Source organism: Amblyomma americanum, chromosome 2, assembly GCF_052857255.1.
Source record: "Amblyomma americanum isolate KBUSLIRL-KWMA chromosome 2, ASM5285725v1, whole genome shotgun sequence".
NCBI classification, from domain to species: Eukaryota; Metazoa; Arthropoda; class Arachnida; order Ixodida; family Ixodidae; genus Amblyomma; species Amblyomma americanum.
In genome coordinates this window covers 162,293,387-162,365,475 of record NC_135498.1, presented here as the reverse complement: position 1 = coordinate 162,365,475, position 72,089 = coordinate 162,293,387, and the positions used below count along the sequence as shown (strand labels likewise).

The 72,089-nt window shown below is 44.7% G+C and overlaps 1 protein-coding gene across 9 annotated transcripts; it reads left to right on the top strand.

Moving 5' to 3' along the window:
* The first annotated feature begins 12,604 nt into the window (after nt 1-12,604).
* On the top strand, nt 12,605-39,921 carry LOC144121938 (uncharacterized). Of its 9 annotated transcripts, none has more exons than XM_077655397.1 (6): nt 12,605-12,759; nt 12,908-12,961; nt 13,076-13,396; nt 15,889-16,032; nt 33,274-34,413; nt 38,395-39,915. In XM_077655397.1, exons 3-6 carry the CDS (start codon nt 13,180-13,182, stop codon nt 38,532-38,534), a joined length of 1,641 nt encoding a protein of 546 aa, XP_077511523.1. In that variant the 5' UTR covers nt 12,605-12,759; nt 12,908-12,961; nt 13,076-13,179; the 3' UTR covers nt 38,535-39,915. The 9 variants fall into 9 exon arrangements, with proteins under 9 accessions (XP_077511523.1, XP_077511521.1, XP_077511522.1 ...); XM_077655395.1 differs by having other exon boundaries at nt 12,908-13,020; XM_077655396.1 differs by having other exon boundaries at nt 12,864-12,961.
* Nucleotides 39,922-72,089: the final 32,168 nt, after the last annotated feature.

Genomic DNA, 72,089 nt, shown 5'->3' with positions numbered 1-72,089 from the left:
TTTGTCTGTTTGTAAAATTTTCTACTGAATTAGGTTCAGAAAACTATTGAGCACTGCTTCATCAGTCGTAAAGACGGAGTACCATACCTGCATGTTCTACAGGGAACCTTGAAGAAGTAGAAACGTTTCTCTTCTCATCCAGTACAATATTTACTGGTCTTCAATTCGATGATGAACCGCCGGGCTTATTGTTTTTACTGCATTGGACAGCGCATGGAAAAGAATGTGATAGAAGATACTTTAGGGACCCTTAAGTTCCGCCTTTAAGGGTATGAGGCGATAGAATTAGTGGATGCTGTAAGACTCCACTGGTCTCATTACCATATCAGCCGATCGCGTGCACTACTAAAGCCAGCAGATCACATGACACGCCAATGTCACGAGACTTAAGCATACAGTCGTTCGGGTGCACTCACCGACAAGGACCTTCTGCGCGCTTAATTACCGCTCTCTTAAATAGTGCCTCTCTAATCACATATATAGTCATTAGTATGCAGTCGTAATCTACCGCATTACGTGAAAAGCCACACGACATGCATATAACGCCCCGCTTTACTCAAGTCGTACGGACATGCCGCCGTGGTCTAGGGGCAACGTGTCTGAGTCGCAATCGATTTGTCATGGGTTCGATGCCGCATTAGTTACCTCAGTTTTCTTTTATATGCATTTTATTACTATGTATAGTTATAATGAGTTATATTTAGGTTTGCGTCAAGTTCCGGGCTTGGAATCATGAGCTATGTGTTGTTTGAATTACCAATCGATTCTCCCGCTCCGCGTGTGACCTTAATCTTTTCCTACCATTCCGGTGCTACGCAACACAACAACGCCCAAAGCCGACGATACGGCGCCGCATTTTCCGCTGAATTAGAGCTTAAAGCTACTGGTTTGAAACCGGGAGTTATGAATCTGTTGTTTGAGCACAATGATTTTTTCCCAAAAAATTTGTTTACCAGAAGGAAGTGTACGAACAGACACATTTCGAACCAGACTGTCACCGTCTTTTTTGGCGCGCTCAGCACTGATTGATTTGTGTGCTGCGTTGTCTAGATTTGGTTTGCATTAAGATTTTGCATCGATACTACTTACTGGGGACTGTGGAAAGAGTTTATCATCACAGAACATAATTGCAATACATTAATCACCATCATCTTGAAGGGGACGCTCGTGACTTAATCCGCACAAATCACTTCATGTACCGGAAAGCTCCGGTGCAGTGGGTACAATTTCCACAAGGCACCGCTTCTTCAATAATTGCGTTTCGTGCAGTATTTCCTTGACATACATAACAATTTTAACCAGGAGTATACAACACATTCTTTGTGAAAACGTTTACGTTCAATGCATGCACGATATCCACGGTAAGGTAGTAGCGAGAAAGGAGGCAGGACTAACTGATGGACGTCTGACTAATTTGTAAGCGCGCAAAACGCGTTTCAAAACTGAGGCAGAAGGGCCTCTCTTTCCTCCTTCTGTGATTGCACCTAGCTACTGTAGACGTCAAGCACGAGTTCTATCTTTATTCAGAAAAGCAGGTGCATCTCGTTTTGTACTGGTTGTTTTTGTAAAGGAGGGCAAAAGGTATATAAGCAGAAAGTGCCGCTCGTGAACACCGCACGGCTCGCACTGTCTACAGCTTCCTGAACGTTGTTTTCAAGATAGGGATGACAGAGAGGGCGAAATGAGGAAATGGGAGAGGGGTGTCTTAGTGAAGAGCTTCTGAGAAACTTCGACCCCTTTAGATTTTCGACGTGCACCGGCTTCCAGCCGTGCTTATTTGAGGAAGTTCTTAGAAAGATTGCCTCACAGAGTGGTTTGAACTTTTTCATTATGCCTTCACAAAACGTGACTACCGCAGCTGGGATTGAATCCCGCCAGTTTTTTATTGTCAGCCGAGCAGCGCTCCCACTGCGCCACTGCTACACGTGTTTTACATGTCACAAACATCCGTGACAATCAGTAATAGCCAAGGTCAGCCTGAGCACCGAGATCATTCTCTGCGGGGTGCAAAAACTGTTCTAAACCAGATGCACCGCGCTGGTAGATGCAAATTTCGTGCTTTCGAGCAACGTCCCGAAACACGCCTCCTCGTGGCCAAAAGGCACTTTCTGATGCTACAGCGTGAGTCCCCAAAAAGGACGGACGTATAATACCCCTACAAACCACTTGACGATGTTTTTGAAGCTTGCCCTAATATTTAGTGAATCACCAAAATCAGCGAAACTGTTATGCTTCCTCATGTCTGCCAACGCTGGTTTCACGACTTTGAACCGATTCTGGCTCAAAGAAACCTCGGGATCATGATTTTGTTCCCAAATCCTCCGGTGTGACGGAAGGACGTCTTTTTTAACCGCCGTCATTGACTCCGAACGGCTAGCAGCCTGCTTTGCGGGCCCTTACTTAATGGTCCCGCGTTTCCTGTAGGCGGAACGTTGACCCCACCGGGCAAACTCCAACAGTCTGCTTTTCACGTCGTCGTCTCCGCCTTTCTTTACCTATCCTTTTCCCAAACTTTCTAACTTTCTCAATTTTTGTCTTTTTCGTTATTCCTGGCGGCCTATGGTTGACCTTGTGAGGGTACCTATTCTCAGTTACGCCAAGTTACAGCAGTAGTGCACAGTTTACATAGAGAAGACTTGTGTTTAAGTTCTTGAGCAGGAATAGGCTCATATTGATAAAGGTATGAAGAGAGCTTTCGTGGAAGATCGCGAAAACTTCTTTATACCTGCTGCTTACGGCGGGTTGGACAAATACGTCCCAGTCACTCGCTATTAGCTTCGTTTTTTGCAGCAATGTGCTCGGCAAACTAGAGTGTTTCGTGGCGAAGCCGCAATTTCTGAGTACGAACAAACCACTTTGGCTGCTTTGTGCCCGACAACGCAGTTTCCATCATTCTCAGCAGTCTTTGACTCAGAGGAAACTCAAAACTCGATGGAAGCGATGCTGTCTTCCATCTTCTTGGCATAGTCAAATCTCAGGTAGTTTCCGCTGAGATTTTTCTATGAAAGAAATTTTTCTTTTCCCTGTTGTTCCAGCATGACATTGATTTTTAAGGGTCTTACAGAACATTCTTTGTCACAGAAATAGCTTAATAGGCAGTTTAGCCAGATTTGTCTGCGAATTTTGATTTCTCTTCCAAAAGCATTAGCAGGAATTTTAGTCAATAGGCCCTACGTTTTCGTTTGTTAAAATTCTCTGCTAAGTAAGCGCACTCCTCAATCCTCTAGGAGACAAGAAAAGGGTTGCTGCAACCTTAAAGGAGGTTGGCAGAAACTGTTGTCTGTCCTTGGAGACTGTCCCCCTGCCCTTTCTATGATTCGCTTTCCTAATCTTTTTCTCAGATCTTTTCAGCCCCGCCACTCTTGGTTTTTTTCATTAGTCCTGACTGCTAGGGTTACCCCTGTGTGGATAGCTACCTCGATTTTCGATATACCTGGTTATTCCTGGATATTGCACAGCTCGTGCCGACACTACGTTATGTTCTTGTCGCATCCCCATGCTGCGCTCAAGTTGGGTGCTTGGCGTCACAGCCGAATGGCAACTGCTTTTTAGGTTTCTTACTCCTTAGTGACAGATTACTCCGTCAAAAAAGAGCCTACTTAGGAAGCAGGACAGTTCTCCAGAAGAAACAACCTTTGTCTACATACCACGATGTTCACAACGAGGTAATAGGGAAACGAGCTATTTGTAGTTGCTAAGTTTCTTACAGAGGCCGTAGGCTCCGGTTGCGAGGTGACTAAACTGGCCGGTGTAGACCTCCTGCGATAAGTCCGCTACAAAGCGCATCGATATAAAATTCCAACCAGAGTGTAACTCAGGGTTATTCTCGCCTCCGCTACGCGCACAGATCGCTGAAAAGGGCTTTGGAGGTGGTCGCTGAATTTTTTTTTGGCATATAATAGAACGCCAAATTTAAGGGTAACAGTACAGAAAATGTCACAAATATGGGTGAAATCAAATATGCAAAGATAAGAAAGACATGCCCACAAGACATCAAGTTCCCACGTTTTCCACCAGTGCACTCTCTATATCGATTTATGTTAGGGTAAGCAATAATTATTATACGGCCCTACACATCGAAGCCACGGCGACGTTTAACATGCCACTATTACTGCAGTGGTTAGGAGATCTGCTACGCCCGGCAAAGTTATTCAAAATGCGCCATAAAGGACCGTCCATCTGATGACTGCGTTGTTGTCCCGCAATGCCGATGCTTTGACAATGAGCGCCCTGCATACTTCTTGTCATGCCTATCCTGGAATACTAAAAAAAGAAAATATCTATTTCAAGGCACAAAAAAACGCCTCTAAAAATGGCGTTTTAATTAATCGGACGAGTGAGAGACCAGCCTCCATAGCTCCGCAGATTCGAGCCCCCAACTGCTCCGACAAGCTAGTGCGGGGAGGCGCGCGCTATATACGGCTAAGCACGTGGTCATGCCAAATGGAACGGCGGAGGCTAGGCGCAGCGGCGAGGCGAGCGGAGCAGCGCAGGCGTAGCTCGCCTCCAGCTGTGGCCAGTCACGTGGTATGACGCCGGGCGTGTGAAGCCTAGCTCGAGGTCACAGCAAAATCTTGTTGTCCTTGAAACTTTCAGCTTGGAAAATGAAGCTTTCGCTTCAAAAAGTTAATACATATCGCACTCACCAGGAACACATTTTCTCTTACTCTAAACGTATTTATCCTAGATGTGCTTGCGTAAGAGCATATTCCGCCGGCCCAGGCCATGTTTGCGGAACCTCCGACAGTGCACTCACGCCCGCTGCAAATAAAGCGAAGGCTGCCGTGCCATCTGCGAAAAAAGACGCGGTAGCTTTTCAGTCACCGGCCATAAGGCTGCTCCACGTCGGGGAGCATTCAAGCTCGTTCAATAGCAGCATTGCTTCGGAAAGCTCGTCTCTAGTGCGTCTAGCAAGTTAAGAGTTTAATCTTTAGCACGTGTATGCCTTCAAAATCGTATGCGTGGTGCAGCTGTTGCCTTCGTCGTCAGCCTAACTGCGCCTACTCCAAGACGAAGGCCCTTCGCATTAGTCTCCTGTTTACCCAATCCTGTGCCTGCTGAGCTTTCAGAAACCTTCACGAAAGAAGAAAGCCGAATATTTGGTCCTCAAAAAAGTACGTTAACACATTCTCCTTTCACCAAAAGACAAATGTGGTATTTGAAGTACAGCCCTGCCGGTGAAGTAACTAAACTTACCAAAAAGGTATTGAGAGAGGTCCTGATAGGGAAGAGTTGGCGGTAAAATTGAAAATAAAATAAATTGGTAATTCCCTATTGACTGAAGGCACTCCGACGGTAAATAACTGAGGACCGAATTTCAAAGTATGATCCAGGTCCTAGGCAGGCAAAACAGAATGACGGGTATAAAAGTAAAACGTGAAAATTTAAATTATGCTCAACAGTCTTCAAAGACGAGCAGTAAGCGAAATTATAAGAAAATACATGTACTTAGCGCAGCAAGTCATCACAGATCAAGACCGTCAGATTAAAATAACTAGGGAATCAGATTGGGTGGAGTAAATGTGGGAGGCATTCGGAGTAGTTAAAAACCTAATTATCAATATTCCTTTTGTTGAAAGTACTGAACATGTGTATCGTATCAGTGCTAACCTATAGGTCATAAATGCGGAGGTGGATGAAAGAACTGATCTTAATTTGGGGCCCACGCAGCCAGGTATGGAAAGGAAAAGGATAGACATTACGTTAAGAGAGAGGAATATGGCAGAGTGGTTCAGAGAACAAATGCGAGTTAGTGACATCCTAGCCGAAATCAAGAATGACAAAAAAGCATGGAGGGAGTATGTAATCAAATGGCAAAATAACCGATGGTAGTTAACGGTTACGGGCTGAATTCCAAATACTTCTAATGTAGGGTGTACGAACGTTAGGTCTGCAAATGATTGGATCAAAGGATCACATACTTTTCAAGACAAACTACATTATTTAAATATTGTTCTTTAGGTTGTGTGTTTGATGTTTACAATATGGCAACTGTTACTCGGAGACGCCCAAAGAGTCTAATACTGATAAGCTCTGCAAAGTTGAAAGATTAAGCTTTTTAATGACCTTTAGATTATTTCCATTTAGAGAGAAGGGGCCTCTAAGCTGAGAAGTCCCGATGCCAAACTGGGACCGGAACGTTTTACAAACAGCCAAGAGCATGAGTACAACTTTCTGTAGTCGCTTCACAATTGTGCTGCCTTTCCTCCATCCGTTCGTCTCACATTCAATCGACTGGCATCACATGCCAGTTAAGCAGATAACTTGAACTAATAAATTTTTAGTTCGCACAGTCTGTGCGCGACCAATTGGGATTTCATTAGTCACAGCACACTCAGAAAATAAAATGTCGCTCGATGCTTTCAGAAGTCGTGATTTCGCTGTGCAGCGCGACGTTACTAGCGAAAAGGTTAAAATGCTGCATGCTGCGTACTGAACCTTAAAGCAAATCTTCAGTGCGCACATGCAGCCAATAAAATACTCGTAATTCTCACACATTTCAATGGTCTCGGGAGATACGTCACGTTTGTCTTAAAATGACGCTACGGTAAAGATGGAATTATCATGTATCTACAGCCTACCGAGTTTTACTTACGCGGTCAACACGTTTAGTGAACACGAAGCTCTTACGATCTTTAGAAGGTAAAAAAATGGAATACAGCCCTCGCCATCCCCGGCCGTTTTTGGAGTAAACCAGCGATGCGCCAAGAATTTAATCGTGGATCCCGGAGCCTACTCTACAATGCCATATGCCTCCGATTGGCAGTCACAGAGTCCATTCCGCTCTTGACGTTACTAGAGTGAATACACTGTCGGGAAAGTTTAAAAATTCAATTCTCTTCTTAACATAAGTATTTTGCCGTTAGAAAAACTCCAATGTCACAAGAGACAACATGAGAATCAAATTTTACACCAACAAAAGTTGGCTGGAGTTAACCTAACAGTCCCTTTCAGAAGCGGAGTAGCAACAAACCCTCTTGGGAACTGTGTTTAGAAAATCAATGTTGCTTTATTATAAGGGGTATGCTACACGTACGACTGACGTACACAGTAAGTTTTATGCGATCATGAAAACTGAAATAATGTGCAGGTTGCCAATCTTGTGATATATCATGACGACACCTCAAGGGCTCCCTTCAACTCTGCATTAAGGATATGACGCGGTAGCGCTAGTACCCGTATATGCGGTATTGTTCACTCTCCATTTTACATCCATCGATTCCTGGGAGTTGGCATACCAATAGTAGAATGGATAGTTAGGCTAGTTGGCATGTGTTCATTTTGGGTAGAAAACGGTGCGAAAGGACAAAATACAGAGAAGAGGCATGGACACGAAGAACGTCCGTGCGTTCCTTGTTGTCTGTCTTTCGTCCGTTCGCCTGTTTTTTACCCAAAATGATCCTCATACCAATCGTGGTACATGGTTGCAGCGGTTAATTAAGCGATGCTCAACTGCCCTGCGATGACACGTGCTGCCACCGGTGGGGCTACAGCTACCCAGGTTGTTCTTCCCAAAGCAAACTCACGCGAGCAATCATAAATTTACCTACCACCTGAGCGGCAACCAAGGTATCCCGGGCGGCCAACCTGCGCCGGCCCATTTTTCGCTCACAACGCCGGAAAGTCTTCTATCCACTAAAAGCACCATGCATCAACCACCTCCACACCCCAGCCCACCCACAAAGCTGGGCTAAACACCAAGTAGCCCAGCTTTCTGCCTTAAATGCCTAACCAGCTCTACCCTCTACTTAGAGCGCTGCCCACCCACTCGCCGCCACCCTCGACCCTCTGGTACAAACCTTCAACCTGCAGATAACTTCGGTTGCTTGTGTGAAGCTTCGGCTTAGAGTATAAGAAAAATGTATAATCCGAAGGTGAACGGAAGGCCCTCGAGTCGCTGAGAAAGAAGGAAGATATTGCAATTCTGCCCGCAGACAAAGGAAATGTGACTGTTGTGCTTGACCGGTCTGCGTACCACTCAAAAATGTCAGATGCTCGAGGACGCGACAACCTACTGCAAGCTCAGTAAGGACCCTACGTCCAAAATACAGTCCCGCTTGCAAGTGATCCTGTCTGACATATTCAGTGGTCTTCCGCCTTCTCAAAGAAAGCTGTAATACAGGCTTCTTTGCACTAACGGATCCGCTCCGGCAATATATGGCTTGCCGAAAATTCACAAAAGTGGTACTCCGCTAAGGCCAATCGTGGATTTCACCAGGTCGCCTCTTTTCCGTCTATCCGGTTATCTGCACAAAGTGTTGGCTCCGTTGGTGGGACAAACAGCGACGCACATCAAGAATTCGCAAGACTTTATTGAAAAAGTCAAGGATGTCGTCCTCGAAGAAAGTGATGTGCTCGTGTCCTTTGATGTATGTTTCCTGTTCACAAGTGTCCCGGTCGATCTTGCTGTGGAAACCTGCAAGGAGCTCATAAAAAGCGACCCCTCATTTCCCGATCGCACGCCGTTGAACGTCAGCGAGATCAGCGAATTGCTTCATTTCTGCTTAGCCAATACGTATTTTTCTTACAACGGCGCAGTGTACAAGCAGATCTTCGGAACCGCAATGGGAGCGTCCATTTCAGTCACGGCTGCCAACCTGACAATGGAGTCTATTGAACAGAAAGCCCTGAACTCGTTCACGCATCGTCCAAAGGTGTTTCTGAGGTATGTTGATGACTGCTTTTGCATTTTAAACAAGCAGCACACTCACAGCTTCCTTGAACACCTGAATGTCGTAGAGCCATCCATAAATTTCACTTTGGAAGAGGAAGCGAACGGCATGATCCCGTTCTTGGATGTGCTCGTCAAACGTGATGCGCATCGGTTAGCCTTCAGCGTCTTCCGAAAAGCAACGCACACGGGGAGATACCTGGATTTTGATTCCGCTCATCCTACGGCTCACAAGCGTTCAGTGGTTGCGTCACTTGTCAACCGTGCTAAAAACATCTGTTCCGACCCGGTCAGCCTTGGCAACGAGATGAAGCTTATACAGCACGATCTTGAGCGAAACGGCTACCCTAGAAATTTTACCAGCAAAGTCACCAAGAAAGCCACCTACACACGAGGAGCACAACAGCTGACAAAAAAGATAAAACGTGCTGCGATTCCCTACGTGCGTCAGATCAGTGAGGCCCTTTCTAGGATTTTCCGTAAACACGAAGTGCACATTGCACACGTGCCAACTAGCAAACTGCGAGCCGATGTGGTCAACGTGAAGCACCCGCTACCACGTGCCAAGTTCCCTGGCGTTGTTTATAGGATCCCTTGCTGTTTATAGGATCACTCCGTACTTTTTGCAGTGACTGCCCCTCCGTCTACATTGGGGAAACCGGGAACTTCCAGCGGCGCATGAAGGAGCACCAGGGCGACGTCAGAAACAAGCGCGCAGCAAAAAATGCAGTTGCAGAGCACGTGCTCTCCACTGGCCACGAGATTGGCTGGGATGAGGTGGAAATCTTGGCGACGGAAAGAAACCTATCTGCAAGACTTCATCTAGAATCCCTAATCATCCAGACAACGGCCAACACGCTAAACAAAAATCAGGGCACGCTACATCCTATCTACGTGAAAAGATTGCAGAAGATTCTGAAGCGTATATAACCATTCCTTCTTCTGTGACAGCCTCATTGTGAGCAAGGGCCCCGTATGGGACCCGAAACGTCATTTTTCATCTTTCGACTTGGTCAGTGACCCAATTTTCATTTGTGAATAAATCAAATTCACCGACTTCCTCAAAATTATCGCATTAGGTCTTTGATCACTCCGTACTTTTTTTTTGTAACTGAGACTCAAGGGGTAGATAGTTTCGGGGGTGCCTCTGAGTGATTTTATTGACCTTAAGTGTACATAGAAAGTACGCGTTTCAAGCTACATTAGTAATCGAATGCACCCCGACTACTTCGCTGCAGTCTATAAGAAATTTTGCAGGACGACGTATCTATGGCACTCAATAGTCTAAAAGACGGACGCCGGAATGTTCAAAAACTTTGAATAATGGATCAAGTATCCTCGTGATTTGATTCGATGAAGAAGTGAAATAATGCACTTTCGGAATTTTTTTGAAATAAACCGAATGCAAGTATCCGAATACCTTTTCGAATAATGACACCAAATTCGAAGCGAGAATGCCGTAGTTATCTTCAACTGCTGTTTCAAAAGCAGGGCCTTTCCGACGCTGTGCAGAGTGATGTCCCGACTAGTCTGCTAGTTTAACGCCGCATTGCATTGAGTTCTTCTGGAGCTCGTAGCTATGCTCTCGTACATATGTCTCCAAGATCGGACAACGCGGCACGGTTCAGGCAGGCTTAGCAAGGCGTCTTTGTAAGTAGCAAAAAGTAATTCTCCTATGAAAGTAACATGAAAGTTACGGAATTAATAGGCTGGCTTCGAGTTGTGTTCACACGACTAGAGATTCAGCAGCTACAGCTATATTTCTCTTATAGCTGCCTGACTTCAGCTTCGTTGTTTTTTTCTTATGAGTATTCGTTTTTTGCTATTATTCGGAGATGGTGCGAATAATCATAGAAAGAAATTACTCGACTTCAATTTAGTCCCTTCACGGTTCGATTCGTATTCGATTAAGTTTTCAACTACACTATTCATGCTACATTCGGTACCAAAGCGAGACGAGTCTTACTCGATTTGGTTTAAAGAAAGCACTTCTTGCTCACCGTTACTTAAAAGGAACAATTCAGCATTACTTCCTCTGCTGGAAACCTGATGAATGCTAACTAGCGGCAAAGTCAATTTAGATTGATGAGGGCTGTGACGCCGTATGCGGTAAATAAGATATTACATTGACTTGAGTACAAAAGTGCAGAAGTTGATCTCTGTCAAACACCAGTCGTGCCTCGCTAATGTGGACAATCTGATTGCCGTGCAAAAGTTTCCATAGAGCGAGTCGTCCGTAACTAAAAATCAAAAAAAAAAATTGTATAAAAAAAGCACGCTGTGTTTATGGTCTGCTTGTGTACACAGTGATTGTCCGTGAAATAGAAATTAGACACAATTTTGGGAGCCTCTCGGCCATTATGCTTGCAAAAATGCATGCGGCTTCATGCGCCTAATGGTCTACTTGTGATACGCTTTATAGCTTATCATGACTAGATGACCTAACTCCTATCAAACTATTCACTTCTCACGAACCGACGACTCAGTCGGCTGGCAACTGCAGAACAAGCTTTTTATGAAGGACAAACTGCCGGGAGTTCTCTTGGCACCCATTTATGCCTTAGGGCAAGTTGTAAGGGGCGTCGACTGGGCAACGTTGCACTCTGAAGCTTAAATACCTGTAAAAGAAAGTACCCCAAGCAAAAAATTTAAAATTTTCAACTGTATTTCACTGGTGTCCTGCACTCAAAATGTAAAAACTGAGACATCCCTTTAGGATAGTAGACTGTTTTCTTATTGTTATCCTTATTAACGCGGCACAAATTTATGGGCCCCGATAAGCTATTTGCATATTTTCTCTGTCATTGTCCGGAAACGAGTTTTCATATTAACTAGGCTTAAATGCACTGAAAAACACAGAAAGGTTGTCCATAATTCGAGTAGTCCATGTTACCGGCGGCCGTCGTAATAACCAGGCTCGACTGTATATTGATTTTAAAGAGGAAGCAGAATATATTATGCGGAATAATGCAGCAAAACTTGGTTGAGGCAACGGAGGTCACTCTCGAAAAAGTATTTCGCTTACAAAATTCTAAAAGAAAAGCTTAGGTGTTCTGTTTCTAGAACGCAGCACACTAGGTGTGTCTAGACCGCTCAGAAAAGAGTCAAGGTCAGCCGTGAATGGGCACTGTGTTTTATTCTGCAGTCAGTGTATGTACACTTTTATCAGTGCCAACTTTGCCCGCGACTGCTTTGCTTGAGTGCAGCTTCCGATGCTGACACATTATTTCAAGGCTGTCAAGCTTGGACGGGAGTAACGGCGCGCGACGTTCCTGTAGCGACAAATCTAGCGACCATTGCCTCAATTGCGTGCAGTGACAAACGGTGCTATAGTGAACTTTCACCAAGATATCTTTGTTTAATTTGCCCTATTTCACGCCTTTATTTTTTAATCAGTCTATGATATGCAGGTGAAACATGCATCTCTCCGATGAGATTTATTTCCCCATCTGTGCTGCGCTTTTTGAGCGCGCCAGTCCTGCCGAACGTTCATATTAAACATCCACTGATAGGCTTGCTTCAGACAACTATGCGTGAATTGGCAACCGACGCCCATTTGTGGTCATTGAAAAAATATACTAATTTATTCCTTTCACTGGCGCACCACATAAGTCTTTACTCTCGCTGAAAAATTGACAAGCGTAATGCACCCTTGGTATCAGCAAACCCCTCATGGCCATGGCGAGGTTTTTAGTCCCTTCCATCCACCCAGTTGCGCGGTAGACAACACGCGCAGTAAGGATAATAAGAAGACAACCAAATTAAACACGTATAGCACATTCTTTGATCGCTTTTTCCTGTATTATTTGGGACTGTGCGAGCATCCGGTGTGTAAGGCTCGAGTGTTGGACATAACTAAAATTCTACGCAGTTTCCGGCGCAGCAAGGCAGCCCTTTGGAGGTTGGCGAAACAGATCGTAAAGCTGCAGAGCAGCTGTGTTGCATGGTCGTTCCGCGCTGTTCCTGCCCGCCAGCAACTGTTGACTTTGACTTGAGGAGCGTAGCAGTCGCTGCTATCGTGTGCTATCAAGCGTGCCTTTCACATCGTACGATGAGTACAAGGGCCGGCTACAGCTGGCGCAAAGATGGTATGTCCAACGACGTTGTACAGTATTACACCTAGGCTTTCACAGGCGACAAGAAAACAAGCCCTAGACGACAGAAAGCGCACCTGCGCTTGATATTACCACAGGCCCAGTGTGTACACTTCTTTCACTGGACCACTACCCTTGTTAGGTGTTTAATCAGCGACGGTGGGAAGGCCATCATTTGAGAAATGGACGCAAAATGGTAAGCTCTGGAAGAAACCTCGTGCCCTGAAATTATTGCTGCTTTCCATATTTGTACAGGTGAGTAGAGGAAGGCAATCGCTCCAGACTGACCTTAACGAAGAATTCATTGCAGTGACTCGTGACGAACACCTCCAAACCCATTGAAGTTCATCAGCAACGGTAGCGCCTGCAGTTCTGCTTTCCTTCTCCGTCTGCACGCGTGGGCGCTCCAACGTCATGGCGCCTTCGCATGCAAAGGCGAATGCGCCGATGGCGTACCCTCAGGACTGTTGCTGGACCATACCCATTGCAGCGATGTTCGCGTCTTTCCTCTTCTGCATGGCGCAGTCAAGCACGGGCTATTTGTATGTGCTTTTTATGGACAAGTTCAGCGTCAACCGCGAGATGGCTTCCTGGCCAGAAAGCATCATCATGTTAACGCAGAACCTCGGTGGTAAGTTATTTTCTACTTTTTTTCTCTCTCGCAATGCTTCTGTTTCCTTTTTTAGTTTTTTTTTTAGTGTCGCGGTGAATTTCCGGTCTCGAATGAGTTGGAAACATCCGCAATCTTTGCAGTACAGCGGTACGTGCTAGAGTAGTTGCTTTTTCGAGCTTGTGGCGTGTAGCCTTGTCACTGTAACACTGACCTGCTTGCCGGTGTATTCACGTCCGCTGCTACATGGGTTAGCCTTAGGTGCGTATGTGAATGCATCGCACAAAAATTTCGTTGGTACTGTGACAGGGAGAGATAACATGCATTAGCAGTGAAAAATATGTACGGTAGCCAATGGGCAGTAAATTGCGAAAGATTCAGGTGCTGGTAGCTCTTTTTAATCGCTAAATAAATTGCAACAGCCTAGAGAAAGCTTCACCGAAAAGCCAAAAAGGTATTTCATAGCAGACGATGGACCGGCATACGTGAGGAAACCGCCCTTGGTTGGGACGGGTGAAGGTTTTTTTATGCATGTGCTCTAGGTTTGGTCGCATGCCTCGAAACTGTTGAGCGATTCATAAGGTTTTGTCTTCTCTGTTTCCAGCCTTCTAGTAGCTTTTTAGTTTCTTTTGTGTCGTCGGTCATAATTGAGCAAACATTTGCAATAAACTGCAATGGTAACCCGGATATATTTCCTTGGCATAAATTCAATGTTTATAAGTTCGAAAATTGATTACAAAATGTGAAGCATACTCTTGATAGTCCAAGAATTGAAAGCGTGTACAGGGGCCCTCGAGATTTTTGTCGTTACTCATCACCGCTACCGTTTTTCCTGCTATATCAAAGCCTGCGTCAGTAGGCGATTACTCATAACAATGTTTTGCATTGAGGCGTTATGGCTGTAGGCGTGTTGGCAGCAACATAATCGGCAGCAGTAAGAGAAATGCTTTCGCACAACTGCACGTGAGCAGACTTAAGTGCACCCCAGGGGGATTTTAAGTAGTAAGTGTTATCCAGCCCAGAGGGGCGATAGTCGCAGGAACAGGTGAAGAGAAAAAATTTCTTAACAGTGCCACAAGTTCTAACAGGTCTCTTAACGATTTTATGCCTGCTTGCACCGCTCGTTTTAATCAAGAGAAAAATATCTTAAGCACAGGAACAAAAGTCTGCCATCAACTTGACTTATCTTTGTTTTCACCATTAAAAAAAATACTCGCACAGTGCAGCCATCTATATTTTTCGCAACAATGAGCTTTCTATCCTGGTGCCTGTTTTTCCTATGAGCGACTGTAGGCTATGAGGAAAACGTATGTGGTTCGAGCTACTTAGTTTAATATTTGTAAGCCATCATTCGCTTTCAAGCAAAGGATGCCCAGCGAAATAGCCTTATTTTGTGTGGCACTTTTTTTACGTTTTTCTCACCGTAAAACGAAAACAAACTTAACTGGATGCGCTGCAGGTGTCTTCTTCTTCATACTCTAGGCGATTCGCTCTGAGGGTTCGCCATGAATTCGTTCCAACTTGACTGGCCTTTCTTCCAGTTGGTTGCCTTAAATAACCCTCATGTTCCAATCGTATCCACTCCTGGGAAGAAAGTGAGCCTAGCTGCAAATTCAATGCATTTCGTTTGGATTTCTAAATCTTCAAGATGCACTTGGAACCTGACGTATTCTGCGGACGACTTCACTGGAAGTGTTTGGGACTGGCAGAGGATTTGGCTGATTGTGAAGTTACCGTGTTTGACTTCTTTCTCAATCAAAAAAGTTGAAGAGATTTGTGAAAACCGCTCCCCTAAATCATACTCACAAATCTCCCTGAATTATAAACCAATACATTCTTTGTTTCTAGTATTATAACAATCCCGTTGGCACTCAGAATTATCCTTTCTTTATTAAGGGTTTCTGAGGACAGTCTGCTGATCAATGGAATTGCTCATTTGCGTCCTGTGTTTCAAGCCATGGCTGTCTCTGGTGGTTATAGCAACGTGGAGAGTAGGGCCCAAAATATTGTGTTATTTCTTGTTCCGCCATTCAAGCACAAACTTAGAACGCACACGCTTAGGTGCAGGTTGTATCCTCAGCCCAGTGCGTCCACTTCAGTTTTTATAGCTCGGTGACTAACTTCATATTTCAGTTGTTTACCACTCGTACCACATGTAGTTTCAGCAACCCTTGTGTGCGGTAACATTTTTTGAGCATTACTCGGCAATCGTTCCATCTTAAAAATGCCTGGAATCACGTAAATTTCGTTTGGCTGAAATTAAAACAGTATTCAGTGCGAATTCGAGAGCTATGTTTATGAGTAAGGGAACGCTGCCGTACATTTCTCCAAGTTGTGAGGCCGTCACATAGTCAAGAGGCCGGAGAAAAAAAAATGAATACAAGAATCGGTTTCTTGAGGAACCTTACACAAAACACACTGCTTGCTATAACGTAGCTAGAGCGTTGAAAGAGGTAATTGAAATGTTCTAACACTCAGATACGTTCTTCGGCACTTTGTGGGTGTGTACACAGGGTTCCTGGTAACTGCTCTTCAAACAAGAATTCCTGTCTACTACGTGGCGGTTCTCTCGGCCTCTCTCTGTGGGATTGGTCTTTTGGGCGCTGCGTTCTCGCCAAATATCCAGTGGGTCAGCGGCGCATTCGGTGGAATTTACGGTAAGCACTCTTCGTACAACTAAATCTACACTGAAATGCAAAGAGGAGACTGCAAGAAATGTAATAGCGACCACAGAACATCCCACGAATTATCATCTACATCGGCTCAAGAACAGGGAGTTTACATGATCTGATTTCTCAAAGCAAGGAACACGCCTTCGCATTTTAACTACGCAGAGCTTTGTACAGAATCAGGTTTCAGGAGGCAACAAAAAAGGCCGTTGAATTTGAATATTGAATAGCGAAACGAACGAACAGTAGCGCACACAAAGATCATATTTTACTTTTGAAATTTGCCTGTTTTTGAAGCCTTAAAATTTTGGCATAAGCCTAATGGGAACACAGTATCAGATGTTTTGCACAGGGTATACCAATGTTCATGAAAACTTTGGGAAAAAACTTTTTGCACCACAAAATTTATTAGTTCTGTTTTCTGCAGTGAGTGAAGGCACCAGCATTATATAGACACGGACTCAATTTTTTTTAACAATAACTGAATCCGATCAGTAGTTCGTACGAGAGCCTTTTGAGTCTATCGCTGCATGCACTGTCGAGGCACTGAGTCTACGAATCTGTCAGTTAAAGTCTAGTCTATGCTTCCCCATTCCAGCTACGACTCATTTAATGCTGGCTTTTTTGTTCTTTGGACGACGCACGAAGTCTATTCAAATAAGTTCAAATAAACTAATGCGAGCAGACCGGCTTCGCCACTTCATAAGGTCCGCCGTCTTCTTCTCACACCAATTTTTCACTTGCGTAGTGAGTGCCTCGGATATTCGTCACGCTCGAACACATATCCGAAGCAAAACTTTTTGCGTGCCTATGGAAACATAACCTCATCGCGAATTTCTGATGAACCCCTTTGGTAATCGTAACATAAATTCGGAGAAGGAGGCCGACTCCACGAGCATAAAATCAGCCCCGCAGCATCGTGGTCCCGTTGCTGTGTTGTAGTGCGGGAAGTTGATAACAAGATAGACATCGAATGTATTTGCAAGAGAGCAAATAAGGAATACCATCATTCCCACAGAACAAGAAACTCTATTGATCTAACGAAATAACTCTTTCCATGGGACACTCGTCCATACCAAGATTGTATTAATCACAACTATTGTATGAAAACATTATTCTCACATACAGAGTAGTGCTAGCTGAACTATCAAAGTTGCTCCATAAGCAAAAGGTTACCGGTATAAAGAAGTTCCGAATGGAGATGTCGCCTAAAAGCGCAGAAGGGGAAACTAGGCATAGGCAAAAATCAGGTGCATGCGTCAAGGGACAAAGAGCGCAATGTCGTTAGCAGTATGGATAGAGTAGTTAAAGCAGCGCGACAGTTCTACACAAATCTAAGCAATAGCGAATGTAATCAGGACGTTAAGGAGATCCAGCAGCGCACAGCAATGGCCAATCTCGCCTGTAACTGAAAAGGAAGCAGAAAAGCTTTAGGGGCAATCCACATGACTGAAGCAGTTGGTGGGTATTAGTTAACGGAAGATCTGTTGAAGGCCAGTGGGTAGATTGTGCAAGAAAACTAGCCGCCCTGTATACGCATTGCGTTATGACCTCAAGCGAACCAGAAATTTGGAGGAATGCTAACATCATTCAAAACTATAACAAACAAGAGAACTAGGCGTTAGAGAATTACATACCGAAAAGCCTAATCTCTTTGCCTATCACGTATTTTGTGACGTAATTGCTGATAAAGTCAGAACAACCTCGACTTCAATCAACCAAATGGTCAGGCAGGCTATTGTAGTGGTGTCGCGAATTGGCAGTGCGTTCCCCACTTTCCAAAGGGGCTCTCGCGTGCAGGTTCGAACAAGAGAACCAAGAGATGTAACAAAGAAACAGACGTATTTATATTTAAAGGAAAATGGGGCCAATAAGAAACGAACACGTAAACAAGAAAAACACACCCCACACGCGTACAGCACTACAGAAAAAAAGAGAGTTCACCAGAAACTGAGCGTCCCAAACAAAGAGGGGATGTCATGTAGACAGGACGGAACGCGGGTTGATAAAATGTGATGTGTCGCTGGCGTTGCGTCGACGGAAGCGGCGAAGGAGAGCCAGTTGTTATCAGGCGCGGAGAAAACTGCAGGAAGACGCCGATGGTCTCCAGTCAACAGCCCGGAGAACTTGGCGGCGGCAGCAGACACGTAGCCAAGTCTCGTCGACTGCGTCACGAAACGCCGGAGGCTTAAAGCAGGCTATCCAAGTGTGCCTTTCGGCAGCACGAACCCTCAGTTCATCGGCTGCCACCTCCACGCTTGCAAGGAACGCAGTACGCTTGCCTCGGTGATCCAAAGGGGGTCACGGCATCACAGACCCAACGTCCGACGGCTGTCACCTCCACGCTTGAATGTCCCGATCTCCGCTGCCGTGTCTTCTTTTACACCTCGGTTTTCTGACACGTCAGCTTCCCGCTCTTCGTGTTCGCCACGCTCTGTCGCCGTCGCCTCGAACACACCCTTCGCAACGCTGGGCTGACACGCTCTGCGCTCCTCTGCCCGACGGACCACTGTCAACGCAGCGCGTTCACAAATCCTCCGAGGATCTTTTGTGCACCTCACCTATCCCCCCTCCCCCATTGAAAACGTTTTTTCCACATAAAAAACTGCCGTTGGTGCACACAACACTAATGTTCACGTGGTAAACGGAGAAAGACGCCGTTGAAGCCAGCGAAGGCACTTTGCACCATGACACATGGAGGTACATAGTGGCGTACCCTCACAGAACATGGGCCCAACATTATACATCTGGCACAAGAGACTACATAGAAACCTTACAAATGATTAGACACACACTTTGCAGACTTTTGTACCATAAAGGTTAAATTTACACACTGAAAACTCATAACTGTGAAACGAAGAAAATTAAAAAGAACTCTTAGACACTCCTAGGCTACATTTGTACAGGTAACCATTGCAAACACACGGGAAAGTAGCACTAGATGTACCATTTCCATAACCCTACGGTAATTTAAAAACGACTGATGCAATCGGCGCCTACGTTTTCGGAGCCATTGATGTATTCTTCCCGACAGGTATACTCTTGTATTGTTAACCTCCAACGCAGTACCCTGCTGTTCAAGTCATTTGCCTTTCTTGAATACTGAAAGGGTTGGTGGTGAGTTTGAACGATGAAGAACACCCCCCCCCCCCTAAAAGAACATGTGGAATTTCTCAACAGCCCACACTATCTCCAAATACTGGCGTTTAATCGCTTAGTAGTGAGATTCGCGAAGTAACAACTGTCGACTCGCATATGACACGGGGTGGAGGATTCCATCATGCTTCTGCAGGAGAACGGCGCCTACGCTGACCTCGGAAGAATCTGTGCGAACCATGAACTGCTTACAGGGAAATGGAGCTCTTAATAAGGGCCTGTCAGTTAATGCCTTCTTGAGCTCGTCAAAAGCGGCTTGCCGCTGCGGTGTCCAAGTGACGAGGTTGCGTTCCCTTTTGCGTGTTAACTCCACGAGCAGCTGTACATTGTCGGCATAGCCAGGGATGAAATCCCGATAGTATCCGGCAAGCCCTATGCAGGAACGCACTTGCTTCTTCGTCTTTAAAAGCGGTACGTTGACAAGAATTCCCACCACCATTATTAACGGTCGGATGGTCCCTTCTCCAAGCTGGTGTCCAAGAAAGCAGATGTTAGTGGCTCTGATTTCCCTCTTCTGCGGCTTGATCGTGAGGCCAACCTCGCGCACCCTGCTAAATAGCCTAAATAAAGTCCAAAGATGTTCTTCCCAGGTAAAGGTCTCTACTAGAAGATCGTCGATGTAATGAACGACATTGTCTATGCCTTGTAGTAAAATGCACATCAGGCGCGTAAATATAGTCGATGCTGTTTTAATGACGAAAAGCGTATAAACAAAATTATAGTGACTGCATTGGGTAGATAACGTTGTTTTGTGCTCTCAATGCTTCCTGTAAGGATACCTGCCAGTACCCTATAGCTATGTCAAATTTCGAAAAGTATGCATTGGTTCCAACCTTTTCAAATAATATGTGCTGTTGGAATGGGCTTTGCATCAGACACAAGAATATCATTGATGCGTCGATAGTCGATGCACGTTCGATACGTGTTGTCTTTATTTTTGAAAAGAAGGAGAGGGGAGTTGTATGGAGATTTGGTACTATCAATGACCCCTTTTTTCATCTCGTCTACCTCCTCTTCGAACACGTCCTTCATGGAAAAAGGCAACGGGTATGGCGGGGTGTCACTTCAGAAGTCGAGAGCCTGAGTTGACACTCCACTAGATTAGTCCTACCGGGAATCTTGAAAAAGATGTCTGAATACGTGTCAAATAAGTTCCGAAGCTCCTGCAGTTTTTCGTCATCGAGCTTGGTGGAGATTTGCACAGCATCAGTTCCTTTACCATGGTCCGTGCTAAGGGTAGGCAGTTGTTCTTCTGAGTCAACTTCTTCGATTACGACGAAAGATGACGCCTGCACGGTCTCCTGGGACGCATGCTCTTCGTACCTTTTCAGCATATTAATGTGTAATAGCTTCTTAATGTGGACGAAGTTGATCCAGTAATCGACGTTGTTCTTTTTGCTATAAACCACGAATGGATCTTTCCACTGCATCAGGAGTTTATTGTGGCTACTAGAGAAAAAAATTAGGGCACAATCTCCAACCCTTAACTGCCGCTTCTTGCTGTTCGTGTCATAGTATCTCCTCTGAGATTCTTGGGCATGCAACAAATTTTATGTGCAGCTCTCAATGTTTGCTCGAGATGTTCTCTTAGGTCGAGAACGTAACCATATGTCGTCTTGTCTTCTCAAAGCTCTTCCCCTGTCCAGAGATATCTGAGGACTGCAAGCGGTCCTCGCGCATGTCGTCCAAATATCAACTCAAACGGAGAAATCCCCCAGACTCGCCTGTGGTACTTCTCGGTATGCGAACAGAAGCGGAGCGATATGATGATCCCAAGTTTTGGGCTACTCCTGACAGAGCGTCCGCAGCATCTGCTTTTGTGTGCCGTTAAAATTCTCCACCATCCCATTACACATTGAATGTCATGGGGTTGGGCTTGAGATGCTTCACTGCCAAGAGATCATTGAGTTGTCTTATCATTTCGGAAGTGAAACAGGACCTTCAGCCACGGTCGCTGAATCTATCTTTGGCAGAGCCACGGTGTCGGGATACCGCGTGGCAAAATCGACGAGAGGGAGAATATATCTATTCCCTTTCACCGTTGGGGGCGATAGCGGACCGACAATTTCAACAGCGACCCGATCAAATGGAGCGTAGATAAGAGGCATCAATCCCAACGAAGCCCTCCTTACTTTGCCTATAAGGCACGTCCTTTGGCAAGTGTCTCACGACCTGACATACCTCTTGATCTCCTCCTGCACTCCTGGGCAATAGTTTTCTTCCAGAACTCGATCTGTAGTCTTCTTAATGCCCTGATTCCCCGCTAACGGGCTGTCGTGGGCAAGGCTTAAGACCTGTGATCTACAAGACTTTGGAAGTACTACCTGTCGGATCTCTGTGCCGGAAGCGAGATTATAGAGGTGGTACAGTTAACCCTTTTGAATAGAATACGAGTGCGAAGTGCTGTGCTTGCCATGGAACACCCTTCCTACTTTCACCCAACACGCCTTCAATGACTCATCGTCTCTTTGCTCTGCTTGTAGCATTTCCTTGGTGAAACTCAGGGGCCAACAGCAGTGCTTTCCTTCCTTCGTCCAGAAACTTCCTTTCGAGCCAACACCACTCTTTGGCTCCCCCCCTCACCATTTTCACTGGCGACCTCGACATTGACTATTCCAGGACTTTATTTAGGAACGTTCTTCGATTTTTTTCAATAAATGTCTGGTTTTGACGGCTCCCGGGCCTAAAATATATTTACAATTATGACATCGTACAACAGCGTCTCCAAGCATATCACCAGGGATGTGCCAGTCAAATAAGGAAAAGCGATATAGACTTCTGCCTCGGGTACTTACAGACTACTGCCATCAAGAAGGAACACCGTAGATGCCGAGCCAGCGAGAGCTGAGTCAGGAGCTAGGGTCCTCCGCACAACCACCGTATTGCTCCCCGTGTCCCATAAAACACGTACGGGTAAGCCTCGAGCTTTCCCTCTAGGCTAGGCACGTGTTGTGCGTCTGCAGGGTTTTTCCGGACAAGTCCCACCACCACCTTAACCTCAACTGGTTTAAATCTATCTGCTGTTCTGGACACAATTTCAGACACAACACTCTTTGGCTGAACAAAACAAGACGACTGTTTCTGGTTTTCATGTTTTCATAAGCAGGCGCTTAGTGGTAAGTTGGCTTTATTAAAATAATAATAAAAAGGCAGGAAAAGATTTTTGGAAACCACGGCATCTGCAATCGATACTGAAGCACCTGAGCTGGGGCAGCGGAAATAAAGGATAGCAGGCAGAATGGAGAGATGAAATGAAATAGGTCACGGGACAGGAAGAGAGTACTTTCTTTAGCAGGCGTTTTTATCAAAATCTGTTTTCCTGCAATAAACGCATTAAAGGTGCTATGGCTTAGAGCGACAGCCGGAAGCCTTATCTCCAGGTTGGTTACAAATGACGCACCTTCCTAACTGTCTACTTGATGGAACATCCGTCTCTCTCGGGATGCCCACCTCTGACGATTCTTTGAACGAAGACAAGTTTCTTTGCTGCTGGGCCTCTAGAAAGTTGTCTGCTGTCTAAGCCATTTTGTCTAGCGTCTTGCACTCTCTTTCTCGAAGGAAAATTTCCACACGACTATGACAATTCCTCATAAACTATTCGGCCACCACCAAGTCACTTAGATTATTGTACGTTATGGCCATTCCCGACATCTCGACCCATCGAACAAAAATACTGAGCAAACGTGCTGCTTATTGCTTGCCTGTTTCTTTATCAAGCGGCTTAGTTTCACCAAACCTTTCGCGATAACCTTCTGCTGTAAACCAAAAGTGTTGAAGCAGGGTAGTTTTGCCTTATTATCATGCATTGAATCTGCTGGGGACTGTCGACCGAACACACGGAGAGCTTCCCCAGTCAAAGACATACTCAGTGCTGTAGCCCAGTTTTCATTGGGTTAGCTGTGCTCTTCTGCGATACACTCAAAACGTTTGAGGTGTGCATCTATGTCATCCCTGCGATCGTCGAAAGGCGGGATCATTTTGTGTGAGCTAACCGCTACTGAGGGCCCCGCTACTGAGGGCCAGCTTCTGCGGGAATTAATTGGAGCTGCAATCTACGCTCTTGAGCTTCTGCTAGCGGCTTTACATGCTCGCGTTCGGCTTCTGCTAACAACTGTGCATGCTCGCGTTTGGCTTGTGCTTTCCGTTCCTCAACCTATGCTTGCGCCTTGGCGTGTTCACGTTCGGTTAGTGCCCCCCTACGTTTGCCAAACTCTACCAACCCTTTAGTGTTACCATCGTTTCTTCTTACAGACCCACGAAAGAAAAAAAAACCTCGGCTTCGTCCTGTCGCGCGGACGCCAATTATCGCGATAATTCGTAGCGCGTCCCCGACTTTCCGAAGGGGAACGCTATCGAGTGCAGGTTCAAACAAGAGAACAAAGAGATGAAACAAAAAGAAGCTGTGTTTATAATTGAAAGGAAAAAGGGCCAATAAGAAACGGACTAGAAAGCAAGAAAAACACGAACTCAACACGCGTACAACTCTGCAAAACCGAAGGAAATAGTTCACCAGGTGCTGAGCGTCCGATGTGAAGCGTGGATGTCTTTTAGACAGAACGGAACGCGGGTTGATGAACTGCGACGTGTAGGTTCGAACAAGAGAACCAAGAGATGTAACAAAAAAACAGACGTATTTATATTTAAAGGAAAATGGGGCCAATAAGAAACCGACACGAAAACAAGAAAAACACACACCCCACACGCGTACAGCACTACAGAAAAAAAGAGAGTTCACCAGAAACTGAGCGTCCCATACAAAGAGGGGATGTCATGTAGACAGGACGGAACGCGGGTTGATGAAATGTGACGTGTCGCTGGCGTTGCGTCGACGGAAGCGGCTAAAGGGAGCCAGGTGGTATTAAGAGCGTAGTAAACTGCAGGAAGACGCCGGTGGTCTCCAGTCAAGAGCCCGAAGATCTTGGCAGCAGGAAGAAACACGTAGTCAGGTCTTGTCGACGGAGTCACGAAACGCTGGAGGCTTAAAACAGGCTATCCAAGAGTGCCTTTCGGCAGCACAGACCAACATAGGCAACATAGACATAGTCCATTGGCTTTCACCTCCACCCTTGCGAGGAACGCAGTAGGCTTGCGTCGGTGATCCAAGGAAGGTCACGGCAGCACGGTCCCAACGACCGACGGCTGCCACCTCTACGCTTGGATGACCCTACTTCTGCTGCGCTGGCTTCCTTTGCAAAAGGGTATATGCTTGGGCTTGTTGGTTCATAACTTCAAGGTGAAAAACGTAGCGCAAAGAAACGAGGACACAGAAAGAAGCGCCGTGTGTTGTCCCGTCTTTCTGTGTCCTCGTTTCTTTGCGCTACGTTTTTCCTTTGCAACTCGGTTTTCTGACACGTCAGCTCTCCGCTCCTTGTGCATGCCACGCTCCCTGTCGCCGTCGCCTCGCACACACCCTTCGCACGCGCACGCGCGCAACGCTGGGCTGGCACGCGCTGCCCGACACACCACTGACGACGCAGCGCGTTCACAAATCCTCGGAGGATCTTTTGAGCACTTTACAAGGGGCTACTTGACAATAGATTATGGTCATGCTACCGATAAAGTGATAGAGAAATGCACAAAATATAACCAGTCGCTATACGTAGCATTCAAAAATCATGACAAACCATTTGAGGCTGTGAGAAGTTTCAGTAGTCATTAAGGCATTGCAGAATCAGCGTGTGAAAGAGCCTTATGTAAAACTACTGGAAAGCATCTATGCTGCCTGCACAGCCAGCATATTGGTCCATAAAAATCTGCTATAAAATTCCAACAAAGAAGGGCGTCAGGCAGGGAGAGACGATCTCGCCAGTAGTATTCACTCCATGATTACAGGAGGTATTCCGAGGCCTGAATTGGGAACAGTCGGGGATCAGAGTGAACGGAGAATACCTAAATAATCTGCGATTCGATGATGACATTCCCTTGCTGAGTCACTCAGGAGATGAACTGCAAAGTATGATCAATGATAGCGGTAGAGCAGTAAGGAAAACTATTACGAAAAAAACCAACAGTCTCAGAAGAGAACAGGAGATTGCAATGGAGAGCGAGGCGTAGGAAGTGGTAAGAGAATACGTCTACTTAGGGCAGATAGTGGCCGCTGGTTGGGATCATGAGAGCAACGCAACTATACGAATAAGAATGGGATGGAGCGCACACGGAAGGTTGTCAAAGATTATTTATGGCAGTTTACCAATATCCGCAAAGCGTAAAGAGCACAGAAGCCATATTAAGTGTACTCACCTGTGGGGCAGAATCGTGGAGGTTAACGAAAAGGGTTCTAATTAAGTTAAGGACAAAACAGAGTGCTACATAAAGGAAAATGATAGGTGTAAAATAAAGAGACAGGAAGTGGACACAGTTGGTCAGGGAACAGCCAAGGATTAATGACTACATAGTCGAAATGAATAGGAAGAAATGTGTCTGGGCAGGGGATGCAGTGCGAAGCCAAGATAACCAATTTTCGTAAATGGTAATGAACCGTATTCCAAGGGAAAGCAAGGATATCAAGAGGCGGGAGAAAATAAGTTAGGCAGCCGGACGAGATTAGGAAGTTCGCCGGGATAGTTTTCTTTCGAGTCTACTTTAAGACTGCCGTTAGTCGGTCCGAGCATATACATCATATCCGTGCGAAATTATCATCCATTGGGCCTATATTAAGGCTGAAATACTTTTGGCACTGCATGCTAGAAAGCGATTATACTATTATTTTACTATATTTAACCTAATTTTGTGCCATCTAGAGAGGGAAATTGTCACATCTTAGATTTTGAACGCCTTTCTTAACTGCAAAAAACGTCCCACCGATGGTATCTTCTAACCGATCGTTATCTAAACACTCCCTGCAAAAGACCCTATGTAGGACATACTTTTTAAAGCTCCACAGCGTTTCCTTCGATATTGCCATTGTTCGGAAAGCTAAATATGTGGTTCGTCGAGCAAATATTTAAAAAGGGATCTAGAATTAAACCTACACACCATCCCTCTACTGGGGGCAAGACCAAGATCTGACTGCGGCATTAGAGATGTTGATACTCAAATATTTTTGCTTTGTAATGCGCACACATGCATACTTCATCTCGCCAAAAATACAATGATTTCTTTCTTTCAAACAGAAGTAAAACACAATCTCCTGCTTTCTTGGAAGCAGAAATAAATTTGAAAAGATGCATAATCTTCCTAGATTTATTTATTATTGGGTTAGTCATCGGATATACTATATTTTGCGTTGCTTGAGTGAGTTTGTAATAATGGAAGGTTACATTATTTTCCTTGTCTTCTGTATTCTTGAATTCTTATAATATTCAAATGTATATATTTATGTCAATCGCTTATACATCAATGAGTGCAATTAATATTTTACTTGTCTACATGAAATGTCCTGTTTTTATATCTGTGTAAGCCTGCCTGTGTACCTTCATAAGTTGAAAGCAAGTCCTTGTTAGTAAACATGAACCTCATTTTGCTTCACACCGCGAAGTAAATGATTTATTTGGTAATTGAGCTAAAAAAAAACTCAATTCAATTTAAGGTGAAATTAAACTCGGAGCCCTTGAGAGTAGAGCAGAGAAACAGACACAAGCGACGGAGTATTGAAAATGCAGGTCGTGCTAAGCTGCAAGAGTATTTTGGATCACAGCAGCAACAAACAATAAACCTAAAAATATCAAGGTGAGCGCCAGAAAGTTTGGTGGTGTCAAGAAAAACACGCTTTAACGATGCCCAAAATTTCTTTTTGTCACTGATGTCTTTGCGGTCTTTGATCAATGTACACGCTGCAGTGTAAGAAGATGGTGGTAGGTCTTACAATTAAATGTTCTTTCTCTTGAATATTTATGTGTTAATATAAATAGTGTAAGGGGCCTGAGATAATTGTTTGATAATGCGATGTTTACTATTGCAGATATTTTCAGCGTGTATGCCGTTGGTGTTTGCATTGTGCGATGCTGTAGACAAAGTAGTCTCCGAGTCCCTTACTAATCGCTGAGAAAGCTAAGAATGTCACGCTTCTGTCGGTGAATAATATGGCTGTAGTTATGTTTGTAAGTATAGTTCGAAGTTTCTAGCAATAGCACAATTAACTGTGGACGATTGCTAAAGTATTAGTTAAATCCCCAAGCCATATAACTTTCTACTCTTTAATAAAACATAACGAACACAAGTGAAAATCAAACAAACGTAGATGAGTTGTACTTTACGCTGCATAATTGGTTGAAACCAGACGTTGAGACTTTTGCGGTGGGAAACACGAAGCAGGCTCGTGCCTTTCTGAATTAGAGTTAAGTGGCTACAATTAGTGGTCTTTCGTGCTAAACAAAACACGGTGACCTTCATTTTCCTATATTAAAAGAGAGCCGAACATTTATAGACTACTCATTAATTTGGACTTTCGTTCTTCCAGTGTACCGCCTGTGAAATATAAAGCAGCGTCATCAGTGTATACTCGAGCTTTCGACTTCATTGCTGACAGCAGGTCATTAATATTAAAACCAAAAAGAGTGGTCCGAGTATGGAACTCTCCGGCGCACCTAGTGACTACTGTGTGGCAATCAAATAAAATTCCTGTTAACAAATCTTTATTTCTGTCGTAGAGTTTTCCGTTTAAACCGTAAGCTTCCTTTTTTTCGAGCAGTAATGTGTAATAAACCCTAAGGCGACTGATGCGGGTAGTTGGTTATGTAATGCTGTATTTGTCAGTTACGTAAAACTCATGACTACATTAAACATGGACATTTGGAGATCGAGCCCATATTCACTGGGACAGGTATTGTTCTCCTTAGTTAAAAATTCTTTATTCCCTTGTAAGAAATTTTTTCAGAGAATTTTAATAACACTTAACACCGATATCGGCCTGCAATTTGATAGTGTGAATCGGTCAATGGTTTTAGAGGCGGGCACGGAGGGAAAAAACATGTATAAAACACCCAAACGGTGGGCTTCGCAGCACTCAAAGCCGATTCAATCAGGCAGGCAAAAAAATTACTATAAAATCCTATTCATTTAACTGCACATACGCATATCTGGGCCATTTTGAACCAAATGCTTACGCTAGGTATTGCGCGCGCCACCCAAATAGACCCAGAACACGTTCTACAAAAGTGTTTTGCCCTGTTTGCGAATTCGCAATTTTGATTTCGTCAGAATATACTCAACTTTGCAGCGAATATTTGAATTGATGAAGAGATTAGTTCCTAAATATTCAGCTACAACAACATGTCGACAATGTTTTTCACTATATTTAAAGTCATGTATTTATTCCTTCCCCTTTCGAAACTGTAGACTTTGCACTAGCGTTGCCATGTCTTCTATTTCAATGGTAGGCATTGTAACAGTATTACACAATTCGTCCTTTATCTTTAACGAGTCTGCGTGAGTATGAACCTTCGTAGACTTTGGTTATTCCGGAGAAGTGAACTGAGCGCTTAATAATACAGGTGTACCTTTGACAACTGATTCGCAAAACACAGCCGTACTTGACCGCATTTTTATTGATTTATTTACTATGCCCGGAACTTTTGTCGTACTTCGACGCGCTTCCTTTACAAGTGAAGAATAATATTGCTTTTTTTCTTCCTTTTACCTGACATTTTTTTTCTACCAGCAATTACAGTGCTTATGTGAGATTCATTTTGTAGCAGTTTTCATTTATTGTGAACATTGTCGTTTTCTTGTAGCTAGTTTAAATTTTTTTGTCATCATTCATTCATCACCCAGGGTCAGGGGCAAGTGGCAAAATGGTTGGCCGATGCACCACTTCACCAGGTCTGGTAGGAAGACTCCCAGGGATCAAAGAATGGAGAGAATGACCAATTCAGCATATATGGACATTAACCCATTATCGCAATGCGAAAAACTGCCATCCGTGAAAACTGGATCTGAACACCGAAACTGAAGGGGAAAACCGAATTGCTAGCGCACCAAATTCGCATTTGGCCTAACTACGCAAACCCATCAACATTTTTAGGTCTTTATTTGATTGATATATTTCCAAGGTATTTATTTCACGCATTTGGCACTCAGAAAATTGGACATGTAGAGGCAAGTGGAGAAAACTAGAGAAAATATCAGCGAATGGTACGCAGTCAACTCAGCACAGGTACTCATCCCCGCACCTCGGCCATTATAGCTAAGGGCGCGATCTATAAGAAGCTTGCCGTGCTCGTGACTTAGGTTAGTTCTGTGATAACGTTATGCAAGGAAAAAGAATCAATAAGTAGTATATAAATATCCTGCGCCTTAGACGCTAAATCAGCATTAACATCAGTGAAAGTGACAATACTTGTGCAATGCAAACGAAAGAGTGCTGAAATAGCGTTATCGTAATTTTGGTTCAGTGTATGATGCACCATCAGTCCGTCCAGACTGTCTATAAAAAGCGATTCAGTAAAATTATTCCGCATTTACGCTAGACAGCACTTGATAGGGAACATTATTTTTGATAAACAGAGCGACCCCTCCCCGTGGACGTTATTCGTCGACGTTGTGGTTGCGACAAAAATATAGAGCCGAAAAGAAGCCTGTTTCATCACGTTTGAGTAAGGTTTCGCTCACGGCCTCTCTGAGGTCACATTGATGTTTTGAAAGCGGCTCTACAGCTACGGTTGTACACACATGCACCCATACTCGTCTCACGTCTAAGCTGCGAAAAAGCAAGTGGCGTTTGCTGATAATAAATCCCTAATCGGAAGCCTTGCACAAGCGCCAAGAGTCTGACTATTTCCTCGGCGCGATACGTGGGGACAGTTAGAACATCTAACAGCGCTCTGTATTGTTCTCGTTATGCTAGGCGGCAGCCGCGATCACCAATCACCGTTTATTGTAGTTTCGCGCATCATAGACGGTGGTGCATGACCTGGCATAATTTTTATTAATCGTGCGAGCATATGATGCTTCAGACCTCTTTATATCCCAAGGTCTCAGTGTACCCTTGTTATGTCTCCGTAGAACTTCGTGTCAGTGACATATGCGAGGCTCGCTGAAACGCTCCTATTCTCAAGGCTGCTGGGGAGCGCACCTTCTGATAAACGCGGTCGCCAACGACCGATGCTGCAAGACGTCGTAAAGGCAACGTGAGGCCTGCCCGAAAGAAATTCTTTTCTTCTCGAGGTGCACAGAAGCACGTTCTAGCAGCACGCTAGCACGCACTACGCATAATTCTTCACAGCCTTTTGTATTCGCACTTAAAATTACACACCAACGCTATTGTGGGTATTTTTCTACCCTTTTAGACTCATTGGAATAAGGCAACCTAGTGTCCGAACAAGGCAATTACGTCTAAAAAATAGAAAACAGATTGGAACATCAGGACGATAGGTAGACAGTAAATAATCGCATGATCAAGGCGCCATTCGTTCCGCACTATTTTTTTCAAAATACATGGAATCAGCGGATAAGCTAGGAGGGACCAATAGCTCCAGTTCAAAACCTTCTGAGTCAAAACTAAATGAAAGTACGCCTTCGTGTTCCGATCCTACCCTCGCTGGTTCCGGTCTATAGCTGCACTGCGGGAACACGTTCACCTTTAAGGGCAACAGAAAAAGAGCATGATTACCATTTCCTACTTCTTTGAAAAGTATTATTCCCTTCAGTTATATAAAAAGACGCTTAAAAACTTACGCATTCCACCTTCCCGAGAGGTAGCAACATGGCGAAGCTTGCAGCCTGCGGAGACTATGCCTCAAGGAGGTAGCACATGCCAGCCGCTGATTGCCAATACCCCAGCCCCAAATGCTCCCTTACACGAGGTATTACATGAAAGAATAGAGTGCACTAGGGCAACGTCAAGAAGTAAAAAAGAAACACGGCACTTAGAAACATAATGGATTCTCCGTTCCTCAATAATCCGTCACTGCGCTTCTAAATGGGAATGATGACCGTGCCTACCACGGAAACTGCACTGTGTGCACAAAATTTCTGACAGTGGTTATAAGAAGCAATGGCAGTGGTTGTTTATGAGAACGTCTGAACTACGACAAAAAGGGCGTGGCTCTTACTTGCTGCGTCATAACGGATTCTAGTACGCTCTAGTTAAGAGGCAAGAAGGAGGTGTGCAAAACGACGCGTCCTAGAATCTTTTCCGTTGAGTTTCACACTAGAGATATTGGCAGCAGGCTGGGGAGATCTTGTATTGATTATAAAACCTGTCGGTAACCTCGGACGCTAAGGATCAGACATAGGTCCTTAAAAGTGTGTGAAAGATGCGCTACCACGAGGACTAGGTAGCACGTACAATCCGAGATGATCAGCCGGCTGTCCGATGTGTTAGCCTTCCTGTCCCGGTTGGGCGCTGGGCAGATAAAACAGAGGTGGGATGTGGGACGACTGGCAAGGCTCAAGGTTGCCACTCGTGAAATAGTATCCGGTTTTGTGTCTGAGAGAATTGCTTGGTTTATTGCGGTACTGATTGTTCTCTCCTTGGCTGCGACGTGGTTTGTGCGATTCAAAGTTAGATGTTAAGTCGTGGCAGGCACTAGGCATGCTGCTGTATGTTAGCGAGGAGGACAGGCTCTATGGTGATACTCGTGAGGGGGCTGCGAATCTCTGTTTCCTGTTCTCGGTCAAGACCCTATGCTTTGAAAGAAACAGAAACCCTATTTGCGAAGCGAGCACCTTTCTGCTGGCCGCAGTGTAGGAGCACATTGCGGTGGCCTTGCGTCACCCATGTGGCTTTTTGGCCAGGATCAGTTCACTGGTGCCGGCTGAGGAGGGAATATTACCGTGTGTACCTTCGAAGCTGTGAGAGAATTCCAGGCGGTCAACGGCCATCGCCAAATAGACAACACAATTAGTTCTAAGGGTTGGTGAGAGGCGAGCGTACAAAATCCACGCAATGAACAGTTGCCAGAACAAGAACAGAGCCATGCGGCAAAATCCCATACAAGAATAACTTCTTGAAGTATATGTATTATTGAACGCTTGTTTACAACAGGGATTGAGACAAGAGAGTTAGAATAGATCGGGAAAAGACGTAAGATCTAATGCCTTAGCAGCCTTAGATTTGATGATTGCATTTCCTCTCCCAGTAAATGAGCGTAGTGACTACAAAGCATGGCCGAGGACCTAGACAGGAAAAGCAGAACGGTTGGTATCAAATCTTTATGTAGAAAACTAGATTAGTGTTCAATAGTCATGGCAGTGAACTACCGTAAATAATACATAGCGAAAGATTAGAATCGGTCAAGGAAGACTGCCACTCAAGAAAGGCAGTGGGTGCATATCCGCAGTACATCAGTGAAATAAATAGGAGAAAAAGAATTGTGCGAAATCCAGCTGACAGGTAGTCTAGGAACATAAAAGGCAGTTTGTCAGTATCCGGCAAAAGGAAAGTACATAACAGCGGCACCTTTCCAGTTATAAAATCTTGGTCAGAAGCCTTTTGATTGAAAAAGACGGCTAAACTTAGAAAGATGAAAGGAGTTGAAAGCAACGTAACGGGTTAAGGAAAATAAAATGAGAGATGTAATGTTAGTACACACAAGAGGGCGGAGTAGGCAGAGAAAAAAGCGCTTGCAATTCACATAACATCGAAAATGAAGAAAAAATTGGCATGGGCAGGGCATGCAACTCGAATTAATAATGAACGACCGTTGCTAAGGTTAATCGGCTGCATTCCAAGAGAACAAGAGCAACCGGTGCAGAGTGATGAAGGGTGTGAAGTGGCTGGCTGAGATGAGGAAGTCTTTGGCGGATTAAGTGTCTGCAGGTGGCTCAGGAGAGGATTGCTCGGAGAGAAACATTATAGAGGCCTTGGCCTTGCAGGGAACGTAGATAAGGACTCCGGTCATGAAGATAAATGTACATCTCCCGTAACTACGCTGTTTTCCATATTTTCACTTACAGTTACTCCATTGAGCTTTTGCAATTGCTACTGGTTGCGCCTGAAATCATTTCCGTTGTGATGTTCATAACATGCTGCCCTGCTTAAGTAATCTGACGCGGGCTATGCTATAATAGGCCCATTTAACGTGGGTAATGCTATTGCTATGAAGCAAATACCAAATGATGTTCACTGCCAATTATACTTGTTTTTCGGCTTGCATTCTCACTCATGTATTCTTAATTCCTTTCATTTTACAGGTACAGGGTGCGGAGCTTCGATTATATCGTACACCGTGTACACCATGCTGTACTTTGACAAATACAGGGCCACTGCAACCGCCTTCAAATATATCGGCTGGGCAGCTTCGGGACTCGCGGGTCCACTGGTTTTTTCTGCACTTGCAGAACATTATGGCCTAGGAGGCGCTCTTCTCATTGGAGCAGGAATCACAATACATGCAGTGCCAATAGCAATGAGCCTTAAGCATCCAAAGCCACTGAGATTGAAGTTTGCGGAGCGCTGTTTTCAGAAACAAGCAGCCATAGATGTACAACACCGAGTCGAACACGATGGCAGCGACCTGAAAACTCACAAAACGCAGGAAGAATTAGAGGCGCCAAAGACGACTGGTCATTTTACGAGCGAGTGTCGGGCAAAAGCACAGGTAAGGACACGGAAATTTTCAGCTACCGAGACGTACCTGGATGCTAAAAGCCTCAGTTACGCGGAATGCAAGAAGGAAACGTTCTCAGAGCAATTACCGCCGCTTGCCGAGAAGAGAAGCTTATGCACTTTTGTTTCCATTGGAGAATTTCAAGTTATGTGCACCAAGAATAAGAAAAACATCGATGGTTTGGCTACATTAACTGCACCCCATGTACATGGAGCATGCAGACAACCGCAGTCCATTGCAGCGAGTAGGCATACCTTGCGACAGCTTTCCATATTCTGCGAGCTCTCTTTTTACGTGCTACTAGTTGTCTACGCCCTGTGCGACTGCAGCATCTCAATGCACACGACCACCGTTGTGGACTACTGCATGGACAAGGGATCCGCACTGGACAAGGCGAAACTTGTGCTCACTTATAACGCCGCAGGTCAGTTCGCCGGGCGGACACTTCTACCGTTTGGCTCGGACAACGTTGCCCACAGTCGGTGTCCTCTGGCTGTCGCGTGCTTCGCCTGTGCTGGTGCGTTGTTGCTGGCTATATCGGCCGTGGAGTCGTTCCCTGCTTTTGTGGGGTTAAACATGGTCGTAGGAGTGTCGCAGGGATTTGTGACGTGCATCCGAAGTGTTCTGGTGAATGACTACCTCGGAGTCGATCGGCTGCCGACGTTCTTTGGAATCCTCGGCTTGGCGCTGGTTCCCTTATCGTTTTCTGGGCCCAGTGTGATAGGTGAGAAGAGTTCGCATTTAGTTCACAATCTTGGGCGAAGATAGTAAGCCATTAAATACAACTCTGCCGCTTCAAAAAGAGAACAAAAATTTATTACATATTCAATCTTGCTCATGCACACTTCTCAGTCTGCTGCTTAAACGGAAGATGAGGAACACTCTATTCAGATATTGTTGCCAGTAAAATAATTGTTTCTCGGCGTCATCCTGGGTATGTTAACGTTTGTCCAGAAGAGAAAAAATTTACCTCCGGTTTAACTTCTGCTGAAACTGGTTAGAGAGCGAAAGCTGTGATGTATCAGGCAGGTAGACGAGCCTTGGCGTCTATAACGTTGAGTGTGTTCCGCACACTTGATGGACAGTGCGTTCACGCTGCCTCCCTGGCAATAAAATTATTGGTTTATCGCGAGAGTTTGGTCACCCAATGAACGCTGCGGCCCACTGCTGCAGTGCCGCGTGTCTTCCACAACGTTGTCAGCGCTAATTAATGAAGCCTACGTCTCTCTAACCACGACAACGTACATCAAAGCGCCACTGAGGCGTCCATTGATCGCAGGGAGCCAGTCACGCGCTCTTTCTTTCCACAAAATCGTTATAGAACGTTGTTAATGCCAACGCTATTGAACACAATGAACGCCGACGGCCCATAGTTTCAGTGGCGCGTTTCTGTCGCAACAATGTCAACGATGCAACGTACATTTCTCACTGCCGCGACGTAGCTTAAAGAGCGACTGAGATGCCCACTTTCCCAGGAGGCCGGTTATGCGCCTTTCCTTTGTTTCCGAGGCTCCCGCTCTTCATCGGTTTCGGCTCAGCTTCACACGCCATTCCACGACTACAGCGCAACGAACGGGACGTAGAAGGACACAGGCAGGGTCACAACACAGCGCTGTGTTGTGCTCCTGCCTGCAGCGCTGAGTTGTGACCCTGCCTGTGTCCTTCTTCTACGTCCCGTTCGTTGCGCTGTAGTCATGGAATATCGAAACCAACTCGCCCAACAACTTACCTTGTTCACACGCCACGCGCTGAAGGTCGCTGAAGGTCAAAACGATGCGGCCGGCGAAACTCGAGGAACATTCCGTACTAAAGATTTCGTTTTATAAAACCTTTCGCTTGGACCGCCGGCATCCAGCGTAGAATACAAAGAAGCGGATTGTAGGAACGTGTTGAGACCGGGCACCAAACCCTGTCTGAGCTACGTCGTGGGTTGACCAGCCCTGACTGTATTAGGGTTCAGGCAGCACTTGTGCTGCCTACAGTAGGCCCTATTTGGTTGCGCGAGGGGCGCTACAAACCGATTTATTGCTGACAAAATTGAATTAAAAACTTTCCCGACACCTCATTCAAGCTCGTGATGTGCACATCAAGAAGTGCTTGCCGCTGCTGATTTCTACTGAATTTCCGTATAGCATTGCCCACTGGATTCTCGCCAAAATTTCCAGGTTTATTCCTAATTGGCCAGTGATGCCGACACCTGTATTTTGTTTTTTGGTCTCTTCTAGATCTTTATGTATGCACCTTCGGTGACAGCGGACTGTTTTTGACAGAATGCTGTAGTCTATTCATGGCGGCCAACTTTACTTCGTCCTCAGCGTCCCTTTGAGCCTTGGCTGTGCTGTAGCGTGCAGGGTTGCAACGGCGGGGCAGTTGGCGTGCTAAACATTAACATGACAGTCTCAACCTAACTGAAGATTTTCACCATGGTTTCTCTATGGAGATAAATGACACGCTGGCGTGCTGAAATGAATTAAAGGGGTTCAAATTTTGAACGGCAACTTTTTATTGAGGAAGCACTATTTGTTGAGGTCGAACCGGCTCACCGGTTTGTTTCGTATGAAGCTTGACCTTGAGGGCGGTCTTGTGAAGAGCGTAAATCAATGTAAATAAAATAAATATTGCCTCAGCTGGGATACGAACCCCTGATGGCGCGAACGCCTCAACTACGCTGGCCACTGGGGGAAGCACCAGGCAATCGCCGCCGCTGAACTGAACTCATGATGTTGTTGCCTTAGTGACATAGCACATACCCACGACGGGGGAGAAGCCAGGGCTCAGTGAGGAGAGCCAGAAGAAGAGAGTAAAGTGGTGCCAAGCAGGCTGTTGTGCCTTGGGTGATATGTAAGAATAAATCAAGAGGAATGAAAAAAAAACAGGATAACTGGAGGGAAGACCAGAGAATTGAATACAAGAAAATTACTGAACGATCTTTTAAATGCGGAATTTATGGATACAGTTAGCAAAGAAATCTGTCGGTAGCTGCTTTAAGCTGCAACACACTCACGGGCTGTACATTGGACATTCTCTTCTTGAGCTTTTAACATTAGTATCAAACTAATAAACGTGGTTTTAACTATTTGGCGGTAGTGACAGAGAATTGTGTGCTGCATGCGTTCGCGTGAATAATATTGTGGCAGAAACAAGGCACTAGAGAAATACACTTTTGGTGTGTGGCAACACTGCTTCAGAAACGCGGCACTGCAGCATATGCCACCGGCTTTTCATTGGGTAAACTGGCAGTGACGAAGAAAAAGTTGAAAATGCGCATGCATAACTGGCTGCCTGGGTCGCTGCTTACTTCAATCTCGCTTTCAGATGCGTGGCGTGGTGTGCACCAGCAATAACTGTGCTTCCGCGTAATATTTCAAATTTTAGCAGTGACCCTCAGCCAATTTTTGTTCTTTCTCTGGCATCGTTATTCTTGTGCATGGTAGCCAAAGATGATGGAGGCAAACTTGTTTATTCTCCACCATGTGCGACTTAACATGTGCGTATTGCACGCTGTGAAAGAGTGCAACATTCTTCACGCATGTCGATGCTTCAACTATGTCTTAGCAGCAAACGTAACATATTGAAGTTTTGTCTTGTTCAGCGGTAGCAGTTTTAGTGTACCGCTCGTATCGGTGTCTCACGCGAATTTTTTCTGTTGTGAACGTTAGAGCGGTAAAAACAAGGTGATTTGCGTGATGCTTTATTCTCTTGCTCTTCTCTCTTAATTTCACCTTCTTGTACGACATGCTTACTTCCTTAGTTTTATCTTACAAGCAGGTGCGCTATTATCTGAGCTGATGATTTACGTATTTTAGTTTCAGTATCCTGTGTGTATATAATAAACACTCAAAAAGTTCCTGTGCTACTATCTTGTAGTAGCAGTAACCAATGTAAATGAGGGCACAGGCCGCCCGCAAGGAACAAAATAGGTGTTGTAATTCAGCACGAAATTTTCCTTTTTAACAATTCCGCCTCGCATAAAAATTAAACCCTGCGAGCGCGGGCAACAGTAACCAGCTACTTGGCATAACTATAGAGACGACCTAAACACGGTCCCGCGCGCTTTTCAGCTGTCGACGAGGACTGTCAATTAACTAGCTCGAGCACACCTTGGTGCCTCTGGCCATACGGCATGTTCTCTTAAAGCATCAACAAGACCCACACTAGCCACAGCTCGCCCAAATTCCTAATGCGCGCACATGATGTGCCTGAATGTTCTTAACTTACCCCCAAAGATTTTCGCATCACGTCTGTGTCGAAAATATACAGAAATTGTGAATAGGTGGTCACATTAAGCGACCTTAATGAAGTGCTATGAAAAAATAAGTAATCATTACAACTGACGTTGTAAGATTAGGTTAGTTTTAGAACAGCCTTTAATTTAAACTTACAAATCCAACCTCAGCCGCCATGCACAATAATGTGACAGGATACAGAGCCAGGAAGTTCCCGAGAGAGCCATTATTCGCTGAAGTTTTGCGCAGCTCTAGGAAAAAAAATGCCGACGCATTTAATTTTTTTTTCATTAGTCCACCTTCTCCGAACAGCTATAGCCTCTCTTTCTGTGACTGACTTAAAAATCAATATTTTAGAAGAGCGGGTTGCATTAGAAACAAAAAAGCAAGTAACATGGCACATACAGACAACAATTTGCTTTTTAGCTCTTTATGTCCCAAACAGTTATCATCTTTACAGATGCACATATTAAACGCAGGATTCTTCCGAGACACGCTTGGGTCGTACGACAACTTCTACCGGATGCTCGGCGGCGTCAATTTGTGCATCGCTGCGTTTCTCTTCGTCCTGGTGTGGCGGGACAAAAGGAGACGAAAAGTCTGGACTTGCCAGCAGTAACGGACACGAGAACAGGTGAAGACCGGTGGCAGCTCAGATGTCTGAGATGTGGAGACCCTGCGTCAAGAAACAAACCCAGAGCTGTACGGGAGGCCGGATGTGAAGACGCAAATACTATGACCCCGGTGAAAGACTGAAGAAAAGCAGTGCAGTGCTGCAGAGGCCAACCCAAGGTCTAAATTGAACATAAAAACCAGTGCTTTGTAATTCATCGCTCATGTCATCGGTTCAAATCCGACAACATCCATAGGCAACTCCGAGCACAACAATAAGTGAAGTTGTTTTTATTTCGCTAAATGAAAAGGTAAGATGGAAAAATTATGTGCAAACACACATAACCGCGCCCAGCTTCTGTAAGGCAACATTGAAGAACATATACGTCATAACAGCCATAGACACAATGATATACACGCGCACCTGTATTATAAGTAACAGGAGTGTTTTGTTACAAAGAGAAACAAATTGAGAGGTGGAAAAATCATTCATACATTACAATTGTGCGTAACGCAACGACTTTGACACATCGAACACTACATACTGTGCCTAGTGGTTACAAAAACTTTGAAAATACATCGATAATTTAAAGATAATACATACGTGTTCCAGAAAACGAAATCATTGAGGATAATAGCTAGTGTGTGGGAAAAGGTTTAAATCTCTGCTTATTCTCCGTGCAAAAGTGGAATCCTCCGGAGCACTTGAGGGTCATAAGAATCAAGGAGATGTACGTTGCAAATCCACGTTAATAATTAATGCATCGTTAGCGCTGAGCATTGCTGTATTCTAAACATACTTAAAAGCAGTCTTTGTGATTTTATTATAGAAGCGTGGCTGTGTGTGTTCTAAAAAAATATTGTTGCTCGATTTGCTTTCTTCTCTGAAAGAATGAGCGTAAGAAAATTATGTGCAGCCTTATTGTCCCAGACCGGTTTCCATTATTATTGATTTAAAGGAAATAAGCAAACGTGCAAGTGTGTTTTATATTTATTGGACAGAAGTTGCTGAAGTTATTTTATAGGCCGATTGCTTTCCCCGCTTCTGAACGGAATTATTTATCATGTTTTTTCCAGAACAGATGTGCCGGAAATATCACGCCCAGCGTTTTAATTAATCTTTTTCTCGAAATTTGCAAGTGACGTAACGTAATGTTGTCTCCAATCATAATAACTTTGCCACTAGTAATTAACTACTTATTTTGCTTCAGATTGGTTCAGTGAGAGGTAATTCTCAGGGATCATTATTCAGGGACCAATTGCGCAGAATGCATAGCATGCATCGTGAAGTATATGTATCATGCCCTCGCCAGAGTTTAGAAGGGAGCAGTCGCCTCCAGTGGTAAAACAATTACACGCGCATATTTTTAATACAATGTTGTTATGTTTAACAGGAAAGAAATAGCTTAAAAAATACTGCCGTTTGGCACGACCGTTTTAATCTGGTGAGAAATCTGCTTATTTCTTCATAGAGGGACAACAATTGATCGTGTAATCTGATGAGAAGTTCTTCGGAAGCAGTGTCTTCATAACCTATTCCGTAGCAATTCCTGGTTTACGTCATGATGATTATAATTTTTTATGGCGCAAGGGCATGTATGGCCAAATAGCGCCACGGCACAAGGCATTTTCTACATTTAAAGGTGGGGTCATACAACCGTTTCCCAATAATCATCATCATCTTCAGCCTTACTACACTCACTGCAGTACAAATGCCTCTCCCATGTATCTCCAATTAACCCTGTTCTTTGCCAGTTGCATCCACCCTTTGCCTGCAAACTTCTTAATCTCATCCGCCCACCTAAAATTCTGCGGCCTCCTGCTACGCTTACTTTCTCTTGGAATCCACTCCGTTACCCTTAGGGACCAGCGCTTATCTTGCCTTCGCATTAAATGCCCATCCCAAGCCCATTTCTTCCTTTTAATTTCAAATAGGATGCCATTGACCCGCGTTTGTTCTCTCACCCACTCTCCCCGCTTCCGGTCTCTTAAAGTTACACCTACCATTTTTCTTTCCATGGCAGGCTGCGTTGTCCGTAACTTCCTTAACTTAAGCTGAACTCTTTTTGTTAGCCCCCAAGTTTTTGCCCCGTAGGTGAGTGCCGGTAAGTTACAACTGTTGTACACTTTTCTCTTGATGGATACTTAAAACCTGTTATTCATCTTCTGCGAGAACCTTCCATACTTGCTCCACCTCATTCTTATCCTTCTAGCCATTTCCCTCTCATTATCCGGAGCAGCTGTCACTACCTGCCCTAAGTAGCCGTATTCCTTTACCACTTCCACCCCTCGCTGCCAGTTATGAACTGATGCTTCCTTGCTAGACTGTTGCGCATTACCTTGGTTTTCTGCATGTTGATTTTTAAACCCAGCGTTCTGCTCTGCGTGTCAAACTCATTGATCATGATTTGCAGTTCGCCTCCTGAGTGACTCAGAAACGCAATGCCATCAGCGAATTGCAGATTATTTGCATGAAGATGTGGAATGGGCAATGATTAAAGTAAAACCGCAGTACACTGTACTGATGGGTGATTCCAATGGGAAGGCGGGCAAGAAGCAGGCTGGCGACCAGGCGGTAGGCGACGATGGGATAGGTTCTAGAATTGGAAGGGGAGAGTTATTAGCCGCATTCGCAGATAGAAATAATTTACGGATCATGAATACCTTCTTCCGCAAACGAGGAAGATGAAGTGGACCTAGAAGAGCCCCAGTGGTGAGTCTAGAAATGAAATCGACTTCATACTACGCGCTCAACCTGTCATCGTTCAAGATGTGGCCATCCTTGGAAAGGTGCGCTGTAGCAAGCAAAGAATGGTATGGTCTCGAATTAGCTTAGGCTTGAAGAGGAAACTGAAGTAGGTAGTGAAAAGGAAGTCCATTAACAAGTTAGCGGTAAGAGCATTAGTACAGGAATTCAGGATATCGCTGCAGAACAGATATTTGGCTTTAACTGACGAAGACGGTCTTGATGTTCATACAATGAACCATAATCTGACAGCCATCGTTATGGAGTGCGCAGTAGAAGTAGGTGGCAGGACCGTTCGACAGGATACCAGAAAGCTATCTCAGCTGAAGTTGGTTCTGATTAAGAAATGCCAAAGCATGAGGGTGTCTAACCCTAACGACAGAATAGAACTGACAGAGCTATCGAAGTTCACAAATAAGCGCAAGGTACCCGACATAATGAGGTTTAATATGGATAATATCGAGCATGGTCTTAAGAACGCAGGCAGTCTAAAAGCGGTGAAGACGAAACTAGGCATGGGTAAAAACGAGATGTATGCGTTAAGAGCCAAGCAGGGCAATGTATTAGCAATATGGATAAGATAGTTAACGTAGTCGAAAAGTTCCACACAAATCTGTACCGTAGCCAATGTATTCAGAGCATTAACGAGAGAGACAGTAGCGCACATCAATGCGTCTCCCGCCTGTAACGAAAGAGGAAGTAAAGAAAGACTTATGGGCAATGGAAAGAGGAAAAGCAGCTGGGGAGGATTAGGTAACAGCACATCTGTTGAAGGATACAGGGGAGATCGTGCTAGAAAATCTAGCCTCCCTGTATACGCAATGCCTTATGAACTCGGCCGTAACAGAAGCTTGGAAGAATGAAAACATGATCTTAATTCATAATAAGGGAGGCGCCAAGGACGAAAAATTACAGACCGATCAGCTTACTATCCGTTGCCTACAAGGTATTTGATAAGGTACTCGCAAATAGGGTCAGGGCAACCTTAGACTTTAATCAACCAAATGATCAGGCAGGCTTTCATAAAGGATATTCCACAATAGATCATATTCACACTAGCAATCAGATGATAGCGAAATGGGCAGAATATAACCAACCTCTATATATAGCCTTCATTGATAACGAGAAAGCATTCGACTCAGTGGAAACCTCAGCAGTCATACAGGCATTGCGTAATCAGGGGGTAGAAGAGCCTTATGTCAAAATACTGGAAGATATATACAGGAACTGCACAGCTATTATAGTCCTCCATAAAGCCAGCAATAAAAATCCAATAAGGAAGGGCGTCAGGCAAGGAGAGACGATCTCGCCAATGCTGTTCACATCATGTTTACAGGAGGTATTCCGAGGCCTGAATTGGGAACAGTTCGGAATAAGAATAAATGAAGAATACCTAAATATTCTGCGATTCGCTGATCACATTGCCTTGCTGAGTCACTCAAGAGGTGAACTGCAAGATATATATAGCAACTGCACAGCTACTATAGTCTTCCATCAAGTCAGCAATTTCCCCACGAATTTCATCCGAAATAAGCCCAGCGCAAGACCAGAGGAAAGCTTGTACCCGTTTTTCGTCGATGGGCACCCAGTGGCACTGGAGATCGAACCCCGTACCTCCCTCATGAGAGGCGGATGCTCAACCACTCGGCCACCACTGCGGTGGTTTATGTCCTGAAATGCGTTTATAAAATTTGAATAAATTACAAACTTCATTATATTCTTTCCGAAAATTTCTATTATCTTTTTTGCAGTGTTTGATTTCTGTATATCTTGATGAGAATTTTCTCCTTAACGAACTGGCCCTGCGTTAAAAAAATATTGACTTGGAAAGTTACCTAACTCTTACATTAAATACTTTTGAAGGCCTATAGCTGACAAAGGCAGGATCGATATTGTTCGGTAGTTAATAAGACTGCTCTTATCTCCACCTTTAATATTTATTAATCACTTTCACTAATTGCAAGATGGGTCTCGGTGCATTGCGAGGCGCGTCCGGTGGTTTGTCGACGTGGAAACGCATGGAAGTGACCACTTACATGTATTATTGTTCCTGGTCTCGCTTGATGCAGATCTGCCAAACGTTTGCAATGAATAGACTGGTCTATTTTTAAAACTTTTATGGAAGAAGCCTGAAGAGAAGACATTACAGCATGCATTGAAGAGCGTATCAAGGAGGCTATGAAACAAGCGAGATGCTTCTTCACTCCAATGCCAAAGTTCACAGACTTCGATGTGGAGCTGCAGCGCCTCCGATCAGTTCGACGAAGAGCAGAGAGAAGATACAGGCGCACAAATTCGCTGCACGACTTAAGGGATGCGAGGCGCACACACAAGAAAATCCAGCGCATAATTCAAATCTTGCAGGCTTACCGTTGGAAAGAATTCTGTGAATCACTGGATCCTCGAAAGCCTCTCTCACCTATCTGGAGTGGGGTGCGTGTTTTGCGAACATCTCCTCAGCAGCTCCAACCATTCAAGTCTCTCGCACTTCACAAGGTAGCGAAGGTTGGTGAACATTTTTGCGCAAGAATAGCAGATCCCAGGAACCAATCCACAACCATGAATTGCTGCGACGTGCCTAGAAATAGGAATTCACGGATGGACCTTCTTTTCTCCATGGAAGAACTAGACGCCGCCATGGCCGGTTGCAGACGGTCTTCATCGCCGGGGCCCGATGGAATAACATACTCTGCACTTGCAAACCTTGGTCAGGAGGCTCGACGTGTTGTTTTAGACCACTTTAACTCATCATGGTGTGCGGGTACAGTTCCGGACGTTTGGCAATCAAGTCGTCTGGTTCGAGTCCTTAAACCTGGAAAATCGGCGCTTGACCTAGCATCATACCGCCCCAATCGCATTGGCTAGTTGCGTGGGCAAACTCATGGAAAGGATGGTGCTTACGCGAATTGAGTGGTATCTGGAGCGCTATCAAATATACCGAGATGTGATTTCCGGGTTTCGGCTAGGACGTTCTTCAAGTGATAGCGTGATTGACCCAGTTTCATCAGTTCTACATCAGAAACATCGGAAGCGCTTGACCGCGGCGAAGTTTCTTGATGTTAAAGGGGCGTATGATAACGTCACTCATCAAGTAATTTTGGACTTCTCTGGAAGCTGCAGAACTTGGTGGTCACATGCTCTGCTGGATACGAACTTATCTATCTAACCGATCACTATTTATGCAGACTGAGGACGGACGAACATCTTGACATTATACTTCCCGTGAGGTCCCACTGGGTGGAGTACTCAGCCCAACGCTTTTAAATCTTGCGCTTGTCGGCGTTGTCGATTTACTACCACAGTCGGCGAGAGTCTCAGTCTATGCAAACAATATTTGTATCTTGGCATCAAGAGTTACGCGACCACAAGTTCGACCAAGGCTTCAAAAGGCGACAAGCATTGTTGCAGCCTACCTCCGCCTCCAAGGCCTGGAGATTTCTACTGAAAATTGTTCCGTTGTTGCTTTTACACGAAAGGACATGCCCCATTAGCCCGTACGCATATATGGGTGAACAATACCTTACGAAAGAAGCCATCGCTTTCTTGGAGTAACCATCGATCGTATATTAACATGGAGCCCACATGTCTCGTACATGAAAAGGCGACTGACATCGATTGGTCACGTTCTATTCTTTCTCGTAGGAAAGTCGTGGGGAGCATCAGTGGAGTCGATTATCCAGCTGTACACCGCATTATTCATGGGATTCCATCGATACAGTATCCCTGCACTAATAAAATTGAGGAAAACGAACATACGGAATCTGCAAAGTGTTCAGGCTCAAGCTCTGCGTAAGTGCCTAGGACTGTCAAAATGCGCGTCTACAGCTTCCTCGGCGCTACAGCGCGTCTACAGCCGCAACAGTACTCATCACCTAGGAGAATCCAGTGACTGGCTATGTCACAATCGAAGCCTTGAGAGCGCATTCCTCTCTCGTATTCTCACGCACCATCTTACCGGTCTTCCTGCAAACTGGCCGAGTACATCGTTTGCGAAAATTATTGATGCCTATCGCGACTTCCTACCAACCCAATTTACACAAGGGTAGAAACTTGGGCGAGTCGGTAACGGTGATCCATGGAAAGTGAGAGTAGCGCAAAACGGGACAAAGGGACAGAGAAAGACAGACACAACACAGGCGCTAACTTCCGACTGAAAGAAACCAGGGCGGCCAAGACGAACGTAATCCGTGAGGGGAAACAGGCGCATGCGCCCAGAAAGATAATGAAAAACAGGTGAATGAGGATCTACGGATGTGCACGATTCAGCGTTTCTTTAAGAAGGCCAGCTCTCTTTTGGACAGGGAGATAGACGGCTTGCTTACACATTTATCGTCCAAGGCAGCGATACGAGCTGCTTCAATAATCTCTCGCGTTAACTGATCCCGGTGTCTGGCAACGATCGAGCACTTGTCCAGAAATGGCACACAACCACACTCCTTGCAGTGTAAAGCCAGATTACTGCCAGTAAAAGTTCTCAAGTTATTTTTGTGTTCGCGAAGTCTCTCATTCAAGCACCGACCTGACTGACCAACATACCGCTTACCGCAAGAGAGAGGGATGTCATAAACAATGCCTTCAGTACATTTCACGAATTTCTTTCTGTGGTTGATGGTGCACTGCAGCTTTTGGGGACGTTTATCAGCGGGCAAAGTTTTTTTGGAAAGCGCACTTAGTTTTTCAGGGGCAGAAAAAACGACACGAACATTAGCTTTTGTCCCAATTTTCTTGAGATTGTGGGACAGGCAATGAATGTAAGGAATAACGGCAATTTTGTCTTTTTTTCTTTCTGAAGGCACGGACGGCAGTTGACCTTCCTGGCGCTTCTTCTTTAGTATGCCTTCGGCGACAGAAACACAAACATCAGCTGGGTAGCCTGCTTGATGGAACCTTGCGAGTTGAGCGTGAAAGCTCTCGCTGATGAGGTGGGGGCATGACTTTTCCAGAGCATTCTTCAAGCATAAATTAATAATGCCCCTTTTAACGAGTTTAGAATGGGCAGATATATAGGGGAGTAGAGGTTTGTTTGCCCGAGGTGCATAGCTCCAACACAGGTGGTTGTCCAGGAATTTAAAACGGATATCAAGAAAGCGAATCTCGTTGTCGGTTGGCATTTCGTTAGTCAATAGCAGCGGTGAAAAACACTCTTGTACCTTAGCTAAAATACCGGATGCAACTTGCTCTAAGCACGATGGCGTACACTCAACAAGGAAAAAGAAATCGTCAACAAAACGAAAGATCTTGACGACATGAGGGCTGGTAAGCCTCTCTTGGAGGCTCCTGTCAAGATGTGCCAGATACAGGTCACTAAGTACAGGGGCTAGACAAGACCCAATGCATATTCCCTGTTTCTGAATGTGAGCAGCGCCTTGCCAGTTTATGAAAGTGGAGCGGAGATAAAAGTGTAGCAATTCTAAAAAACCACTGACGGATAAACCGGATTCATTCTGAAATGACACAGCGCCGAAATGATGGATCGAATCTTCGACAATTGTAAGCAGGTTATGATGGGGCAAGGAGTAATAAAGATCTTTCACATCAATTGAGAAACCAAGAAGGCTCTTGTCAGAAAGCGATTTCACAGCACTTAACACTTCCTCTGAACTACGTACTAGAAATGGGTCATCTATCGTCAACATGTTTAGTTTTTCTTTTAGAAATATAGCGATTGACTTTTGCCAAGTGTCCTGTTCGGAAACGATTACCCTAAAGGGAACGCCAGCCTTATGCGTTTTTGCGCTGAAAAACACTTCTAGGAAGAGGCGCTTACTACTTTCAATGCTGCTGGCTAGTCTTTCGAGATTAAGCTTGAGACAAAGTTTTTTTGCTTGAACCTTAAGTTTGGGAAGTGAAACACTTCTTCCACATTTAAACACTTCTGTTATGGCATGATTGGCTTTTTCATTGAATACACCGTGGGGAAAGACAGCAAACACGCCCTCTTTGTCAGAGGGGATGACGCAAAGCGACTGTTCGGCTAGGTAGGACACGACACGATCCACACGAACTTTTGAAGGACGAGGCTTACAGTACTGTAGGACGTCTACGCCGTCGGAGGTGCACCGGCCAGAGTCCTCTTTGTCGGCTAGGCGAGACACACGTCGCACCATGGAAAGTAGCTCATGCGGAGTCTTCGAAGTCTCCCTTGCAAACTTGGGTCCAAGGGACAACAACCGGTTGACGTCCTCAGGAAGGGTGACTCCTTCGGAGACGTATACGCTGTTGCATTTTCTCGACCCCTTAGGTGGGCAGAGGGATCGAAGGGATCGGAGTTGAAGTTGCCACAGGGCTTCAGTTGTTTGGTCCGCTAGAAGCAGATACGCTCGCAGCTGACGTTTAGCGGCGTTGGGTTCCAGTGCCTGTTGGAGTTGCACGGCTAAGTGCTCCCTCAGAAGACGTACATAACGATGACATTCAGATTTTACAATCTTGCATATTCTGCGGGAGTGCCCAGTGGAGGGGTTGAGACCATTGAAGAGAAGTCTGACGTCGTCGGGTAGAATCCCGGAGTGAAGGCAAAAAGCTGCAGCACGTGCTTAGCACACAGTGGCAGCAATAACGGACACGGTCGCACATGGGCCTTGGGAAACACGTAGAAAGACGCCCGAAGAACTAGAAACGTAATTCACAAGGGTAGAAACTTGGGCGAGTCGGTAACGGTGATCCATGGAAAGTGAGAGTAGCGCAAAACGGGACAAAGGGACAGAGAAAGACAGACACAACACAGGCGCGAACTTCCGACTGAAAGAAACCAGGGCGGCCATGACGAACGTAATCCGTGAGGGGAAACAGGCGCATGCGCCCAGAAAGATAATGAAAAACAGGTGAATGAGGATCTACGGATGTGCACGATTCAGCGTTTCTTTAAGAAGGCCAGCTCTCTTTTGGACAGGGAGATAGACGGCTTGCTTACACATTTATCGTCCAAGGCAGCGATACGAGCTGCTTCAATAATCTCTCGCGTTAACTGATCCCGGTGTCTGGCAACGATCGAGCACTTGTCCAGAAATGGCACACAACCACACTCCTTGCAGTGTAAAGCCAGATTACTGCCAGTAAAAGTTCTCAAGTTATTTTTGTGTTCGCGAAGTCTCTCATTCAAGCACCGACCTGACTGACCAACATACCGCTTACCGCAAGAGAGAGGGATGTCATAAACAATGCCTTCAGTACATTTCACGAATTTCTTTCTGTGGTTGATGGTGCACTGCAGCTTTTGGGGACGTTTATCAGCGGGCAAAGTTTTTTTGGAAAGCGCACTTAGTTTTTCAGGGGCAGAAAAAACGACACGAACATTAGCTTTTGTCCCAATTTTCTTGAGATTGCAAGGGAGACTTCGAAGACTCCGCATGAGCTACTTTCCATGGTGCGACGTGTGTCTCGCCTAGCCGACAAAGAGGACTCTGGCCGGTGCACCTCCGACGGCGTAGACGTCCTACAGTACTGTAAGCCTCGTCCTTCAAAAGTTCGTGTGGATCGTGTCGTGTCCTACCTAGCCGAACAGTCGCTTTGCGTCATCCCCTCTGACAAAGAGGGCGGGTTTGCTGTCTTTCCCCACGGTGTATTCAATGAAAAAGCCAATCATGCCATAACAGAAGTGTTTAAATGTGGAAGAAGTGTTTCACTTCCCAAACTTAAGGTTCAAGCAAAAAAACTTTGTCTCAAGCTTAATCTCGAAAGACTAGCCAGCAGCATTGAAAGTAGTAAGCGCCTCTTCCTAGAAGTGTTTTTCAGCGCAAAAACGCATGAGGCTGGCGTTCCCTTAAGGGTAATCGCTTCCGAACAGGACACTTGGCAAAAGTCAATCGCAATATTTCTAAAAGAAAAACTAAACATGTTGACGATAGATGACCCATTTCTAGTACGTAGTTCAGAGGAAGTGTTAAGTGCTGTGAAATCGCTTTCTGACAAGAGCCTTCTTGGTTTCTCAATTGATGTGAAAGATCTTTATTACTCCTTGCCCCATCATAACCTGCTTACAATTGTCGAAGATTCGATCCATCATTTCGGCGCTGTGTCATTTCAGAATGAATCCGGTTTATCCGTCAGTGGTTTTTTAGAATTGCTACACTTTTATCTCCGCTCCACTTTCATAAACTGGCAAGGCGCTGCTCACATTCAGAAACAGGGAATATGCATTGGGTCTTGTCTAGCCCCTGTACTTAGTGACCTGTATCTGGCACATCTTGACAGGAGCCTCCAAGAGAGGCTTACCAGCCCTCATGTCGTCAAGATCTTTCGTTTTGTTGACGATTTCTTTTTCCTTGTTGAGTGTACGCCATCGTGCTTAGAGCAAGTTGCATCCGGTATTTTAGCTAAGGTACAAGAGTGTTTTTCACCGCTGCTATTGACTAACGAAATGCCAACCGACAACGAGATTCGCTTTCTTGATATCCGTTTTAAATTCCTGGACAACCACCTGTGTTGGAGCTATGCACCTCGGGCAAACAAACCTCTACTCCCCTATATATCTGCCCATTCTAAACTCGTTAAAAGGGGCATTATTAATTTATGCTTGAAGAATGCTCTGGAAAAGTCATGCCCCCACCTCATCAGCGAGAGCTTTCACGCTCAACTCGCAAGGTTCCATCAAGCAGGCTACCCAGCTGATGTTTGTGTTTCTGTCGCCGAAGGCATACTAAAGAAGAAGCGCCAGGAAGGTCAACTGCCGTCCGTGCCTTCAGAAAGAAAAAAAGACAAAATTGCCGTTATTCCTTACATTCATTGCCTGTCCCACAATCTCAAGAAAATTGGGACAAAAGCTAATGTTCGTGTCGTTTTTTATGCCCCTGAAAAACTAAGTGCGCTTTCCAAAAAAACTTTGCCCGCTGATAAACGTCCCCAAAAGCTGCAGTGCACCATCAACCACAGAACGAAATTCGTGAAATGTACTGAAGGCATTGTTTATGACATCCCTCTCTCTTGCGGTAAGCGGTATGTTGGTCAGTCAGGTCGGTGCTTGAATGAGAGACTTCGCGAACACAAAAATAACTTGAGAACTTTTACTGGCAGTAATCTGGCTTTACACTGCAAGGAGTGTGGTTGTGTGCCATTTCTGGACAAGTGCTCGATCGTTGCCAGACACCGGGATCAGTTAACGCGAGAGATTATTGAAGCAGCTCGTATCGCTGCCTTGGACGATAAATGTGTAAGCAAGCCGTCTATCTCCCTGTCCAAAAGAGAGCTGGCCTTCTTAAAGAAACGCTGAATCGTGCACATCCGTAGATCCTCATTCACCTGTTTTTCATTATCTTTCTGGGCGTATGCGCCTGTTTCCCCTCACGGATTACGTTCGTCTTGGCCGCCCTGGTTTCTTTCAGTCGGAAGTTAGCGCCTGTGTTGTGTCTGTCTTTCTCTGTCCCTTTGTCCCGTTTTGCGCTACTCTCACTTTCCATGGATCACCGTTACCGACTCGCCCAAGTTTCTACCCTTGTGAATTACGTTTCTAGTTCTTCGGGCGTCTTTCTACGTGTTTCCCAAGGCCCATGTGCGACCGTGTCCGTTATTGCTGCCACTGTGTGCAAAGCACGTGCTGCAGCTTTTTGCCTTCGCTCCGGGATTCTACCCGACGACGTCAGACTTCTCTTCAATGGTCTCAACCCCTCCACTGGGCACTCCCGCAGAATATGCAAGATTGTAAAATCTGAATGTCATCGTTATGTACGTCTTCTGAGGGAGCACTTAGCCGTGCAACTCCAACAGGCACTGGAACCCAACGCCGCTAAACGTCAGCTGCGAGCGTATCTGCTTCTAGCGGACCAAACAACTGAAGCCCTGTGGCAACTTCAACTCCGATCCCTTCGATCCCTCTGCCCACCTAAGGGGTCGAGAATATGCAACAGCGTATACGTCTCCGAAGGAGTCACCCTTCCTGAGGACGTCAACCGGTTGTTGTCCCTTGGACCCAAGTTTGCAAGGGAGACTTCGAAGACTCCGCATGAGCTACTTTCCATGGTGCGACGTGTGTCTCGCCTAGCCGACAAAGAGGACTCTGGCCGGTGCACCTCCGACGGCGTAGACGTCCTACAGTACTGTAAGCCTCGTCCTTCAAAAGTTCGTGTGGATCGTGTCGTGTCCTACCTAGCCGAACAGTCGCTTTGCGTCATCCCCTCTGACAAAGAGGGCGTGTTTGCTGTCTTTCCCCACGGTGTATTCAATGAAAAAGCCAATCATGCCATAACAGAAGTGTTTAAATGTGGAAGAAGTGTTTCACTTCCCAAACTTAAGGTTCAAGCAAAAAAACTTTGTCTCAAGCTTAATCTCGAAAGACTAGCCAGCAGCATTGAAAGTAGTAAGCGCCTCTTCCTAGAAGTGTTTTTCAGCGCAAAAACGCATAAGGCTGGCGTTCCCTTTAGGGTAATCGTTTCCGAACAGGACACTTGGCAAAAGTCAATCGCTATATTTCTAAAAGAAAAACTAAACATGTTGACGATAGATGACCCATTTCTAGTACGTAGTTCAGAGGAAGTGTTAAGTGCTGTGAAATCGCTTTCTGACAAGAGCCTTCTTGGTTTCTCAATTGATGTGAAAGATCTTTATTACTCCTTGCCCCATCATAACCTGCTTACAATTGTCGAAGATTCGATCCATCATTTCGGCGCTGTGTCATTTCAGAATGAATCCGGTTTATCCGTCAGTGGTTTTTTAGAATTGCTACACTTTTATCTCCGCTCCACTTTCATAAACTGGCAAGGCGCTGCTCACATTCAGAAACAGGGAATATGCATTGGGTCTTGTCTAGCCCCTGTACTTAGTGACCTGTATCTGGCACATCTTGACAGGAGCCTCCAAGAGAGGCTTACCAGCCCTCATGTCGTCAAGATCTTTCGTTTTGTTGACGATTTCTTTTTCCTTGTTGAGTGTACGCCATCGTGCTTAGAGCAAGTTGCATCCGGTATTTTAGCTAAGGTACAAGAGTGTTTTTCACCGCTGCTATTGACTAACGAAATGCCAACCGACAACGAGATTCGCTTTCTTGATATCCGTTTTAAATTTCTGGACAACCACCTGTGTTGGAGCTATGCACCTCGGGCAAACAAACCTCTACTCCCCTATATATCTGCCCATTCTAAACTCGTTAAAAGGGGCATTATTAATTTATGCTTGAAGAATGCTCTGGAAAAGTCATGCCCCCACCTCATCAGCGAGAGCTTTCACGCTCAACTCGCAAGGTTCCATCAAGCAGGCTACCCAGCTGATGTTTGTGTTTCTGTCGCCGAAGGCATACTAAAGAAGAAGCGCCAGGAAGGTCAACTGCCGTCCGTGCCTTCAGAAAGAAAAAAAGACAAAATTGCCGTTATTCCTTACATTCATTGCCTGTCCCACAATCTCAAGAAAATTGGGACAAAAGCTAATGTTCGTGTCGTTTTTTCTGCCCCTGAAAAACTAAGTGCGCTTTCCAAAAAAACTTTGCCCGCTGATAAACGTCCCCAAAAGCTGCAGTGCACCATCAACCACAGAACGAAATTCGTGAAATGTACTGAAGGCATTGTTTATGACATCCCTCTCTCTTGCGGTAAGCGGTATGTTGGTCAGTCAGGTCGGTGCTTGAATGAGAGACTTCGCGAACACAAAAATAACTTGAGAACTTTTACTGGCAGTAATCTGGCTTTACACTGCAAGGAGTGTGGTTGTGTGCCATTTCTGGACAAGTGCTCGATCGTTGCCAGACACCGGGATCAGTTAACGCGAGAGATTATTGAAGCAGCTCGTATCGCTGCCTTGGACGATAAATGTGTAAGCAAGCCGTCTATCTCCCTGTCCAAAAGAGAGCTGGCCTTCTTAAAGAAACGCTGAATCGTGCACATCCGTAGATCCTCATTCACCTGTTTTTCATTATCTTTCTGGGCGCATGCGCCTGTTTCCCCTCACGGATTACGTTCGTCTTGGCCGCCCTGGTTTCTTTCAGTCGGAAGTTAGCGCCTGTGTTGTGTCTGTCTTTCTCTGTCCCTTTGTCCCGTTTTGCGCTACTCTCACTTTCCATGGATCACCGTTACCGACTCGCCCAAGTTTCTACCCTTGTGAATTACGTTTCTAGTTCTTCGGGCGTCTTTCTACGTGTTTCCCAAGGCCCATGTGCGACCGTGTCCGTTATTGCTGCCACTGTGTGCAAAGCACGTGCTGCAGCTTTTTGCCTTCGCTCCGGGATTCTACCCGACGACGTCAGACTTCTCTTCAATGGTCTCAACCCCTCCACTGGGCACTCCCGCAGAATATGCAAGATTGTAAAATCTGAATGTCATCGTTATGTACGTCTTCTGAGGGAGCACTTAGCCGTGCAACTCCAACAGGCACTGGAACCCAACGCCGCTAAACGTCAGCTGCGAGCGTATCTGCTTCTAGCGGACCAAACAACTGAAGCCCTGTGGCAACTTCAACTCCGATCCCTTCGATCAGTCTGCCCACCTAAGGGGTCGAGAATATGCAACAGCGTATACGTCTCCGAAGGAGTCACCCTTCCTGAGGACGTCAACCGGTTGTTGTCCCTTGGACCCAAGTTTGCAAGGGAGACTTCGAAGACTCCGCATGAGCTACTTTCCATGGTGCGACGTGTGTCTCGCCTAGCCGACAAAGAGGACTCTGGCCGGTGCACCTCCGACGGCGTAGACGTCCTACAGTACTGTAAGCCTCGTCCTTCAAAAGTTCGTGTGGATCGTGTCGTGTCCTACCTAGCCGAACAGTCGCTTTGCGTCATCCCCTCTGACAAAGAGGGCGTGTTTGCTGTCTTTCCCCACGGTGTATTCAATGAAAAAGCCAATCATGCCATAACAGAAGTGTTTAAATGTGGAAGAAGTGTTTCACTTCCCAAACTTAAGGTTCAAGCAAAAAAACTTTGTCTCAAGCTTAATCTCGAAAGACTAGCCAGCAGCATTGAAAGTAGTAAGCGCCTCTTCCTAGAAGTGTTTTTCAGCGCAAAAACGCATAAGGCTGGCGTTCCCTTTAGGGTAATCGTTTCCGAACAGGACACTTGGCAAAAGTCAATCGCTATATTTCTAAAAGAAAAACTAAACATGTTGACGATAGATGACCCATTTCTAGTACGTAGTTCAGAGGAAGTGTTAAGTGCTGTGAAATCGCTTTCTGACAAGAGCCTTCTTGGTTTCTCAATTGATGTGAAAGATCTTTATTACTCCTTGCCCCATCATAACCTGCTTACAATTGTCGAAGATTCGATCCATCATTTCGGCGCTGTGTCATTTCAGAATGAATCCGGTTTATCCGTCAGTGGTTTTTTAGAATTGCTACACTTTTATCTCCGCTCCACTTTCATAAACTGGCAAGGCGCTGCTCACATTCAGAAACAGGGAATATGCATTGGGTCTTGTCTAGCCCCTGTACTTAGTGACCTGTATCTGGCACATCTTGACAGGAGCCTCCAAGAGAGGCTTACCAGCCCTCATGTCGTCAAGATCTTTCGTTTTGTTGACGATTTCTTTTTCCTTGTTGAGTGTACGCCATCGTGCTTAGAGCAAGTTGCATCCGGTATTTTAGCTAAGGTACAAGAGTGTTTTTCACCGCTGCTATTGACTAACGAAATGCCAACCGACAACGAGATTCGCTTTCTTGATATCCGTTTTAAATTCCTGGACAACCACCTGTGTTGGAGCTATGCACCTCGGGCAAACAAACCTCTACTCCCCTATATATCTGCCCATTCTAAACTCGTTAAAAGGGGCATTATTAATTTATGCTTGAAGAATGCTCTGGAAAAGTCATGCCCCCACCTCATCAGCGAGAGCTTTCACGCTCAACTCGCAAGGTTCCATCAAGCAGGCTACCCAGCTGATGTTTGTGTTTCTGTCGCCGAAGGCATACTAAAGAAGAAGCGCCAGGAAGGTCAACTGCCGTCCGTGCCTTCAGAAAGAAAAAAAGACAAAATTGCCGTTATTCCTTACATTCATTGCCTGTCCCACAATCTCAAGAAAATTGGGACAAAAGCTAATGTTCGTGTCGTTTTTTCTGCCCCTGAAAAACTAAGTGCGCTTTCCAAAAAAACTTTGCCCGCTGATAAACGTCCCCAAAAGCTGCAGTGCACCATCAACCACAGAAAGAAATTCGTGAAATGTACTGAAGGCATTGTTTATGACATCCCTCTCTCTTGCGGTAAGCGGTATGTTGGTCAGTCAGGTCGGTGCTTGAATGAGAGACTTCGCGAACACAAAAATAACTTGAGAACTTTTACTGGCAGTAATCTGGCTTTACACTGCAAGGAGTGTGGTTGTGTGCCATTTCTGGACAAGTGCTCGATCGTTGCCAGACACCGGGATCAGTTAACGCGAGAGATTATTGAAGCAGCTCGTATCGCTGCCTTGGACGATAAATGTGTAAGCAAGCCGTCTATCTCCCTGTCCAAAAGAGAGCTGGCCTTCTTAAAGAAACGCTGAATCGTGCACATCCGTAGATCCTCATTCACCTGTTTTTCATTATCTTTCTGGGCGCATGCGCCTGTTTCCCCTCACGGATTACGTTCGTCTTGGCCGCCCTGGTTTCTTTCAGTCGGAAGTTAGCGCCTGTGTTGTGTCTGTCTTTCTCTGTCCCTTTGTCCCGTTTTGCGCTACTCTCACTTTCCATGGATCACCAATTTACACCAGCCTCTAGACCGTCTTCTCTATTATGGAGTCTGCACCAACCTCCTGTGCTTCTTTCTATACCGGGCATCTAAGAGAAGGCGGATTTATCGTCGACAGCACTCGAACAGACCACTCTAGAATAATTTCATGAGAAACACGGACACCGACTGCACGTATACACCAATGGCTCAGTGACCCCTTCCAGTTCCTCGGGCTCCGTAGTCATCCCCGTAAGGACCATAGTTAAGAAAGTGAAAACATCACACCGGACTTCATCGACTGGCGCAGAACTTACTGCTATTCGTGTCTCCATTGAGCACATCGGCATCGCAGGCAACCACCACGCGGACGAGGCCGCGTGAACCGCTCACCTTGAGTGCGATTGCGTGTCCATCCCCATCTCGAGAGCCGGCGCAGTGGTTAGGCTTAGACCACTGTCGCGGGACATCACGCTTGCTGAGTGGAATTGAGGCCAATTCTCGCATTCGCGTTTAAAAACTTAGACCCAGATCTGAAGCTTCGGCTTCCATCCGGTCTACCACGACTTGAAGCAACTGTGTTCTGTCGCCTGTATCTTGGTGTAGCTTTTACCAAGCACTACTCCTCCTTAATAGGTATGGCTGACAGCCCTGCATATGCAATCTGCGGGTGTGATGATACAATAGCCGACATTCTTTGAGAGTGCCCCGCCTACAGCGCCGAAAGACAGTCTCTTTGCCGTGCACTGGAGCATCTCGGCCTGCATCCACTGACAGAAACGAAGACTCTCGGCCACTGGCCACGGTGGTCATCGGCGGTGAAGGCGTGCTAGTTTTTCTAGCACGATGTCCCCTCCATCCTTCAACAGATCTGCTGTTACCTGATTTTCCCCAGCTGCTTTTCCCCTTTTCATTGCTTCTAAAGCTTTCTTTACTTCATCTTTCGTTACTGGCGGGATGACGCAATGCTGTGCACTGCTGTCTTTCTCATTAACGCTCTGATTACATTGGCTACTGTACAGGTCTCTGTAGAACTCTTCGGCTGCGTTAACTATCTTATCCATATTGCTAATGTCATTGCCCTGCTTGTCTCTTAATGCATACATCTGGTTTTTACCTATGCCTAGTTTCCTCTTCACTGTTTTTAGGCTACCTCCGTTCTTTATAGCATGCTCAATTCTCTTCATATTAAACTTCCTTATGTCGGCTACCTTGCGCTTGTTTATTAACTTTGATAGCTCTGTTGGTTCTATTATATCGGTAGGGTTAGATGCCCTCATGTTTTGGCGCTTCTTAATCAGATCTTTCGTCACCTGAGATAGCTTCCCGGTATCTTTTCGAACTGTCCCACCGCCTACTTCTACTGCGCACACCGTAATTATTGATGTCAGATTATCGTGCATTGAATGAACATCAAGATCATCTTCCTCAGTTAAAGCCGAATATCTGTTTTGCAGCGCTATCCTAAACTCCTGTGCTTTCCCTCTTACGGCTAACTCATTAATGGTCTTCTTCACTAGCTTCTTCCATTCCCTCTTCAAGTCTAATCTAGTTCTAGACCTTACCATTCTGTGGTCGCTACAACGCACCTTTCCGAGGACGGCCACATCCTGAATGATGTCAGGTCTAGCGCATAGAATGAAGTCGATTTCATTTTTAATCTCACCATTTGGGCTCTTCCAGGTCCACTTCCTGTTTTCTCGTTTGCAGAAGAAGGTATTCATGATCCGTAAATTATTTCTATCCGCGAATTCGACTAATAACTCTCCCCTGCTATTTCTAGCGCCTATCTCATAGTCACCTACCGCGCGGTCGTCAGCCTGCTTCTTGCCGACCTTCGCATTGAAGTCGCCCATCAGTACAGTGTACTGCGATTTTACTTTACTCATTGCCGATTCTACGTCCTCATAGAAACTTTCAACGGTCTGGTCATCATGGCTGGATGTGGGCGCGTAGGCCTGCACCACTTTCAGCTTGTAGCTCCTATTCAGCCTAATTACTATAGCTGCTACCTCTCGTTAATACTGTAGAGCTCCTCTACGTTGCCAGCTATATCCTTATTAATGCCGAATCCCACACCTAGTTCTCGTCTATCCTCTAACCCGCGATAGCACAGTATGTGTCCGTCCTTTAGTACTGTATACGCCTCACCTGTCCTCCTAACTTCGCTAAGCCCTATCACATCCCATTTAATTCCCACTAGTTCCTCAAACAGCACTGCTAGGCTAGCCTCACTAGCTAAACTTCTAGCGTTAAACGTTGCCAGGTTCAGATTCCAATGGCGGCCTGTCCGGAGCCAGAGATTCTTAGCACCTTCCGCTGCGTCACAGGTCTGACCGCCGCCGTGGTCAGTTGCTCTGCAGTCGCTTGGGACTGAGGGCCGAGGGTTAATTGGTTTGATCATAGAAGGTTGTGGCCAAGTACTACAACACCAGGGTGGCCAAATCCTGCTCTGGTGAGAGAGTGCGTTGTCGGTTCTGGTCACCGAGATCAGGCCGCACTCCGGGCCTGGTTATGCAATTCCATCGACACGCGGATTTTTTTTTAAACCCGGTGGAGAACTGCGCGGCACAGGATTTGAACCCCGGTCCTCTTGCACGCGAGGCGGATGTTCTACCTCTGGGTACCTGACCCTGACCCTTGACCTTGACATTTGATTTGAGACAGTGGAGACCATGCTTAACAAAGCTTTAGCTCGTATAACTAGGTTTAAGACACGTTGAACACCAGCCATTTTCATGGGGAAGGGGGGGGGGGGGGGGAGGGGAGTATTCATTGACGCTGCTTGTGTTTGTGCTCGAGAACAGAGAATATGCAAGAGACTCTTTGCCCCTCCTTCCGATGATAGCTGGCCCTCGAACAGAAGTTGCAGAAAAAAGCACTAGAGCCGGGCTTTGCAACCTGCCAAAGCGTCAAGAATCACATAAACGCACGGTGAGTAAAGCGAAGTATAATATGGGACAGTGCCTCTGCTGCTAGAAAGGGGCCCTATCAGGGTAAACAGTGGGGCTGGTTGCTGCATAATCTTTTTTGGGGTGAAAATAACGGTTATGTAGGACGGGCATGTAATAGGGGCGCAACGCGACGCTAACAACCACTTTTATTGCACGCTGTTACTTAAATACATATCACTCTCGCAAGAGATTAAAGGTATGCAAAAAATACTAACAAAATATCAATCAGCAAACCAGATCATATAAATATTTAAGTGTTTGTATCGTGGAGTTTATGTGAGGAGCCTGTCTTCCCAGCGTGAATGGCCTTCCGTTAGGTATGAAATACCAATACTACTCGCTTCCACAGACCTTGGTGTGCGGCGCAAAGTGAACATGCATAGTAAAGCTCGAAAATTCTAGTGGCCTCTGAAACAAAAATTCATGTGTATAATAACTTGCTGCCCGTGACCACGGTGCCATGTGGTTGGCCACGTGGTCAGTCACGTGTTGCGAGAAGCTGACAACGGCGTGGCGCTATAGTGTTCTACAACAATATAGCGGCGCCGTGGATGGTCACGTGGCTCGTTACGCGTTTGTCATGTGGTGCGCTTTCCAAAGGATGCGCGGACCGGCAGAGCGCGCGGCGGCAGCGGCTCCGGCGCGCCAGCTGTGCGCCGTGTGACGTCACCGCTCCTCGCGCATGCGCAGCAAGGCTCTCGAGGAGCCACGTGAAACTGCTCAACCTCGGCCAGTGTAGCTTACGCTCAAAAAAAGAAGCAGCTGACAACTACTTGCGAAATATCACGCTGCGCAGTCGTACCACATATTCGCGTTAATTCACAAAATTTTACGAAGCATTGCTGCTAAAGTTTCGGCGAAAGGGCTCACATCAGCTGAGTTCTACTTGCCTCAAGGTGAACAGCCAATAGCGGGAAGATCGTTGAAAAAATAAACAAGAAAATCAGTAAGTCAAAAGGAGAAAGAAATGTTTTTTTATGAAATACGGTAGTCATGCCGCCGCATTCTTGAGTTGGTAAAAATGACCGAAATTTGAGCTACTGGCTGTAGGATTACAAACAACCTCTGAAAAACGCGCCTTCTGTCTCCTAGCAACTCTCAATGTTTTGTCGATGATATTTCAATAAGCGTCGAAGCTGTTCAGAACCTCATTCTGAACATAAATGTGAAAAAAAGTACTGGTCCTGATGATATCCCTAATGTATTTCTGCATCGTTACTCTCTTTGGACCAGCCGCTATTTGACTACCATCTTCCAGAAATCGCTATCACCCGCAACCGTCCCCGTAGCCTGGAAGCTTGCAAAAGTTATTCCCCTGTTTAAAGCTAGCAGCACCCAAATCTTGTCCAACTATCGCCCCATTTCGTTAACTTCACACTCATGCAAATTACTAGAACATATCATTCATAAGCACATTACAGAATTTCTTGAAGCTAACAATATCTTGTGCAAATTTCAGCATGGGTTTCGGCGCGGGCTCAGTACCATTTCACAACTTGTAGAATTCACGCACGACATTGCTAGTTCCCTCGGCACGGGCTCACAAATCGACGCTTTATTTATCGACCTTTCTAGAGCTTTCGACACCGTTCTCCACAGCAAACTTCTTTGTATACTTAATGCAATACTCAAAAACCCGTTACTGGTAGACTGGATATCAAGCTTTCTTTCTAATCGTACACAGTATGTTTCTTTCAACTCCTGTTCATCTGGAACTGTTAATGTATCATCCGGTGTACCACAAGGATCCGTGCTCGGACCACTGTTGTTCTTATTATACATTAATGATTTGCCAGAAAATAATATTTCTAAAATTCGGTTGTATGCAGACGATTGTGTGATATACAGTTCAATTAACACCCCTGAGGATCACGCGCAACTAAATCAGTCATTCGTGTCATTCTTCTCATGGTGTGAAACATGGCAAATGCAAAAAAAACTTTCGTAAATCTGTATACAAGTCATTCTGTAATCGCACAATACCATCTTCTTACACCTACTCATTCAAAGATAACTCTCTGAATCAAGTGTCCGAGTACAAATATTTAGGTCTTCTTTTTTCTTTTAACTTATCCTGGTCAAAGCATATTAACACAATATCCAATAATGCAATGCGGAGGCTCGGTTATCTAAAACGTACACTTAGTGTTGCCCCCCATGAAACTAAACTGGTAACATACAAAGCTTTAATTCGTCCACTTTTGGAGTATGGGTCAATAATCTGGAATCCTCATAAACAGTCCGATATCAGTAAGCTGGAATCCGTCCAAAGGAAAGCAGTACGGTTTATTTGCCGACGGTATGACAGAAATTTTTCACCTTCATCCACTCTTGCTGCCATAGGCCTTTCCCTCCTTTGTACCCACCGCGACAATGAGTGTTTAAAATATTTTCATGGTATTGTTAATTCATCCCGCTTTGATTCGCTGTCTGAGTATTTGCATTTTTCAGCATCTTCATCTACAAGGAGCTACCACCCATTGAATGTAACACCCATTCACTCGCGCACTGATGTGTTCAAATTTAGTTTTTTTCCTTGTGTTATCGAACGATGGAATTCTTTACCCGGTGATATACGCTCCCTGGAACCAAACCTATTTTTCAATGTTGTTTCAAATCTGTGATTAGTCTGTTGCATTTCTGTTCTGTATTTTAATGGTGTTCACTTCTGAATATGTTGTTCCTCTCTGCCTTTTTTTTTCTCTCCTCTTCCTCCTACTCCTGCAATAGCCCCATCGGGGCTGCAGTATATGTAAATAAATAAATAAATATGCCTAAGCACTGTTGCCAGCATTAGTGTGCTTCTAAGATCTACGCAGGCACTCTCATTTATACGTTCATCGAAAAATGCGAGAATATAATCAGTGAAGCCATCAACATTAAGCACAAGGGCGATGTGTTAATGAGCATCCCGTCCACCGCGCTCCATGGCAAAGGAACTGGACAGCTTTTCGATATGGTTTGATCATTTACATTTTCTTTCACTTTATATGTTTTTCTTCATCTTTTTTCTGTTACGCTACAGACATGTATTTAAGGCACAACCAAGCAATAAAAAAGGGCCCCTACTTCTGCTCCCTTTCGTCTAGGTGTTTTAGAGCGCAGCTCTTAATCATTCGTTCTTTGGTTAAGCTGCGTCACCGCCATCAGTGTAACCGAGCCACACATGGAATATACATCGCCACCACTGGGATTCGAACCCGCCGCGCCGTGCACGGATCATCTTCGCTGGCCATTGGACAAGAGCATTGGGCTATCGCCGCAACAGATCAAGTCTCCTGTTAAACTGCAACACACACTCGCACTGTGCATTGCACGTCGTCGTCGTCTTCAACGCAACAGCTATCGGACCAATATACACATTTTCGCGCGCTGTGAATTGAGCTTCATCTTCATCATCAAATAATATTACAATCGACCTAATATGTCGACCAGACGCGCCGACGACCCAGAAAAGCAAAACAGTGAGCCGAGAGAGACTGAGAGCACTCGGCTATCATCGCAGCCGATCTCCACACTCTCGCGTTGTGCATTGCACAACGATGCCTTATTCTACTAATACTGCTATTAGACTAATATACGTATTCTAGCGCGCTGTGCATTGAACATCGTGATATTCGTCAACTAATACTAGTAGCGAACTAATATCGTCGCCAGGCGGGCCAACGACCGAGCAAAGTGAAGCAATGAGCGGCCAGAACCTGAGGCACCGAGAGGGGTGCGGTCAAATTTCGCATTAGGCAGAATCATGATAGTGCTTAGAATTTTGTTGTCGCCAAAAATGGTCGTTCATCAACGATTCCGAGACCTTGCTTTGTTTAAATGGTTTGCTTTGTTTAGCAAAGTAAAAAGAGACACAATTAAAAAGTCGTATTTTCTTCTTGTAGTATGTTCGGGTCGAATGGGACGTATGTCGTAATGTCTCCAAAAATGTATGGTATGCTGTATGATTTATGAGGGTTTAATGTCCCAAGGCAACTCAGGCTTGTAATAGATAGATAGATAGATAGATAGATAGATTGATAGATAGATAGATTGATAGATTGATTGATAGATAGATTGATTGATAGATTGATTGATAGATTGATTGATAGATTGATTGATAGATTGATTGATAGATTGATTGATTGATTGATTGATTGATAGATTGATTGATAGATTGATTGATAGATTGATAGATTGATTGATTGATAGATTGATTGATTGATTGATTGATAAATTGATTGATAGATTGATTGATAGATTGATAGATTGATTGATTGATTGATTAATAGATTGATAGATTGATAGATAGATTGATAGATTGATAGATAGATAGGTAGATAGATAGGTAGATAGATAGGTAGATAGATAGGTAGGTAGATAGATAGATAGATAGATAGATAGATAGATAGATAGATAGATAGATAGATAGATAGATAGATAGATAGATAGATAGATAGATAGATAGATAGATAGATAGATAGATAGATAGATAGATAGATAGATAGATAGATAGATAGATAGATAGATAGATAGATAGATAGATAGATAGATAGATAGATAGATAGATAGATAGATAGATAGATAGATAGATAGATAGATAGATAGATAGATAGATAGATAGATAGATAGATAGATAGATAGATAGAACTTTTATTCGTGTCCATTTTTATACAGCCTGAATCAGGCCTGTCAAAGCCTCAAAGGGTTTGTGTGGCAGCCCCTGCCTGACAGCAGACATTGGCAAAAGTGTAGAGACGTTGCAACAAACTTGACAACTAAAAATAACGTTAACGACACAAACAATTATTGAGGCACAAATTATTAACCCAGCAAGAGGGATGACAGTAATTTCCAAAATTAGACAGTAACATTATATGAAGTAATTAAAGGGAAGGAAGGAACGCAGAGACATACAGCAGAATTTTTTTCAGGTTGTATTTAGTATCCATGCGGAATACACTAGGTGGCACACTATTGAAACAGGCAGGTACATAGTACTGACGTGTGCGCTTTCCGTACCGGGTTTAGGAGCGAGGAATGCAGTAACGGTATTTTGGTCTTAAATCACGAGCAGGAAGATATGGAATGGTGAACTGACTATACCAGAAATGTTTTAGCACAATAGTTTCTGTTAACAAGGCGGTAAATCTTGGGAGCTTTGGTCTTCTAAAAATATCAGTGTCATTATCAATAAAAAGTCGTAGGCAATATTCTTTAGAAGAGAACGCAGAAGTGAATTCACCCTGTGCTGCCAGATAACCGTGCAGTGAATATAAACCGTGAAGCCATATCTAAGAACACAATAGGCTAGAGCATGTGTAACACATTTACAGACATTTAACGCATTGCATAACTAGGATACATTTTATATTTTGTTGTCTTTTTTCTCCTCAACGCCTTAGGTAACGATGTATATGTAGAAGTCATGTTTGTACCTTGTATGTTTCATTAACTCCAGTTTCTTATATTTATTTCACTTTTTGTAACCACGCCCCTCTATAATATCGTAGTGGCCCTGGGGGTATAATAAATAAATAAATGAATAAAATAAAAAGGCATTAATTATCTAATATTATACACCACACACGATAAAGCACAAAGTTTTTGGCAAACAAAAGAAAGGTGTGAGCTCAAAGACAGATCACTGTCGGAGATCAGGCGAAGATATTTTTCCGACTGCGCATATTTTACTGGCAAACAGTTGCAATAAAGACAGGATAAATTATGCCAATAAAGAGGATGACTCAATTTGAATTGTTTTAATGGGTTGCGAAAATATATAAGTTGCTTTTTAGAAGTATTAACATTGATAAGGTTAGACAAACTAGTTCATGGCTTTAATAGCTGCCATCTGTAATGCTGTTACTGCCTCAGTGTAATTCTTTGCGCGTGAAACAATAACAGTGTCGTCAGCATATTGGAACAACAAAAATGGCACATTGCTAGCAAGATCATTAACGTATAGATTGAATAGCAAAGGACTCAATATGGAACCTTGAGGGACTCCGGATGTAACTGCCGTAAAATCTTTATCGAATTTTGAAATCGATTCATTTCGGCGCCTGTCATGTAAAAAGTTAGAAAGCAATTGCAAAAATGAAGCTAGAAACTATAGTGCAGAAAGTTTAACAAGCGAAAGAACGTGGCAGATGCTATCAAAAGCCTTGCTTACGTCAAGAAAAAGAGAGCATATGACTTGATTCTTATAGAAAGCTGAATTTAACACGTCAGAGAAATCTTCAAGAAGTACTATTGTTCCTTTTCCTGGTATGAAGCCGTACTGACAAGGTGATAGATCGCTGTTAGTATTAAAAATTCGTCATGGTAAGTAGTAGATGCTTTTCGAAAACTTGACCGATGCATAGAAGAATAGAGATAGGTCGGTAGTTACTAAAAACGTTTCTGGAGCCCCTCTTGTACAAAGGCATAACTTTAGCAGTTTTCATTGAAGTCGATATTATACACCTCGAAATGATACCGCTAATTATAACTAGCAGTACATCTTTAATCAATTCAAAATATCTGCACAATTCAGTAGCCGTGAGGCCAACAAGGCCAAGAGATTTGCTACGTTTAAGAGTGAAAAAAATACAACTTAAATCACTTTCGGTAAAATCAGGAAGGAAAGCAGATTCCATCACACTGGGAGGCATAGGACAGTCGGCAGGCGGGGTCCAAAGTGTATCAGAGACCAGAGAAGATCGCTTGTTAATGTCATTCGCTATCCTCTGTCCATCTTTATGAAAATGCGAGGCAAAATAAGTATCAATACAAACAGCAAAACAACAGCGCTCACTCCTTTCAGATTATTTACCAATGATCATATTTCCTTGCTGTTAAAACGTCCGATACGGATCATGGTATTCACACGGTTTCGTTCACAATGAGGGACGGGCTGTGAGGGACGGCGTAGTGAAAAGCTCCGTAGATTTCGACCACCTGAGGTTCTTTAACTGCACTGACATCGCGCAGTACACAAGCGTCTAAAATTTTGCCTCCATCGAATTTCGAACGCCATGGCCGGAATCGAACCCGCGTCTTTTGGGTGATTAGCCGAGCGCCAAAAATGTATTGTTTCTTGGTTCTCACGTTTTACACATGGAAATATGCAGTTGATTGTTATCGTATCTTAGGATACTTAACGCATGAGTTTATGTTATAAGTACCCGTTGGTGCAAGATACGTGCTGATGACTTGGTGACATGAAATCCCTTCGAAGAAGTTCGTTTTTGCGTACATAACTTCTACTCTTCGAGGAACCGCTAAATCACGTGCGAAGTGCTGTTTACTTTTCTATCCATGTATTCTTTCTATCATCTACCAGTTTACCGAGTAATAGCGACATTCTTGTGGCATGTTAGCTTTGTACTATGATTAGGACCACGTGGGAGACAGGCTTCATCTCTCTCGCATTATAACTAACCTGCTAATGCCGACAGGACTAGAACCCTCAGTGCATGTGTTCTGTGGCTACTCACATTGCCTTGTGTATGGTTCCTTATAAAGGTTCCATTTCATTTGTGAAGTGGCGTCATATGTCGTCGCTTAGATGGTGGTGATGATAATACTGTTTCCCGCATTTTGTTAATTTTTCTAACAGCAACAAAAACGGCGCAACACTAGTAAAACTTCATTCGCACTAATGTAGACTGGATGATTTATTTAGTTTGTCTTTTAGTACTGCACTTCGGAAGTTAAAGTGCAGAAAGCGACTCTCATTTTTGCTTTTTGCGTACTACTTTGACGAGATGTATCCTGCTATTATTAGATGATCAGCGCTTGCAGATGCCCACAGCGAATGAAGAAACGCCCCACACAACTGCGCTGTCCCGGTCTGCAAGCGGTTTTTATCCAATGCTGTAGAAATGACAGCTAGCCCAAGAACTTACCATAATCAAAATATATTGTGGAGTTGCTCTTAGTGAACCTGGATAAGCAAATTCGCGTACAGCGGGAAATTGCTTCGAGATGTAAGCGGATCTAGTCTTTATGACATATCCAGTAATTCGTCGAGTACCACTAATTCCTGGCACTTATCAACACTCAGAGAGCCGCCGCGGTAGCTGAGTGGTTATGGCACTCGGCTCCTGGCCCGAAAGACGTGGGTTCGACCCCGGTCGCGGCGGTCGAATTTCCATGCAGGCGACATTCTAGAGGCCCGTGCGCTGTGTGATGTCACTGCACGTTAAAGAACCCCAGGTGGTCGAAATTCCCGGAGCCCTTAAGAATTCCCGGAAATTCCTCATAGCCTTAGTCGCTTTGGTACATTATACCCCATACACTAAACATTATCAACGCGCAGTAGGAATAGTCTGATCGCTAGGGCTTTCTTTTCAAACTCTATTCTAGATCAGGACTTCGTAACAAAGGGGTAAAAAAGGGGTTGTAAGATGTGGCGTATTTTAAGGACGAATGGTTAAGTGAGCACGGGTCTTACGTCTTCGAGGACCTGGCTCATTGCTTTATGTATATAATTTATTAATTGCAGATGTTATGCATGCACCAGTTACAAGGCGAAGATTCAAGGTATGTACTGAGTGAATTCTTCTAAATATGGCTGTCTCGCTCCACTGTGCACTAATATATCAAACGACACCGTACCACAGAGCTTTTGAGGCATTACAAGCAGGTTCTTTCGTATTCCCCATGTTTCCTTTAGTGGAATATTGGAATAAAGGTGGTTCTGGAAGCTTATTGTGTTTACGTGACGCATGAATAAGAGATGTTCATCAAAAATTACCCCAAGCGATTTGTTTTCCTGTTTACCGGCAGTGTGATTCGCTGGAGATTTAAGGTGGAGTCCACTTTAAGGCCTAATTTCTATAGATGAGAACAGAAACAACCCGTTTTCTATGTTGAAGACATGAATTCATTCTGTCTGTCAAAGTACATTCACTATATTATGCCAGTTGTGTTATATTCTTATATTGTGTTATATTGTTATATCGTTATATTGTGCCTGTTGTACAGAGAAGCTGGGAGATAGAATCAACACTAAAATCAGAGTATGATGTTATTATAGCATAGAAGGGAAATTTAGTGCTCTCGTATTCCACTCTTAACGTGGCCTAAGTGTTAAGATCACTAGCAGAGTAGAGAGCTGGGCCAGTTCGTTCATAGTTCTAAAAAAAAAAACATGCGGAAGAACGCAGACAAAGAGGTCAGTTGCAAGTCCGTCGTAATCCTGTGTCCCTCTCTGTGTCTGCATCTTTCCGCTGGTTTGTCCAATAATGGCACCAAGGACAAGATATAGTTGTCCTGTATCGACAAGCTACTGCATTTTATTGGCGCGGTCAACACCTCAAGCGATAACGAAGCTCTTATAAGCTAGAAAAGGTAAAAAATAAAATACAGCTCTCGCCATCACCGGCCGTTTTTGGAGGAAGCCAAAGATGCGCCACAAAATTCATCTGTGTGGATCCCGGAGTGTGGGCTTCATTGTCATAAGCTTCCGAATACTAGTCACGGAGTCCATTCCGCTCTTAGCGTCCCTAGACTGAATACACTTTCGGGAAAGTTTATAAATACAACAGCTTTCTTAACAATTTTATTTTGCTCTTGGACTAACACCAATATCACCAGAAAGAACAAGAGAATCAACTTTTACAAAGAACAAAATTGGATAGAATTACCCTGAGCGTCACTTTCAGAAAAGGAGTAGCAGCAAACCCTCTTGGGAACTTTGTTTAGAAATGGAAGTGGCTTTATTATAACCGGTGTGTTATTGGGAAAGCTCACTAACTTTGCGCCCAGCTGACGTACAACAACGGCGCAAAACTCGCGAAATATAGTGTTGACAGCCGACCGACCAATGCCAAAAGCGTTGGCGATTGTTCATTCTTCCGCAGAGGACGCGATACAATACAGGCTTATAGCCACACGCTTGTCCAGGGGGATTGCTCGTCACACGGTCGTATCTTGCCGCTTCATGCACTCACACAAACTCAGGAGGTACCGGAAAGTACTGCGGACCACTCTTAAATGCGCCCTAAACTCACTGTCTGGCATGTGTGGCACCGTAGTCTCGTACCAAGAGTGCCCTCGAGCATAATCCCATGACCGACGTTCGGAGGAACAGAGCCGCGCCGCTGTCGCCACGATGCGGCGACACATTCTTTCAGCGTGTTCACGCTCATCTTCTGCTGCGTACATTTCTTTCAGTATGCGCAACTGCTGGATGCGACACTGATGAAGCGCCGCTTGCTGCATGGTGAACAAAGCCATGAAATCGTCCTCATCATGCCCTGTTTCCGCACAACCACGCTGTGCCATCGCATTTCAAGCAGCTGCCCGCTGAGGGGTGCGGTTCTGCGGTCTCACGACGTTGGTAATCACCAGCGCGCTCTGTAATTTTCGCCGAGGCGCACTTCGCTCACTCTGCCGTTGACGCAGAACCACAAGGGTAATATCACAAGTGCAGTATGTGTCCTCGAACTACCCGTTCGGCCTACATAATCAACTAACTCCGGCTTTTCGGCTATAGTGAACTAGAATCTCGGGCTATTTTCGGCTAAAAAATGACTAGGAAGCCAAAAACTACCACTGTTTAAAGACTGCTTTTATTTTTCTCGCTAAAGTCTGAAAAATTACACTGATATATTTAAGACATAAGAAAAATATTTATTGATACATTTATGTCACATCTCCAGCCGAAGGCTCTTATTTCTTTGTGTTTACAGGTTAGTAAACTTCAGGAAGAAGTGCGAATACGTCAACACCTCGGGACCGTCTTTGCTGCTGTATTTGAGAGCCTGTAGCAGCACCGCAGTTCAGTTCACGGTAACGGTGGCTAAGTCTGGTAACAGCAGTTAGGTATAACTGCGGGTAAGCCTGCTCGTGTAACAACGGTATAAGCCTGCTTGCGCTGCGCGTTTTGAATCAGGGGGAAATACTTTAAGCACACGAAAAAAGGTCTCCCGTCAACTTGAGTTACCTTTGTTTTCATCTTTTAAAAAAAACACGAGCACAGCGCAGTCATCTATATTTTGCGCAACGAAGACCTTTCTATCCTGGTGCCTGTTTGCATAGCAGTGACTGCCCACTATATAGCAAAAAAATTGTGCATTTCTAGCATTTCGCTGTAATATTTGGAAGCTATCTATTGATTTCGCGAAAATTATGCCCAGCTAAGTGGCCTATATTTTGTGCGGCATTTAATATTCTACGTTTTCTTATTATAAAACGAAAACAAGCTTTACTGGCAGCGCTGCTGGTGTCTTCATTTTCATACTATAGAGAATTTGCTCTGAGGGTTCACCATAACTTCGTTCCAACTTGACTTGCCTTTCTTCCAGTTGGCTGCCTTGAATAACCTTCATGCACCAATCGTCCTCGTAATTCTACTCCTGGGAAGAAAGTGTGCCTAGCTGCAAATATAACGTATTGCATTTCGATTTCTAAACCTTCAAGATGCACTTGGTACCTGACGTAATCCGGAGACGACTGCACTGGAAGTGTTTGGGACTGAAAGAGGATTTGGCTGATTGTGATGTTGCCGTGTTTCGCTTCTTTCTCAATCAAAAATGTTAAAGAATTCAGTGAAAACCGCTCCCCTAAATCGTCTTCTTCGAGAAATCATGTTAATTCGCTCCAGTATTAAAAACCGCAAACTGCAGCTTTTTAAAACTCTCGGCAAATTGGCAGTTATTTACAGGTTAAAAGCATCAAATATGGTACCAGTAAAAGAGGTCTTGAGATATGCGATTCAATTTTCAATGTTATTATCACGATAACCTACTAAACAGTATTAACAAATCTCGCCGAAGTAGAAACGAATACATTCATTGTTTCTGGTCTTGTAACATTCACGTTGGCACTCAGAATTACCCTCTCATTCGAAAGGGTTTGTGATGTCAGTATGCTCGTCAATAGAAGGGCTGCTTTGCGCCCTGCGTTTCAAGCCATGGTGATGTCTGGCGGTTATAGCAGCGCGGAGAGTAGGGACCAAAATATTCTTATATTTCTTGTTCCACAATTCAAGCGCAAACTTAAAGCACACAAGCGCACGTTGAGGTTGTACCTTCAGCGCATGACTTCCACTACAGCTTAATTTATCTCGGCGACTAATTTCACCTTCCTCTTTTTTACTACGCGTACCACGCGTAGTGTAAGCAATCTTTGTGTACCGTCACTACTTTGTGAACATTACTCGGCAACCATTCTATCTTAAAAAAACTCGTAGAATCTCGTACAATTCGTTCACCTGAAAATAACATAAATTGAAATGTGAATTCTAGGTGAACGGTGTCGTACATTTCCCGAAGTTGTCAGACCGTGACATAAGAAACCGGAGGAAAAAGTCAATGAATGTATCGGTTGCTTGAAATATGATACACACAACACACCGCTTGCCGCAGCCAGAGAGTTGAAATAAGCAATTGAAATCTTCTAACACTCAGATATATTTTTCGGGACATTGGGAATGTGTACACAGGATTCCTGGTAACTGCGCTTCAAACAAAAATTCCAGTCTACTACGTGGCGGTTCTCTCGGCCTCTCTCTGTGGGATTGGTCTTTTCGGCGCTGCGTTCTGACCAAACATCCTTTAAGTCAGCGCCGCAATTGGTGGAATTTACGGTAAGCTGTCTTGGAACCTCCAAATCTGGAGTGAAACGCAAGAAAGCTACTCTAATTGGAAATTTATTAGGAACCACAGCACATCCCATAAATTATCATCGACCTAGGCTCAAGGACAGGGAGTTTACGTAACGCGTTTTCGCAAAACAAAAAACAAGCCTTCGCATTTTAACTACGCAGCGCTTTGTACAGAATCAGGTTTCAGGAGGCAACAAAAAGACGCCCTTTAATTGGAATTATAAGAAACAAACTGTATGTAAAGTAGGAAACATAAACATCACAATTTAGGTTTTGCAATCTGTTTTTGCAGTACTAAAACTAATTTATGAGCCTATTGAAAACAGATAATTAATTTTTTTGCAAAATAGATACCAACGTTCATGATAAGTATGAGAAAAATGCTTCTCTTACCGAAAATTTATTAATGACTTGTTTTCTGCAGTGAGTGACGGCAAAAGCAATATATGGACATGATTTCAAGAATGGTATTTCAAAATAATATAATCCTATCAGAAGTTCCTATGCGAGCCTTTTGCGTCAATCGCTGCTTGACACGGTCGAGGCACGAAGTCCAGGAATCTGTCAGTTAAAGTCTAGTCTATGCTTCTCCATTCCAGCCGCAACTGATTGAATTTCTCCTCGGCAGTGCTGGCTTTATTGTTCCTCGGGCGACGAACGAAGTCTATTGAAATGTGTTCAAATAAACTAACGGCAACAGACCGGCTTCGCCACTTCATAAGGCCCGCCGTCTTCTC

What these genes read in the sequence shown, in the direction of transcription:
- LOC144121938 (XM_077655398.1), top strand. Translation starts at nt 13,180, where the DNA reads ATGGCGCCTTCGCATGCAAAGGCGAATGCGCCGATGGCGTACCCTCAG. An exon ending in GTTAACGCAGAACCTCGGTG is followed by an intron (nt 13,397 to 15,888) that starts GTAAGTTATTTT and finishes GTGTGTACACAG; the next exon opens with GGTTCCTGGTAACTGCTCTT. An exon ending in TTCTGGGCCCAGTGTGATAG is followed by an intron (nt 34,414 to 38,394) that starts GTGAGAAGAGTT and finishes TATTAAACGCAG; the next exon opens with GATTCTTCCGAGACACGCTT.